Raw genomic sequence first — 72,089 nt, forward strand, 5'->3', positions numbered from 1 at the left:
ATTTTCCAACAAGGATCCTTTTGTATTCTTCACTTTCTTCTTCAAACCTATAATGATTGCCTCTGCCTGTCCATTGGTCTAATGCTTCTTAACAGATTTGCAGGCAAATGTAATATAAAGTTTGGAACAAAAGGACTCAAACTTATTTTGGAACTAGACCTCGTTGTTAGTGATAATGAGCTTTGGGATCCCAAACCTATAAACTATTTATTTCCCTAAGAAACCCTCTCATTCCTTTTCGATGATGATGGTGATGGCTTCAGCTTTGACCAATTAAGTGAAATACTCTATAGTTAGTAAACTACTTTGTAGTTGTGGGAATGGGAATAGCCATGTGATGTTGACTCCACAAGTTTCAAGAAGAAACGAGCAGGAGGTCACATGAAGAAATTCTTCTTGCATTTTAGAGACCCGTGTGAACCTTTGGAAAGAGTCACATTTTCTTACTAACTCACTTCTCTCCAAGATGAGTTGGCTAGTAGTATCCTTGTATTACAATTTTTTGAGATAGCACTTTTCAGCCCATATAAGTCCACAAATACCTTCATTTATTTCTTGGGGAACATGTTTCACCTCCTTAGATTCTAGGTATCATAGATAAAGCTCAAATAAACTCTTCCAAATAAATTATGTATTTTTTTACCTTATACTCAATTATTTAATTTATTTATCCAATTAAATAATAGTCCAAAGAAATTAAATTAATTCTAAGTCATTTTTTTCTTCTTGAGAAAATGCATTTACTACGAATAGTATTTCACGTAATCTAGTTCTCACACGTCTTTTTCATTCATATGTTCAATCAGTTCTTATTATGCAATTCATTCAACATTTGATGAGCTACCATATAGACCGATCAGATATATATAATTGGGGCTTAAATAATTTGTAATTAAGTTTTGACTCTTTGTCTATTAATTACAAAGTTATTTAGTCATGAAGTCAATCCACAAAAAAATATCATGATTTATCTCCCCATTATATACAATTATGAAAGCTACTTATATTAAACTTTTATCCAATGACCTTGCCATATGTGTGTTACCCTCATAAGATACCATCCCTTTAGGTTAAATCTATTCACCTAATTTGATCTATTTTATCTCATGGTGACCATTGTATCTTTGTGATGAAAATTATTATTAATTTTAAATAATTATTATTATTTATTCATCTTAAGGAAATGACCCATGACCATGTTCCATTTTCGTAATCCCTATAATGTTAGTAAGAAGATATTATTTTGTAAGGACACGATTTCCAATTGTGTCAAAAAATACAATTTTGGAACTTCATTTCGTAAACTAAGTCTGTAAATATAAAATAAGAATATTTACGGAGTTAATATAAAATATATTGAAGTTCAATTAAGTAATTTAGCCAAAAAAGTAGTTAATTAAAACTTAGAGACTAAACTGTAAAAGTCCAAATGCTATTGAATTTTAATGAGGAAAAGGCTTGGGGACCTAGATAACAATTATTCAATGGATTAAAATAATAAATAACTAATAATAAGTAATAGATAGTGGATGGTGATCTTAGAAACCACTAAGTTTGATTAATAGATGATTAAGGTATAATAAACCTTACTTAAGTTAATTGAGATTAATTAATGCCTAAACATGGTATAAGTACCAAAGTGAGTGGAGAAAGATGATAATTCATCATCTTTTTCACCATCGACCATTGTTTAGAAGCAAATTCCATTGAACATTCGACCATCAATTGTTTAAGGTAACTTAGCCCTTTTTCTTGTAATTTTAATAGACTTATGATCATAGGAGCTTGATTTAGCTAGCCCATGTATTAATTTGTTCAATTTTTGAATTTTTAGTAAGCTTTCATTGTTGAGAAATTGATGAATTAGGCTTGAAATTGATAGAAATTAAGCTTCGATCATGATAAGGACTAAATTGTAAAGCTAAATAAACTTGATAGTTAACTTTGTAACATTAAGGAATAAATTGAAAACCTTTCATAAAATTATGCAATGAATAGAAAGTATAAAGTCATTAATGAAATAATGTTAAATCAAACTTTGATCTGATGTTAAATGTCGAAAGATGCATATCTCGAGTACAAGAACTAAATTGAATAAATTGAAAAATATGTGTGACTTTGTATTTGAATGTCAATCGAATGTAATTTGATATCATGTATTTGTTGAATTATCGCACGTAGCTAAAGATGACGTCGGGTCGTTAAGATTGAAAGGAAAAGTGAGAGTCATCAACGATAGATGCGAGGATTTGATTTGTACTTTTATTATTCAAGATCAATAAATATAATTGTATGCATATTCATGTTAATTTGCATGATTGAGCATATAATTATTGTATGAATTGATTCATTGCAATTGATACTGGATATCAAGAAATTGAACAAAATAAAAAGTAGCATGATTTAATTGATACATGACAAGTGATAGGAAAATGGATTGAACTATGCTATGTTGTATTGGTTATATATATGTGAATTGGTAATGATGATATGTGAATTGGTTATATAATGTAATCAGAACATTGGTTACCCTATTAGTTGTGGTATTGGCATGCCATAGGGTCAAGTATAATGATTTGAAGTCATTGTTTCCCGACAATCGGGGGTGGTAAAATGTACAAATGTTAATAGTCATCGTTGTCGGACAACTCGGGATGACAGAATAATTAGATTGTAAACCATCGTTGTCGAGCAACCTGGGGTGGTAGTATGTACATGTTTTAATAGTCATTATTGTGGGCCAACCCGTGATGACAGAGTAATAGATTCATGTATCTGTTCTAAGTTTGTGTCTGGTTAATAGGGTTATAAAATATGAAACTGGTATCAGAGTCAGGTTGAAAAACTTGACTGTGGATTATGGGTTTTATAAAAATCAGGCTTTCAAAAAATTGATTGATTTCCAAATAATTTGAAATGTTTTTACTGAGTAAGTGGTACACTAAGTCTCCAGCGCCGATCCTGTAACTATTCTGAACTGTGATTTATTTTAAACTGAAACTGTTATGGATAGTATATCCTGAAACTACTATAGGTAGTAAACTGTACTGAAAACACTTTAGTTAGTGTATACTGAAAATTGTAGAGAAATTGGAAACTGTAGTGAGACTGCGATTTACAAACATGAACTCTGAATAACCGATACTGTTTTACATAAAACATTTGTTAATAAACACTGAAACTGTAACTGATTCATAAAACTTATAATACCAGATAAATCCGATTAGATATGAGCACACGAGGTATCTGCGGACGGGGTACTAGAGGCCAAGGTAAAGGCCGTAGAGGGGCTTGAGCTGAGTCATTGTCATCGGCCAGCTTGCCAAATTTGGATATGAGTGAGACGCTAGTGTCGCCCGCTACTGAGACTGGGTCTCAATATCGCATGGTTGGGGACGGTACATTGTCCTAGGCTATGCTAAGGATTTTGGAGAGGGTCGCTGGGCCCAATACTGGATTTGGGGGCCGAGGGTCGGTTATAGAACGATCTGATCCAATGGAGCTGGGCTCTTCAATCGTGTCACTAGGGTCGCCCCTAATGTGGCCAAGTACTGGATTAAGGCCATGAAGAGGATCATGGATGATCTAGATTGCACCCTTAAGCAGAAATTAAAGGTTGCAGTCTCGCTGCTGCGAGATGAGGCTTATCAGTAGTAGCTAACCGTTAAGGAGGACACTCAGCCCGAGTGTCTGACCAGAGAGTTCTTTAAGACCGCTTTCCAGGGGAAATATGTCAGAGCTAGTTATGTGGATGCACGTACGAAGGAGTTTCTGAATCTTACACAGGGGGATCGATCAGTGGCTGAGTATGATGCCGAGTTTCTAAGACTAAGCTGCTATGCGCGAGGTATGGTGGCATCTGAGTATGAGCGATGTGTTCGCTTTGAGGATGGCCTCAGAGATAATTTGAGAGTTTTGATAGGCCCGCAGAGGGAGTGAGATCTCTGCACTGGTGGCAGAGAAGTTGGTTCATAAGGGATGTGAGGCATTCTTGGCATATATAAGTGTTTCAAATTTTGGAGACTCTATAGTTAAGGATATTAGAACGGTAAAGGATTTTTCGAACGTCTTTTCTAAGGAGCTACCGGGTTTACCTTCGAATCGGGAAGTGGAGTTTGGAATTGAGCTTCTCTCTGGTACAGCTCAGGTGTCTAATTGCTCCCTATCAAATGAAACTGAAGGAGCTTATGGAGCTCAACGCTCAAATTCAGGAGTTATTGGATCGTGGGTTCATCCGCCCTAGTGTGTCCCTGTGAGGAACACCGGTACTGTTTGTTAAGAAAAATGATAGATCCATGAGGATGTGTATCGACTACCGACAACTAAATAAGTTGACTATTAAGAACAAGTATCCACTTCCGTGGATTGATGATTTGTTTGACCAGTTCTGAGGGGCATCTGTGTTCTCCAAAATTGACTTGCATTCTGGGTATCATCAGTTGAGGGTTAAGGAGGCTGATGTGCATAAGACGACATTTAGGACTCATTATGGTCACTACGAGTTTCTAGTGATGCCATTTGGACTAACTAATGCACTGATAGCTTTCATGGATCTGATGAACTGAGTGTTTCAGCCCTACTTGGATCGGTTTGTAGTGGTGTTCATTGATGACATATTGGTTTATTCAAGGACTGGGGATGATCATGATGAGCACCTTAGGATTGTTCTTCAAATTTTGAGGGAAAAGCAGCTCTATGCTAAGTTCAGCAAGTGCGAGTTCTGGTTATGTGAAGTAACATTTCTGGGTCATGTGGTCTCTGCTGAGGGGATTCGAGTCGATCCTTAAAAAATTGAGGCTATATTGGATTGGAAGTAGCCTAAGAATGTATATGAGATTCGCAGCTTTTTGGGGCTGGTAGGTTATTATTGACGATTTGTGGAAGGATTTTCACTGATCGCAACACCTTTGACTAAGTTGTTACGTAAAGGTGTACCATTTGGCTGGACTAATGCGTAGCAAGAGAGCTTTGAGAAGCTTAAGACTGTACTGACTGAGGCTTTTATTTTGGTACAGCCTGAACCTGGAAAGGAGTTCACGGTTTATAGTGATGCATCACATGTCAGTTTGGGATGTGTGTTGATGCAGGATGGTAAGGTGGTTGATATGCGTCTTGTCAGCTTAAGACACACGAGGCAAACTATCTGACGCATGATTTGGAGTTGGTCGCCGTAGTTTTTGCATTGAAAATCTGAAGGCATTATCTGTATGGTGAGAAGTGTATTATCTACACTGATAATAAGAGCCTCAAGTATCTCCTCACTCAGAAGGAGTTAAATGTTAGGCAGCGTAGATAGGTTGAGCTGTTTAAGGATTATGATTGTACCATTGAGTACTATCCTAGCAAGGCCAATGTAGTGGTCGATGCATTGAGCCGTAGGGTTATGACCGATCTGAGAGCGATGTTTGCTCGACTTAGCCTATTCGATGATGGAAGTCTATTGGCAGAACTTCAGGTCAAACTGACATGGATTTAATAGATTCAAGGTAAACAGTTGGGGGATAAGTCTCTCAGGTTGCGTTTTCGTCGGGTTGAGAATGGTGGCACTACTATAACGCCCTAAAATTTTGAGTCTTTAATTTCTTTGTTTGATATGACATAAATTGCTTGTTTGCTTTAATGGCTAAGTGATTTGGGTGTGTATGAGAGTGTTTGAGAAGCCTGGGTTCAAGTCTTGGCTTCTGCAGATATTTTGGTTTTGCTTTTAAATGAATTTGGACACTAGCATGTAGGCCTTATAAAATATAGTGCTTGTTTTATGACAAAAAAATAGCTTGTTGTCTAGGCAAGGTGGCGTGTTGTGTAACTGTGAGGTTTGAGGTTCAAGTCTTGGGTTGTGTAAGGGAGTATTTATTTTGCTGCTTAAACTGTGTAGGTAGTGGAGTTGGACTGAAACACAGCTAAGGGGAGTTTGAATGGAATTTGAATAGAGTTCTTGGGGGAGTTGAAGAGAAATCAGTGGAGTGATTCAAGGAGGGATAAGGGGAGAGATTTTAGGAGAAAAAATAGAAGTGGGGTGTTAAGGGGTGTGTATGCCGAATTTGGTTATTAGGCACTAGGATAATCGGTTTTGAGGTTTTTGGGGGTTGTTTTCTCTCTGTCTACTTCGGTTTCGGTCAGTAATCTTTTCACTTTTTGCTTTTGGTGTCGAATTTTGCTAAGACTTGGTGTACCTCTACCCCTTTTAATCAACTATTTGTCGATTATTGCCTTCTCAACCTTTTCATCTCTTCAATTTTGTTTTCGGCTTAACAACTCTTCTCTGACGGTTCAAAATTCTCGATGAGTGAAGGAGTATCAAGTAATATCAAGTCATCAAAACCTTTCTCTCATCTCTCGTTCAAAGGCAGGTATGTAGGCTAGCATTCTAAGTGTAGGTCGAGTGCTTTCTGTGTTTCTGTAAGTTTTTATGAGTGGATTTAAACCACATGTATAAACAATCTTGTTTAAATAATTTGTTTGCAATGCAGATCTCCGTTAGTGGTATAAGTGGGCTAAGCCACTTTTGACAGTCGAGGCAGATATTAATTTAGTTTTGGTTAAGGGTGTAAAAGAGGGAGATTAACTATATTGTTTAGCTACTAATGGAAAGCCTTGTATGAATGTAGGTTTTGGTGCTCGTGGATCTTGGTGCGTTTTCACAATCAGGTGTGTAAACACCCTATTACAATCGTGGAACGACAAAAAAAGTCGAAAAGCTGAAAATACGATGTTTGAGACCACACAGGTGAGCGATCGCTTGTGTGGTAAGCCCAACTTGCGAAACATGGACGATAGACTGCAGAGGCCTCTATGAGCATTTTCACAGGCTTAGGCCGTAATGGGCCACGTTAGGCCGAAATGGGCTGTGTGGGCTCAATGGGCTCATGGGGCTCACACGAATGAAATCCACAAATTGTGGCAAATACTGGACTGGGCGATATAAATCCCATAACCGTGGCAAATTCTAGGCTGATCGAGCCGTATGAATGTGTGGGCCCACTTGGGCCCATTTACACTATTTTAACCATTTAGGTTACCTGAGTCGCTCAAGACGACTGCAGACCTTTCGAGAGATCAATAAATGATCGAAATACCCCCATAGGGTAAAATGACTAAAATACCCCCATGGGGTAAAACGATCGAAATAACCCAATAGGATAAAATGATTGAAATACCCCCATAGGATAAAATGATTGAAATAACCCCATAGGGTAAAATGATCGAAATACCCTATAGGGGTAAAATGACCGAAATACCCTATAGGGTAAAATGACCGAAATACCCCCATAGGGTAAAATAACTGATATACCCCTAAGAGGTAAAATGACTGATATGATATGGCCTTATGTTATGTATAACTGATTTGCTCTATGATATGTATGACTATGATTGAGTATGACATTCTGCATACACATATGATTTGTGACATGACATACTGCATGGGGTTGAGATACTGTTATGGAGGAAGTATACTGTTACTGGCAGCTTTGCTGTGATACTATTACTGGCAGCTTTGCTGCGATATTAGTGTATTGACTGGGTGGGTCGATTTTATCCTCACATGGTGTGTTGGTGGTACAGAGAGGTGTGTTGGCTGGATTGGGATTGGTTGCATTATTGCACTGTACTGATTTTGTACTGGGCTAAGACCCACATTGTTACTGTATTGGTCTAAGGCCCACATTGTACTATTACTGCATGTTGTTTACTGGTTGACTGATAGGGGATTACACACTGAGTTTTCATAAACTCACTCTTTTCTTGTAACTATGCGGGTAATCCTAAGCCTTAAGTGATTTGGTGCTGTGAGGGACTCGGAGGTGGCCACACTATTGTAGTTGTTCTTCACTTTCTTTAATTTAAATTTAAAGTTGTGTTGGGTTATGTTTTTGTAATAAGGCCATTTATGTTTGTTAAAGTTTTAATTGGGCTTTTGCTTACTTATTTTAAACTGCTAGTTTAGGAGAAGACGTATTTTCAAAATAATTACTATTTTTCAAGACACAAAATCTAAGCATTGGAGTTTTAAAAGCTTCCGCGTTTTAATATCAACTTATTATGACAATAGCAGATAACAAGGCAAACGTTTTGAGTAGTTGATTTGTTAAATAATAACAAAGGGGTTTTAAAACTTAGAAACAAATTTTTACCAACGAGTCCAATTTTTGAAAGGCACTTCAATGTGACACGCCAGATCCGACCATAACGTCTAGGCCGGGTTTGGGATGTTACAACTAATGATTTTGGGATAAACAGTGATGGGGTACTTTGTTTCCACGGTCAGATTTGTATACCAAATGATGAAGATTTAAGGTAGTCGATTCTGATAGAGGCGCATGGTAGTCCCTATACTATGCATCTCGGTAGGAACAAGATGTACCGAGATCTTTGGGAATTGTACTAGTGGCCAGGGTTGAAGCTTGAGGTTACCGACTTGGTTGCTCGTTGTTTGACTTGTCAGAAGGTTAAGGCTGAGCATCAGTTACCTTCGGGTTTACTGCAGCCGGTTAAGATACCGTTATGAAAATGGGAGCGAGTAACGATGGACTTCATTAGTGGGTTGCCTCTAACACCCACTAAGAAGGATTCTATCTAGGTCATCGTGGATCGATTGACCAAGTCTGCTCACTTCATCCCGGTAAGGACAAACTTTTCTCTTCAGAAATTAGCTAAGCTCTACATATCGGAAATAGTGAGACTGCATGGGGTACCTGTCTCGATCATTTCTGATCATGATCCTTGTTTCATGTCTCGATTCTAGAAGAAGCTTCATGAGGCTCTAGGTTCAAGATTAGACTTTTAGTACTGCTTTCAATCCTCAGATAGATGGTCAGTCGGAGAGAGTGATTCAGATACTGGACGACATGTTGAGGAGCTGTGTTATTGATTTCTGAGGCAATTGGGAGGAGTACTTGCCGTTAGCGGGGTTTGCTTCCAATAATAGCTTCCAGTCTAGCATCCAGATGGCACATTACAAGGCACTATACGGTCGTAAGTGTCACACTCCTTTATGTTGGACTGAGTTGGGCGAGCGACATGTTCTGGGTCCTGAGTTGGTCTTTGAGAGAGAGGATCAGGTTAGATTGATTCGGGATCATTTGAAAGCGGCTTCTAATAGGCAAAAATCGTATGTGAATTTGAAGAGGCATGAGATCGAGTATTCTGTGGGGGACTTAGTTCTTTTCAAGGTCTCGTTATGAAAAAAGGTTCTGAGGTTCGGTCGTAGGGGCAAGCTAAGCCTTCAATTTATTGGACCTTACCGCATTCTGAAATGTGTGGGACCTATCGCTTATCAGTTGGAGTTACCTCCGGATTTGGACCACATTCATGATGTTTTTCACGTCTCGATGTTAAGGCGCTACCACTCTGATCCCACGCATGTTGTTTCTGTTGACGAGATTGAGGTTAGGCTATACTTGACCTTCAAGGAGTAAATTACATTAGAATGGGTCTGCTGGTTTGGTGGTTAAATGGTGTGTCATTTTGGTGGAGGTAGTGTGTTCGAATCCCTATCCAAGCAAGGGTATTATTTTTTTGCTCAGATTTTGGGGTAGAGTTGTGTAATAGAGGGATTTTGAGTAGTGGATGTGTAGTGGGAATTAGGGGAGAAGATTAAGGGATTTTCAGGGTTATCGAAAATTTTTTTCCCATAGCCGAATTTTGACTCTCTTTTTCAAAAAAAATTCTGCCCTCTATTCTTCTCCCTCTCCTCTTGCTAAAATTCTCTAAGTTTTTCTATCTTTCTCTTCTTTTTCTTTTTCTTGATTTTTCCCTAATCCATTTATTTTCCTTCGTTTTCGCACGCGGTTAGTGTTCGCTTAGTTTCAGTAAGTGTTTCTCTTCATTTCTATCATGAATCTCTGAATGGCTAAAGTGGTAATGTTTTTTCTCTGTGATTTGGGCGTAGGGGAGGCTCGAACTGGTGAATTTAGTGTTCTCGTCTTAAAATAGTTAAATGGAGGGTTATCGTTGGTGGTAAGTTGGGTTTTTGTTCGTTCCTGGTTGTCAATTAGCTTGTAAATCCATTAAATTGATGTTGAGAATCTTGATTATAGGCTTTGGAGTGCTCGGGGACTGTTTTAGCATCAAACAAAACCAGGTGTGTACACGAAATGCAAAAAAAAGGATTAAGCGAAAAGCCAAAATTGCTTGTTGTTTGGATAGCAGTAGTAGGCTAACTTTGAAAAATCACCATAAATTGTGAAAATTGAATTAGAGGATGAATAAAATATGGAATTAAAGCTTAGTGAGTCTAGTTTCTCATAGAAGAAATAGTGCAAGTAATTGAATTATAAATCGTGAGGTTTAATAAAATTTGTAAGACAAGGTCAAAATGAATTCGGGTTCCCCTGTCCTGACTTTGGAAAATCATCAAAAATTGGAGAAAATAATTAGGGGTTAAAATTTACATGTTTAAATTATTAATGAGTCTAATTTCAATAGAAACAAATGGAAACAACATCCAAATTTTGTACTAAGAGATAATTAGTTTTTAGCAAAGAAGGGACTAAGTTGTAAGACAGCAAAATAGAGGTAAGTTTAAAGATTTTACTGTGCTTATTGCTTGAACCAAAAATTCTAAAAATTTTATGGTAGAAAGGTATTTGAGCCTAGTTTAAAAGACATCAAGCGAATCTTAATTCAAAATTCTGTAGCTCAAGATATAAATAATTTAGTAATAGTGACTCAAGCAGACAACTTTGAAGGAACATATAAGTAAATAGTGAAATATATATGAATAATTAACTAGCACAGGTTACATTAAAAATGGATCACATGGCCAGGGCCAATTTGGGCCGAGTGGGCCACATGGGCGTGTGAGCCCATTTTTATGAAATGTTCTGTAAGGTTGCACAGGTTGCCCAAGTCGACTGTGGACCTACTGTAGGGTCAATAAGCTTTACTTAGACCCCTATATGTGTGATATGTCTGCCTAATTTCTATACTGAGCATGACTTATGATATCTGAATGTATGTACTATTAATTGCATAATGGCATGACATATTTTGTATGTTGCATTGTATCGGGGTGGGTTGATGATATTTGGAGGAAGTGACTGAAATGCTATTAAGCCTGTTATCTGGCAGCTCAGTTGCAACCTTTTGATTATGTGTCGCATTTCGGTACAACATGGTGTGTAGGGATGGGTGGGTTGATTTAATCCCCACATGGTGTGTAAGGTTGGACGGAGATGGTGTGTAGAGGCTGGTGGGTAGGATTCTGATTTACTTTATCTTCATTCTGTATCTAATACGGGCCAAGACCCTAATGTATTTCTGAGACTGTATCTGAATAGGCTAAGTCCCAAACTGATTCTGTGATGGGCACGGGCCCCAGACTGTATCTAACTGAATTCTATTGATTATCTGTATGCATGTTTTTTATGGGGATTACACACTGAGTTTGCAAAAACTCAACCTTTCTCTATTTAATTTGTACAGGTAATCTTCAGACTTGACGAGTCGGTGCAGCGGAGGACTCGACGGTGGCCATACGTAAATTTTAGACTGTTTTTCGTTAATGCCTAGAATTTATTACTTATTTTGGGTTTTTGATGTATCTTCTGGACTATGGACTGGTTGGCTTTAAATTTGGGACTTTTTACTATTTTTTATGGATTTTTTTTAAAAAAAGTGCAACTCTACAAAGCACGGTTTTTTTCTAAAAACTAAGCTTTTTCGTAAATAGAAACGATTTTCCCTAAATTAATTGGTTACAAAAGCTTCCTCTAAGAGACAAGTTTTAAAGCAAACCAACTAGTTTTTTTTAATTAAATAAAAGCTAACTTACTGTATCGGTTTTTAAACTCGACAATCTTGTCTTCAAATCCCTTTCCATATGACATCGCTAGATTCAGCCATAACGTCTAGGCCGGGCTTGGGGTGTTACACTTTCACACGCTATCATTTTTCCACATATCACATATATGGAAGTATACTAATTCAATCACATTCATCTCAATTGATATAAAATACATTAGGGCCTTGGCCCATATCAGATATAGAATGCAGATATAGTAAATCAGAATCCTACCCACCAGCCTCTACACACCATCTCCGTCCAACCCTACACACCATGTGGGGATTAAATCAACCCACCTATCCCTACACACCATACTGTACCGAAATACGACACATAATCAGAAGGTTGCAGCTGAGCTGCCAGATAACAGGCTTAATAGCCTTTCAGACACTTCCTCCAAATATCATCAACCCACCTCGATGCAATGCAACATACAAAATATGTCATGCCATTTTGCAATTAATAGTACATACATTCAGATATCATAAGTCCTGCTCAGTATAGAAATTAGACAGACAGGTCACACATATACTGGTCAAAGTAAAGGTTACTGACCCGACAGTAGGTCCACAGTCGACTTGGGCGACCCGTGCAACCTTACAAAAATTTTCAAAAAAATGGGCTCACACGTCCATCTGGCCCACTCCGCCCAAATTGGCCATGCATGATTAAGACAACAATAGGTATTTATAACTAAACCCTAGTCGAGATGCAAAATATAACACTTAACCCTTCATACTTGGTAAGTAAAGAAAATTAATATAAACCAACCTACTAGTCTAGATAACTTAATTCCTTAACTAGCATGTTTCCATCATTAGGAAATCTTATGGTATTTTCTACATATGAGTTGTATAATCATTGTTTGGTAACCATTTTTTCTGAAGTTGTACTTTTGCATTGCCATGTTCTTGCCATACAATATATCTTTATTTCAAGATTCTGTCAATTAATATAATTGAAATGGATTTTTGTTGGTGATTTTGCTAGGTTTATTATAAACCTATGGCTTAGGTCTTTATAAGAACTTTGTGAAGCATCTTGCTCTTCTTCCCTGATAAATGAGAGAATAAACTAATATGTATATGAATAAATAGAATAGTGAAAGTAGATAATGGCTTTTATAAGCTCCCATAATGCACATTTATTACATTAATACCGCATTTTTATTATTCTACAACATCCTAACTGTCTATCTTAGATTAAACTCTATATCAATAGATAAATGTGGCATGTTTTAAGTGATGCAAAAATTACTGGAACTGTAATAAAGCATCTTTAGAAAATATTAACAGGTAGAAAGTAGAATATTGATTGCCTTTGTCTTTCTTTTTCTTTTTCATTCTTTTCTTATTTATTTATTTTATTTTCCATATAAATTCATCTAACTTAGCAGTTGAACCATTGTCTTGGAGGAGTACTCCTTTTGATGGTTATTAGAGGAAATGATCTTTTAATTTTGGACTTATATTATTATTTATGATATGGACTTTCTATGATATATTTGGGCTTAATTTTCATGTGAAGCTCATTTAAATGGATATCTTTTCAGACATTTGGTTAGCTTTCAATGATTGAGATAATGAGTTTTATGAAATGAATTTTTCATTTTGACAATTTAAATTTCAAATAATGTTTGAAGTCTTTCTTTTAAGATTATGCGGGGAGTGGTGCCACTTGCTCCAAAACTTTTGTTACAACTTTTTATTCCACCTGATGTGCCAAATGATTGTTGGACAACATCAAAGGTGACAGAAACATATACCAAAGTGGATTAACTATTAATAATGCATGTCAAAAGTTGAAACAACAGATTTTTGCCACATCAAGTGGGGCAAATGGCTGGGATAAATTGTTGGGAGGCATAGTAAATCTTATTTCCTTCATTAGGGCTACATCAAATGGATAACCTGTAACATGGTATTTTTTTAAAATTTTTTATTAAGGACTTTCTGGTCTAGTATTGGTTGATTTCTAGAGTTTGTATCATATCATCATTTTTACCTCAGCATGAAGTGATTTGGTTTCTCTGTGTGTATTCTGTTTATGGAGTTAGTAACTTTTTAACTAAGGGTTAAATGCAAAAGATTCTGAACCATTAACTACATTGTATTATATCTGTAATATAAGTCTTATTCTCTTTGGTTTAAACTATTTTGATGCATGGTATTGTAATTTTCTTAATTGTCAGCTTATTTCAAATGTACATGATATTTGACAAGTGGGTCCATAGACGAAGAATTAGTTGGGTCTGGTACAAAAAGGTCTAGTGTGTCCTCTGGCGATAAATCTCGTAATTACAAGGAATTTTTATACAGACTTGTAGATTGTGAAACTTTTACTACAAATCCTGAAGACTGGTTTCAATCATTATTTGAGAAGTCAGCACAGATGAACCTGTCTTTGATGTACCTTTTGAGTTAATAGATCTTCAAAAATTTGACTATGCTTTGGAAGGAGTTTCGTTCCAACAACTTATTTGGATGCCAAATGTTGTTTATGCTTCAACATCTAATTCTGCAGAAGCAACTGTATATCTTGCTGTTGAAGATTTTTTACATGCAATTGTGAAGGGCTTGTGGGAGGCATTTTGGAGTCAAGATGAGCCAATGCCTTTCTCTGTTGCCTATCTTTACAAAGAAAATTTAAAATTTTACCAGGCAGAGAACGCGATAGCTAGTGGGAGACTTGGAAGTCTATGTGCTTCTGGTGTATTGCTTAAGAACTTAAGACATCCTCATGGAAAGTGGGAAATCTTTTTAAACTGTCTCTTTTGAGGCTTGGTATTCAAAACTTGTTGAGGAAAGTGAACAAAAGCCTTCTCTGCATGTCCTAGGCGAGGCTCTTTTCTATGCCTTGCGCATGCTCATATTAAGGAGCTTAAATAGACAGAATCTTCCTCTAAGTTCAAATTCTGCCTTTGTTCTTCTTGTTGATTCTCAATATGGTGGCTTTGTTAAAGTTGAAGAAGATGTAAATAAAATGGATTTTGATGTGAATAATGTCTATAAGTGTGCTGCTGAGAGGATACAAAGGCATGCCAGAATTGCTGTATCTCCAGTTGATAGGATCTGGAACAAGCTTAGGAATGCCAATTGGAGAGATATTGGTGCTTTGCAAGTAACTTTTGCAACATTTTACTGTATTATGTAGTTTGCTAGTCTGCCTAAGCACTCCATTGAAGATTTAGCTGCCGACCATGGTTGTCACTTCTAAAGACTGGAGAGGCAGTTGGGGGATACCAGAGTGAATAGAAGTGGTTTATTTAGGTTCCAGCAGCATGGTGCCTCTCCCGAAATTGTTGAAGTTTAGGATGAATCTATCAAGCTTGAGTCTGAGTCGCTGAAGCTGGAAGTAGGATCTATATTATGGTTGGAGGATTCAAATTGGGAAAGAGGTTATCATATTAACCAAATCAGGAGTAATGGTGAGCTTCCTTATTACATTGCTTCACCAATTAAAGACCCAGGACAGTCTATCTTTCTCTACATGGGTTCTCATCCTTCTCAGCTGGAACCAGCATAGGAAGATATGAATTTGTGGTATCTAGTTCAAAGACAAGCCAAGGTATTGACTATTATGAAACAGAAAGGCCCATTTGGCAAATATCTACATCAATTGAGTACATCTGGAAGGATTATTCAAGGATGAGTGTTGAGCTTTGGCCTGCACCACAACAAAAGACCAGCAGCAAGCCTAAAACAAGATCAGTAGTAGCAGCTCAAGCTAAAATGTAGCATTGGGGCTGAACCAGATGCAACAGTTCTTTCGTCCATTTTGTTCCTATGTAACTTTGCTTGGTTTACTTGTAACTTGTTCAAAAAATTTAGTAGGATATGGTTTGATGTAATGGCTGATATGTCAGCCTATTTTGTGTGTAACTTAAGTTAACATTAGTCTTATATTAGTGGGGGCAGTTAAGCTATTAGGTAACTATCAAATTAACATTTTAACTCTTATATATTTCAAATTTTGAATGAAAATTATGATGAATCACTTCAGTTACAATTCTTGCTGTTGTTTTTAGTTTTGCTTCGATTTCTTTACTTTGTTTTGCTGTTTTTCCTTTGTTATACTTCAAAAGTTCCAAAAAATGGTAATCAGAGCCTGTCATCTTTAAAGGCCTATGTTGTTGGTTGTTTCTTGCCAAAACAAAACTTGAGAAGAGAGAAATCGAAGCTGTTGGGCTTGTTTCAATAGGATGAGTTTCACACCACCTCCACCACCTGTGTTCACTGGAGAGAACTACACCATTTGGGTAGTTAAGATGGGAACATATCTTCAGGTGCACGATTTGTGGAATGTGATTGAAAATGATACTGAACCACCTCCATTGAGGGCTAATCTCACCATTGCTCAGATGAGGCAACATAGTGAAGAGTGCTCCAAAAAGCATAAAGCAATGACCTGCTCGCAGAATGGAGTATCAGATGTTATCTTCAATAGGATAATGGCCTGTGACATACCCAAGAAGGCATGGGAGAAGCTAATAGAGGAGTTCATGGGGTCAGACAAAACAAGGTAGCAACAAGTAATCAATCTTAGGAGAGATTTTGAGAATCTAAAGATGAAAGAGTCTGAGACTATCAAGCAGTACTCAAACAGAATAATGGCCACTGTCAACAGCATAAGGCTCCTAGGAGAAGACTTCAGTGAGAGCAGAGTTGTTGAAAAGGCCATTACCACCCTCCTTGAGAAGTTTGAGTCAAAGATCTCATCACTTGAGGACTCGAGAGATTTATCAGCCATCTCATTATCTAAGCTGATAAAATCTCTGTATGCACTTGAGTAAAGAAGGGCCAATAGGTAGGAAGAGCATCCTGAAGGAGCTTTCCAGGCAAAGGCCAAAGTAGGTTCAGGTTCAAATTTGAAAGGGAAAAAGCCTTGGCTCGATAAAAGGGAGAAACCAAGGAGAGATGCAGGCTAGAAAGTGTTCCCACCATGCACTCACTGCAAGAGGACCACACATTCAGAGAGGTATTGTTGGTATAGGCCAAACATTCAGTGTAGAAGCTGCAAACAGTTTGGCCATGTTGAGAAAGTATGTAGAAATAATCTAGCCTGCTTACCTACCTGTTGAGCTTTGGCCTGCAGCACAACAAAAAACCAGCAGCAAGCCTACAACAAGATCAGCAGTAGCAGCTCAAGATGAAATGCAGCATTGGGGCTGAACCAAATGCAACAGTTGTTTTGTCCATTTTGTTCCTATGTAACTTTGCTTGGTTTACTTGTAACTTGTTCAACAAAGTTAGTAGGATATGGTTTGATGTAATTGCTAATATGTCAGCCTATTTTGTGTGTAACTTAAGTTAACATTAGTCTTATATTAGTGGGGTCAGTTAAGCTATTAGGTAACTGTCAAATTAACATTGTAACTTTCATATATTTCAAATTTTCAATGAAAATTATGATGAATCACTTCAGTTAAAATTCTTGCTATTGTTTTTAGTTTTGCTTCGATTTCTTTGCTTTGTTTTGCTGTTTTGCCTTTGTTATACTTCAAAACTTCCAACATCCTGGTCAGTGCCGGAGACCCAGTTCAGGTGGAAACTGTGATCACCCTTGGTGTGGCACCCCGATTCTTGTGACCAGCCCAGTTAGCGAAACCGTTACTGATATGGTTAGTGAAGGTCATTTTGGTGTGGATGAGGCTATAAGGTGTTGTCATGACTTTTTATCTGCTCTTTCTATTGCCTCATTGGAAACACAAAGATTTATATAATTTTTCATACCTAATTTTACTTAAAATCATGCATTTTTGATAGAATTTTTGTCATAAAATAATTAATTTTTATAAAATAATTAAATTGTATTAAAAATTTAAACATGTTAATTTTTAGTCAATTTTACAATTATTTTTAGTGAATTTTGATTATTTTTGATAGATTCGTACAAAGGGCAAAAATTGACCCGGCAAACACCGTTGAAGAACAAAATCGATAAGTAATTTGAAGTAACAAGGAAAAATAATTTCCAACCTAAGACGGTCCAAATATGTGTATTAATTCATAATATAATTAATTTTAATTTATTCCCAATTTAATTTGGGCTAAATAAATTAATTTTAATTAATTATGGAAAAAGAGTCTAGTTGAACCGCACTAGTTGAACCAAATTGAGCGAACCGAACTAGCCACTAATTGGGAAGCCCAGAACCGTTCAAATGCTGACCCAAATCAGCATTTTAGCTGATTAAATAAGCTGCAAAAAGGCCATTGGAAGACTTCCAAATTGCATTCAAACCTCACCTTAAATTAAGGCTTTACGGAGTTGCCCCAGGCTAATTTTAATAAAGTTGAAAGTCTCAACTTTTCCATGTAGGATGGCCGGCCATGAGGGGGCTCCTTGGCTGCTGAAATTTATTATTTTTAGCAGCCATCTTCAGCTATATAAACCCCCATTTGCTGCCCATTCAAAGGATCCCTCATTCACATCTCTTTCTCTCACAACTCTTTTCTCCTCTCTCACTTTCTCTCTCATTTTCCCATTCAAAGTTCCTTGCTCTTGTGCTGGTTTCTCCTCTTGGGAAAGGGGTTTTCTTCAGCCATTTTAGAGCAGCAATTGAGTGTTCATAGCAGCCTTGATCGGCGAGGACAACAAAGAAGGAAGAACGGAGCAACCTAGTCAAGCCACGGAAAACCACCGGATTTGATTCTTGTTCCTTATCTCTTTAATTTTTGTTGTTTTTATGATGAACATATCTATGAATACTTATGTTGTTGGAATGGTTAATTTAATCAGCTTAGCTTGAATTTAATTTGTGTTGGGTTGATTGCATTCCGTCCTCTTGATTTGTTAAATTTATGTTTATGCTCTTATAGGCCTCGGTAAAATGTTTGATTAAGTAAAACCATGATTAAGTTATTCTTGCATTATAATTGTAAGATAACTAAAGAATTAATTATTTAAACACATTGAAATTGTAATTAATGGACACAGTACTTAATCAGTGCATGTCTAATTCTTCTAAGGTAGTTGAAGATTAGATTAACATTGTATTTGGCGATACATATGCCTTGCATAACTTGCAAGATTATTGTGATTAAACTGTTTCAAGGTAAGGATACTTTGTTACCTCACATAGTCTTTTATATGCTTATTAGGTTGAATTAATCGTTTGAATCGACATAGTAATATGCGAGAGATTGTTTAATCTAATAAGTATGTATGTGCAATAACATGTTTATCTTTATAAATCTGTTTTATCGGTCAAATTGACATAGAAATATGTACAAGAGATGAATGAATTTTTGATATGTAAATATGTTCATAAGTTAGCAAATTACCGAGTTGCCATGATTTACTAGTAACAAGTATAAGCTTAAGTTTAATGATTCTAAGGTAAGAAAATATAATTAATCCAACACAATTATATCATCTTGATTAAAATCAGCTTTTAAAATCGTGCATTAGAACTTTATTTTATTTTATTTTGTTTTCTAGTTTTTAATCATTTCCCAAATCCAAATATTTTTCTTTCACCAAAGCGTTTAAACTTACTTTTATAAATAATTCTTTTACAATCTCTATGGGTACAATAACTCAACATTTACTTGTCACTCTATTATTTGTTGTGATTGTGTACACTTGCACATTTTCATCGTTCCACTCATCAGAAGGCATTAGACATAGAGACACTCGACCAGAAAATGTGATCTGTGTAAGATCTGGTGAAAGTCGTCCCTATTTTGTCCTTATTGGTTGGGGACATGCTATTTTAGAAGATAGGGACCGCCATGCAATGAGCCTTCATTTTTCATCTACTTATACTTTACAGGAGGGAAAGTTGTGCTCAGCATCAGATGCTGAGAGCCTGGTTTACATGCTTTATTTTGCATGTGGAGGTGCTTTCCCTGATCTTGATTCTGTTGAAGGGGAACTACAGTGGAGAGAGACGTCATGGTCTAGGAGGTTGATTCAGCAGAAATTGGGTGATGTCTCTACTGTATTGAAAGCATTTACCGATTATGTTGACAGCTTGTGCGGAACGCCTTATCCTATGGATTATGATATATGGTTAAGAAGGTTTAAGAGGAGTATTAGTGAGGAGGATCACGGAAAGGAAATTGATGCATCTGTCTAGAATCATGTTTTAAAAGCCATTCTGGCCTGGATTAGCCAACTCTTGCAATCTTGCTGATTATTGCTTGCTAAGTATGACGATTTTATTGTTGAACTCATGCGATGCTTGGACATTTATCTTCTGGGATTGGACTATTCAAAATTTTGGCAATGGCTGCAGTTCTCCCTTGACCAGGAGTTATATATTCAGTTCCGTATGGAAGTTCTTGGTTTCTGAAAAATGAGGCCTTCTGATGAGCCGTTATCCAAAATATCTTGTGTGCTCATGTACCAGGGTTTGGAGGATTTATGTGGATTTTTTTTTGGAGGGGGTTACGACATGCTGTAGAGGAAATGGAGTATTATTTCTTGGCTTTTTGTTTTAACTTATTTTTATTTCCCTTTGTAAAGATACAAGCAATGTGGAGCCATCTCTTTTGGCCTTCTCATAGGTCTAATGTTGAAGATGATGATTGGAAAGTATTAAGGGGCATCTGTAAATGAACCGTGAGGTAGTTGCTGCTTTGGCGGTTTCTGACTTCGATTGTCGTAATTATTTCTGTGTAACTCAATTTTTTACACTCCTTGGCCTATTCATCCATATTTATTACAAAATTTATGACTACTGGGATCTTGAGCGATGCAAATCACCTCTTTTTCCTTCATATTTCGCTACTCAAGATCACCATTCTTTTTGAATTTACATATATAATATAATTTATGAAGAGGAGGGAAAAACAAACCTTACTTAAAAGAGAGCAGAAGATTTAGATTTTTAGTCTGAGCTACCGACCAAAGAGATTTCCAAAAATACTGCTGCTTTATTAGGGTTAGTCCTAGAGTTCTTTACTTCTATTTCATATTCAATAACTCTCAATTTTAAATTTGAGCTCAACCCTAACGTTCGCCTCAAATTGGAGAGCCTCTAGGTAAGCTTTAATCAATTTAATAGATTATAATAAAATATACATCATTTGTTATCACAGTTTATCCAATTTATATATTTTGGTACTTAAAGGTATGTTTAATTCAAGTTTTATCGTCGATTTGATAAAAGATAATTGCTAATATTATCAAGTTTGAAATTTTCATCATTTTGCTAATAAAATAAATTTAGTGTTGTGAATTTATTTAATTTTAAGTTTAATTTATCAAATGTCATTTGATGGATATGATTTAATTTGAGTTTTAGAATTGATTTGTTGAAAATTAATTGTTAATAATATTAATTAATTATAAATTTTCACCAAATCATTTCTAAAATTTGAATTAAGCACTAAAAAATTAACATCCTTACTTTTAAGTACTTTATCAAATATTAAATTATGTATTAAACCTATTTTTTAACATTTAACAAAATATACAATATATCTAAAGACTCATGTAAAATATTTGTTAAAGCTTTAATATATATATATGTTAAAGCTAATAATGAAGTATTTTTGGAAATAACGAACTTCCTTAAAATAAGCGTAATATATTTTATTATAATAAAAAATTTTAAACAAGATACCTTTACTTTTAACAAAATATCTTACAGTAAGATATTTTGTAAAGTTAATAACATTTTTTTTATGAAATAACAACTTATGCTACATTTAAACTAGACCGGTAGTAATCCGATTATTAATAAATTTTATTTTGTCATGATCATAAAATTGTTATCAATTGTTTGACTTTTTCTTTTTTAGTCATCAAATTATTCAAAATTTTCTTTTTGGTCATCCGCTATTAAATTATTAATGGAAAGATAATTTAGTAGTTTTTAAAACTTGCATAATAACTTTAATCATCAATATTTATACATTGTGTTAATTTAGTCTTAATTCAAAAAACTTAACACTCAACATTTACATATCGTGTATTTTGGTGTGTTTTTTTGCAATGTTATTTTTATATTTTACATTGAGGGTTAATCGTAAAAGAATGAGAAAAGATGAAAACTATTATCTTGAATCTCTGAGTGTTTCCATTTTTGGTATATTTTCGATCAATTTTAGTTGATATATATATATTTTTAACTTTTTTGGTAGAATAGTCACAAAGAAAAGCAAAATTGAAAAAAAAAGAGATCAAATTACACAATGTGTAAATGTTGAAAATTAAATTTTAAGAATCAAAACTAAATTGACATAATTTATAAATGTTAGGGTTAAAGTTACTATTATGTCAATTTTAAAAACTACCATGTCACATTTTCATTAGTCATTTAACGGCTAGTGACCAAAAAAAGAAAAAAAATTGAATAGTTGAGAAACTATTTTATAACTTTTCATAATTGGGTGACAAAAAAAAGACTTATGAACAATTAGGTGACTACAAATATAATTTATCCTATTTTATAAAGTTAATAATAAAATACCTTACAAAATAACAAAATATCTTACAACTCATCTAAGATATTTGGTAAAAGCTAATAACAAAATACCATGAACTTACAAAATTCTTAGAACATACCTAAGGCATTTTGTTACCGAATTCTGTTTTTTATAACAAATATCTTACATTTGTTCTAAGAACTTTTGTTAATTCTAAGGTATTTTGTTATTATCTTTACAAAATATCTTATTACAAAATATCTTACATAATAACAAAACATTTGGTAAAGCTAACAACAAAATATCTTTGTAAATACCAATTTTATTTATCAAAATTTTGTTTTTTAAAAAAAAACAAAATTCCTTACCTTTTAACAAAATATTTTACAACCTATGTGAGATATTTGTAACTAATAATAAAATACCTTATAAAATAACAAAATTTCTTAGAACAAACATAAGATATTTTGTTATAACCGAATTTTTTTTTTCATAACAAAATACTTTCCTCATTACCAAATATTTTATAAGAATATGTAAGATATTTTGCTAATCTAATTACAAAATATTTTACTCAATTACAAAATTTCTTACCACCAACTTAATATATTATATTATACCAAAATTTAGTGGTTTTTTAAACCAAATATCTTTCCTTTCAAATATTTTATAATCTTACTCAACTATAAAATTTATTACCACCAATGTATTATACAATGGCATACCTAGGGACTGGCAGGGGCTCGCCCTAAAATAGAAAATTGTTCATTTAGGTCATTTAGAAATTTTAAAATTTTAAATTAATAAAAGTAAAACTACAGTTTGGTCGTCCTTAAAAATGATAAAAAATTGATTTAATCATTTAAAAATTATAAAGATATAAACTATTAAAATTTAAAATTTAATTTTGGCCTTCTAAAAATATTTTCTGACTTCGCCCTAGTATTATATTATGTTATACTTAAATTTAGTGGTTTGTTAATAAAATATTTTACCTCATGGATGTAAGATATTTTTTTAAGTTAATAACAAAATATAGACACCGAATGTTGTCCGAGACACTAAAGAAAAAAAATTCTATTTCTTAATCAAAATCAATTGCTAGCAAAAATATATATAAAAATCAGTTTGGTGTTAATAATTTTTAACTTCTGAATTGTTGTTTTCAATCTAGTAACTTGATATGATATCACAAATTTAAATTTTAGGATTTCTTTAGAGTTTAACTTGTATTGAAGTAATACAAGGGAAATAATTTTTTCCCCTAGTGTGATTAACTTTTTTTTTCTTTAGATAAAGGAAAACTATGGATCCTTTTTTTTTTGGTGAAATGAAACATCAATTACATAAAGCAACCATTAATTTTATCCTCTTGAAGTAAATCTAAAATGTCCGTAGGAGCCTCATCCATAACTTGTAAGCTTGATTTCCAACTCAAACTGAGTTTAGCAAGACGATTCGCTACCAAGTTTTGATTTCTTGGTATATGCTTAATCCTCCACTCCCCTTCTAAATGCATGATGCGAAGAGTCCTTCGGAGTACAGTGATTCCTGAGTCTTCCAAATCCATATCATTTAAGATCTGGGCAACTTCTAGATTATCAGTTATGATAATAATTTGTTTGTATCCCTTATTAAGTAAAATAAGGATACCTTCTAGAATGGCCCAAACTTCAGCTTCAAATGGAGAACACACGCCTAGGAATCTGTTAAATCCCACTATCCAATTTCAATTCTGATCACGAGCCACGCCTCCTGTTGCAGCATAACCAGAATCTCTGGTCACAGCTCCATCAGTGGATAAAAACACCCAAGTATCATCAAGGTTGACCATCAATGGAGAGTTTTGCTTGTTGTTAATGTTGTCTCCAACATGAGAGATGTAGTTACGGCCCCAACAGCTAGAAACTTTCACCACTTCCGATGCCGTCCAAGAAATATGTTGGAAGATAAATAGATTCCTGTTCTTCCATATATGCCAAGCAACTAGTCCAAACAGGCAAGACCACACGAGGCCATAATCCTGCAATCTTTCATGAAAACAAAGGTTAAGAATAAGCCAATCCTGAAGAGAAACAGAGAAAAACCTTTGTTTTAGCTGATTTGGAATCACAAGTCGCCACACTTCTTTCGCAGGAGGACAATCCCGGAGAACATGAGCCAAATCCTCAAATTCATGACCACATATAGAACAGGAACCACAATGACTGAATCCCCTTCTAGCTCGTTCCGAATTTGTGAGAAGTTTTTGTTTGAAAGCAAGCCAAAGGAAAACTCTTACTCTTTGAGGACCTGGATATTTCCAAACTATCTTCCAATAATCCTCCTGGGAATTCCAAGAATTCTCTTTCAAATACCAATAGGCACTGCGAACTGAGAAGACTCCAGATGCTGACTTGGTCCATATAATCCTATCCGGCCTAGAGTCAGGGTGAGGAGGAGGAATGCTAATGATTCTATTAATAATATCTTCAGACACCCAGACACGAAACAGATCCAAGTTCCAGCAACCATCAGAATTGACCATCTCCCTAACACAACAATCCAAATCAAGGTTAGCATAAGAAGGAATTGAAGAGATTAAAGGGCCCATACCTGGAATCCAATGATCTTTCCAGCAACGAGCACTAGCACCATCTCCAATAGACCATGCAAGATTTTCTCGAAGCAACGGCCATGTCTTAGAGAGAGCCCTCCATAAATGAGAACATTGGCTTTTATTAATAGAATCTGGGAAATTATCTTTCCAACCGTATTTGGCACGAAGAACACGAACCCAAAGTGCATTGCTTTTAGACACTAGATTAAATTCAATCTTCATTAGGAAAGATGAATTTTGATCTTCTAGATGTCTGAATCCAAGACCTCCCTGAGTCTTCGGTTGACAGATAGAATTCCAACCCACTACAGATAATTTAGGATGCCCATCAGAACTACCCCAAATAAACTGTCTGACCAACCTTTCAATGTCAGCGCTGACACCTTTCGGAATCATCAAGGATTGCATGAAGTAATTAGGAATTGAGAGAAGTACCGATTGTGCCAACGTAATTCTCCCTGCAATAGACAACTTCCTAGCATCCCAACTCTGCAGTTTCTTCCTCACTTTGTCCACTATAAACCTCAGGGTGCTTTTGGTAATCCTGTCATGTAAAAGAGGGACACCTAGATATGTACCAAGATTTCGAACTTTTTGGAAACCAAACAGTTGGTTAATTTGATTGCGAACATCAGTTTCAGTATTTTTGGAAAAGAAAATGTTACTTTTCCTAACACTGATTTGGTGTCCTAAAATATCACAGAAATGGTTTAGAATGTTATCCAGTAATTGAGCTTGGTCAAAATGAGCTTTACAGAAGATCACTATATCATCCGCAAAGAACAAATGAGAAATTGAAGGACCTGCACGAGAAAGATGAATTGGAACCCATTTTCCAGATTCTATTTCTGCCCTAATAAAGTGACCTAACCATTCCATGCAAAGCACAAATAAGTAGGGCGACAAAGGACAACCCTGACGAATTCCTCTCTTAGGTTTAAATTTCTGAGTAGGCACCCCATTCCACAGAATTTGCATAGAAGATGAAGAAATAGCTGACATGATAACTTTCCTTAAGTAGACAGGGATTTTGGCAGCTAACAAGGAAGCACTAAAAAATTCCCAACTAATTCTGTCATGAGCTTTCTCCAAATCTAACTTAATAGCCATACATTTCCTTCCTTTCCTATTATAGCGCATAGAGTGTATGATCTCTTGAGCTAAAATGATGTTATCAGAAATGTTGCGCCCAGCTATGAACCCAACTTGTTCTTGGGATATAAGCTTGGGAAAGACCACCTTAAACTGATTGGCAATAACTTTCATAACCAGCTTGTAAAGAACAGAGCATAGACTAATGGGCCTAAAATGGGTAAAATCCTCAGGATTCTCTTTTTTAGGGATTAACACAATCAGCGTATTATTCAATTCTGGATCTATATGTCTTCCATCAAAAACATCTTTTACCCATTGACAAACATCATTCCCAAGAATATCCCACTGACTTTGAAAAAAATGAGCATGGAAACCATCACTTCCAGGAGCTTTCAACGGAGCCATGTCAAACATTGCATCTCTTCATTAGTGACAGAAGCCTCCAGAAAATTAACTTCTGAAGAATTGAATCTAGGGAACCCATCAATGGGAATATCTCTCAAGGTAGAAGAAGTCTCCCCATAAAGCCCTTCAAAGAATTCCACCGCCTTAGCCTGTAGGATGTCTTGATCTGAACACCATTCCCCATTATCAATGCGTAAGGTAAAGATACGATTGAATTTCCTTATTCTCAAAGTACGGCTATGAAAAAAATTTGTATTATGATCCCCCAATTGAAGCCAATCACAACGAGCCTTTTGTCTCCAAAGTAGGTCTTCATGATCTAGAACATTTTCCAACTTATCCCGAATTTCTAATTCTTTTCCAACTAAATACGTTGAGGGAGAATGCTCCAAGGATTTTTGAATATTGTTAAGCGATCTCATAAGATTTCTCTTACGAGTACTTAAAAAGCCATAGATATTCCTGTTCCATTCTTTAGTAAAAAAAGTAAAATTGTTTAAAGATTCAAACATATTACCTGCGAAATTCCACCTTTCTCTAACAAGACTAGAGAAATCGCTATGTTTCGTCCATCCTGCTAAAAACCTGAAAGGTCTACCCTGAAAGGAGCTACGGTCAGTTCTAGTAGATAACAAGAGGGGCCTATGATCAGACTTAATACGAGTGAGATGATGAACAGAGTAATGTGGAAAAGTAGACACCCAATTCTCATTAGCTAAGGCCCGATCAAGTCTGACAAAAGTATTGCCTCTTGCCAAGTAAAGGTAGGTCCAATGAATCCCAAATCCTGCAACTCACAAGAATCAACAAAATTACCAAAAAAATTACAACGCTTACCAACGGAAACAGGACTCTTTTTATCTGAAGGAGATAAAATTGCATTAAAATCCCCCATAATTAACTAAGGAGAAGTAAGGTTAGGATTAGCTGATTTTAAATCTTCCCAAAGAGTGTTCCGTTTAGACCTGTCAGGACTTTCATAAACAAATGAAATAAAGAAAGAATTATTAAGATTAAAACTATTAACACGTAAGAAAATAAACTGAGGATGATTTCGAATAATATGGATTTGAATAGACTCTTTCCATCCAACCCATATGCCACCTGAAAAACCAACAGCTTCAACCCGATGTGAATAGTTAAACCCCAAATTTTCAATAATAAGATTAGCATTTTTACCACTCACTCTCGGTTCTACCAAATAAACAATATCAGGTCTATGCTCAGCATTGTATTCCTGAAAGACTCGTAAAAATTTCCTGCTAGCGCTTCCTTGATAATTCCATGAAAAAAATTTTAGATTTAAAACCATAATAAAATATAAAAACTAAAATATATAAAAAATACACCAAATCTGTAATAGCAAATAATCAAAATAACAAAACAAATACGAATAAAGAGGATATCCTTACTGTCCGGGAGCATTAACTCCCTCTTTTTGCCCATCAGTTTTGAAGCTAGAATCAACCTCAACATTACATTTTGCAAAAGACGAGATGCTCTTGGGAAGGACTTCCATCGATTCCTTCAAAGGTATTCGCTGGACTCCTGAATTTCTGAATTTTTATTCTGTTTTTTAATAAATCCTCTACCTTTATTTTTAAGAGATTTACCCGAACCACCAGGAAGCACAAGAGAAGGATGAGCATTTTTTATTTCCTTGGCTTGGGTGTTTTCATGAAAGACAACCGCCGAATGTCTACCAGAGTCAAGATTACCAACATCCAGAAAAACTGCAGTCCGCCTTGATTCCTCCAAATCGGTCTGATTTTTTGATCCTTCTCCTTCAAAACCAAGACCCGTATCATCGCTTGGAACTGTTTGTAGCTCAACTGTTGGAAAAGTCCAACTGCCTTTTCCAGCAGCAACGGAGGGATGGTGGGCAGCCAAGTCTGGGTCAGAACGTTCCAAACCTCCACGGGCTTGTCCAATAGGTATGGTTCCTAAGCCCAAACTGCTATCAGACTTCTTTAAATTATACAATTTTTTTTTCGGCTTATGCTGGGCTTACTGGGCTCCGAAAGTATCCTGCTGTTCCCTTTAAAATTAGGGCCACTAATTCCCATCAGACCCACCTCCTTTGAGACATTTTTATTATTATGGTTTCTTTCTCCAAATATTCGATCATTATTAGGAGTAGTAGAAATTTTCTCCATTGAATTGCCATGCATAATTTCCTTCCCTTTATGACGCCTGGTATCCGGCAGAAAACCCTCAAAATCATCTTTGTGCATATCCTTATTATTAAGGGTTCTAAAACGGGAACCATGTTTCCCAATCTGTTGATTCTGCAAGGAATTTTGCACGTTATCTCTGATTTTCCGCCTTGATTTCTTCTCAACGATCATCCAAGGTCCGAAATTCCCGTAATCCTTCTCCGCATCAACCTTGGCCGTGTTTTGAGTATCCGATGACATTTTCGATGGTGAGTTCTCCTTTTCACTAGGGATTTCAGATTTCTTAAAAGGACAAGAGTTTTCCACATGCCCATATCTCCCACAATGAAAACAAATTGTGGATAAAGATTCATATTCAACATTCTACTTACGACCATTGATCAGAATATGAGATACCAATGGCTTTTCCAAGTCAACATAAACAGCCAATCTAGCAAATCTTCCCTTAGTCCTGCAATCTGTGTTCATATCCAACTTAACCACTTTACCAACCATTTCCCCTATCTCAGTGATGATTTTATGATTGTACAAATATCCAGGTAAACCAGGAAATCTAATCCATGCCATCACAACACTAGGGTAAGCTTGTGTAGGATCAAAGTCTAGCGTCCAAGGCTGAACCATCAAATATTGACCAAAAATAATCCAAGGTCCTTCAGCAAGTGCCCTTTCACAATCCAACTTGTTCTGGAATTTTACCAAGAAGTAACCATTTTCAATATCCATCATATGTAGAGGAGCTGAGGGTCTCCACAGGTTGAACAATTTATTCTGCAAAACCGAAAAGCCAATGTTACGACCAAGAAGTTTTAAAATCACTGTGTTTTCCATACCTTGAATAAGGATTTTGTGAATCCTATCCGAGAAGGAAATGGAAGGTACACCATCCACAAAAGTTTTTTGAATGTCCCCATCCAAAATATCTAGATCATCGTTTTCTTCCAGATCAATAAGAGTATCCTTAGAGGATTGGCCTACAAGCATATCCCTCCACGAGATGGATTTTTCCGGGGATGAGTCGATCAACATATTATTGTTAGTATCAACATCATCTTCTCTGAACCGAACTTTCTTAGGGATCAACTCCTCAGTGATGGATTTTTCAGAATCAGTATTTTCATAGAGAGAACTCATGGTCTGCAACCTACGTTCCACCCAATGAATAGTTTCTAATACTATAGATCCTTTATTTTCCTTCAAAATGTTAATATTTAAATTACTCCAAATCGAAAGGAAAGTAAACAAATTTTAGATATGTAAAATACCATTTTTACCCTCTTTACTTTTTACATAATTATATTATAAAAAAAGTTATACTTATAAATAATCAATAATTAATTATTTTTTAATTTTCACCTACTAACCAAACAAAAACAATTTATTTTATTTTATTTTTCTTTCCGTTATTAATTTTAACAATTCAAATAAAATAATACTTACTTACCTTTTTATTCTTTTACAATTATTAGTCCAAAGGTAATTATGAATTAATGTTGAGTTGTTTTAATAATGGATGATTTTGATTTGTTAAGTAAACAACTCATACTATTCATCCCACCCAACAAATTATTTAATGCATTAAACCAAAAATCCATTAGGGAGTTAGTTAAACAGAAAGGGCAATAGCGATCATAATAAAGATCATAAACAAACTAATAATGGGGTTCTAGGTACATGTCTTTTCAAACTCAAAACTAGTCTTTATGAAAAAAGAATTATGGTAAAGAACCTTTGCGCTACCTTGAACCTGCGTATGAAACGGACAAACCCAAATTGCTCTGTAGTTATTCAATACATTCTATAAATTATCAAGCGTATTTATATAAATAACATTGACAATTACAATCAAACCTTTTTAAACCATCAATAGTTAATGATAGAATTTTGATTTGATGATCTTGAGTTTGACCAACTAACTTATGAAAGAAAAATGTTTTATCACCTGAGTGTACAATCAAACTATCATAAGCAATCTATCAAAGCACTACACCAAAACAGGCTTTTAGCGGCACTTTTAGTGGCGTTTGGACAAAAAACGCTGGTAAAAATCGAGCATTAGTGGCGCTTTACGGAAATCGCCGCTAAAGATTGTGCATTAAAACACCGCTAAAAAAAGCATTAGTGGCATTTTTTGGGAAAACGCCGTAAAAAACCAAACCCAACGGCGTCGTTTGGTGACCTATCGGAGGCTTTAGTGGCGTTTTTAGAGTAGCGCCGCTAATGCTCGAGGTTTTAGCGGCGTTTATGATTAAGCGCCGCTAATGCTCAGGGTTTTAGCGGCGTTTATGATTAAGTGCCGCTAATGCTTGAGGTTTTAGCGGCATTTTTGAAAAGGCGCCACTAATGCTCGGGTTTTTAGCGGCGTTTTTTTGAAAGCGCCACAAAAAACATTTTATCTTAATTGGTTTATTATTGATATTAATTAAATAAAATTCAACTTATTTCTAATTGAATATTTAAAATATTTAGAAAAAAATAACACGTAGAAATAATTTGAAATAAAACACATGGAAAAATTAAATACTATTATTTAAAATAATTTTAAAGTTTTTTGGGTACATGATTACTGATTGTTTTTTAATTTATATATTAAAAACTTTTCTTATATAATCGTAAAAGTGATAGTATTAATTTAAATTTAAAATATTGAATTAATTAATTATCTCTATAGTTAATTTAGGGTTTTAGGTTTAGGGTATGTATATGATTATTAATTTAAGATTTTAGGTCGGTTTAGGGGTTACTATTTTAAGGTTATTATAATTGATCAGGAGTATATATATATGGATTCAGGGATTATGGTTTAAGGGCTGAGATTTAATGTTTATGGGTTAGGGCCAGGGTTAGACGTTAGGGGTTAGGAGTAGGGATTTAGGGTTTAGCTAGGGATTTAGGGGCCTGGTTATGGTATTGGGTTTAGATTAATTAGTTTTTTTAATTTATATTTTAAATATGTTCTTATATAATTGTAAAAGAGATAATAATAAATTTGTTTAGGGTTTTTGGTTTGGGTATATGATTTGGTTTGTGTATATAATTGTAAAAGAGATAATAAATTTGTAAAAGATGGTAAGCTTCTTCATAATGCACTTTCACTCCTACTTTCATTTCTTCAACCAAGTTATCTTGGTTCCCAACAATATATATCAACTATTTTTTCCTCTATTTTTCAACATAAATAAAATTTATTAACCAACAAAATTTGAAAAAATTAATAAAACACCACATTAAAACCATAAAACAATAATTCTTAAAGAAATAGAAAAAAAAATCAATAAATAGAATAAAAAACAAAGCTTGGTGGACACTTACATATGTTAATGGAATAAAAAATATTTTAGTTAAAGATGAAAAATCAGATTACGGATTCAGATGATCTAAGACATTTTTTTTAGGTTGGAATAATAGTTAGATTCAGATTTTAAAATTGCTATATGCTATGAATTCGAAGTGGATGTGGGTAGATACCTTGAATATCCATTATTTAAATCTGCATTGCTAATTCGGATAACAAATGTAATTTCAGATATATGAATCTAGTAGTTACTAAATTCTTACAATTCTGATTATATATATTAAAATAATTTTTACCAAATTAAAATTCGGGTTTTTGTGGATATGAATATCCACAAAAAAAATTAAAATTTTAAAATTAGGTTTTTTTTAGGATTCAAATATTCGATGGATAATATTATTTAATTTAAATTCGAATTTGAATAGTAATACTCAAATAATTCATGAATAACATTTAAATACTTAAATAAATTTGTGAATTTGAATTGAAATCATTCAAAAATATGCATATACCTAACTCGCTATCATTCCTATTTTTATCACTTGAATAAAAAAAATCCCATATACTTGTTAGTCCTCTTGTTTTCATTTATCTATTTGAGAAAGAATATAATAAATTAGTTAATTAGAGAAATTTATTAATTTATCAATAAAATAAAATATTATAAATTTCAAACTTTATATAAAAAAATAAATTTTATAAAGATAATATTGTTTATTGCTACTTTATACCAAATTTTTAACAATTAATTATTGTTTAATCGATTTTAACTATTTTATGATTGTTAATGATTTAGGGATTTTTTGGATGGTATTTTAAGGATTAGGGGGTATGGATTTGGGGGTTGGGATTTAAGGTTTAGGGGTTAAGTGTTAGGGGTTAAGAGTTAGAGATTTAGGGTTTAGGGATTTTAGGGCTAAATCAAGGTTTGGGGTTTAGATTAATTAGTTTTTTTAAAATATATTTTAAAAATTTAATCTAAACCATTTGATATATTTAAATATTAGTTTAAATAGAATTAATAAATAAGTTAAAAAAGTATTGATATATATATGGATGGATATATATTTAGGTACGTATAATTATTTATTTTGGATATATAGGACCAAATTATAAGAAATGAAATAAAAATACAAACAAAAAAGACAAAAAAACCTAAAATTTATAATTTTATATAATTCTTATAAATATTAGTTAAAAAGTTTAGAATTATTTATTTAAAACATCACCGTTTGGCTTAAGTAAATTAATTTTTAGTGGCGTTTTCTGTACTATGCATTAAAGCTTAATAAAACGACACTGTTTCTGATTAGAACTTTATTTTTAGTGGCGTTTTTTATAAAAAATGCTGCAAAAGATAAGCAATAGCTAAGTTTTTATAAAAAATGCCACAAAAAATCATTTTATTTTAAAAAAATCGCGCCTTTTTATCCCAATTTTCCTCCGCTGAAACCCCTAATTTTTCCCCTCTTCTTCGCGGTCTATGAGCATTTCGCTTCCTCACCCTTTTCAAACTCATTTCTTTATCCTCTTCTTTCTTTTTCTCGGATCTTCTTTCTCCCTCTCTCCAAAGTTCTTCGATTCTTTCCGTCTCCTTTTCGCTCCCTCTCTGGTAATTTCATCTTTCTGAACAGGGCCGGTCTAGCCAATCTCTACCAAGACGGTTTAATGTTGACCTTCTAGGGTCAAAAGATCCAAGGCTCTCAGAGCATCGTCGCTAAACTCACAGCCTTCCTTTCTAGCGGTGTCAGCACGGCATCACCACCATCGATTGTCAACCCTCCGGTGCTGGCGGCATGCTGGTTTTCGTCAGTGGTACCCTCCAACTCGTCAGTGGTTTCAATTCATAGGTAAGCGCTCTTTAACCATGACTTAATTAATCATACGAAGACCTTGAAACTTCGAGATTGCTCTCTCACAATCTAAGTTAGCTGCATACGATTAGCAACTTTGTGGAAATGAGGATTTTGTTTTTGTTTTTCTTCCTTTAATTGCTGATTATTTCTGGGTTTCCAGAATAGATTTAAAATTAGCTCAAGTTGTATATTGCAAGATTTAGCCCAAGTTTAGTGTTGGAAACTGCAATTATTGACTTAATTCGCTGATTCGATTAGAAAAAGCAGTTTAAGTATTTGAATTTTACTTCTCAAAAGAAAAAAAATAGTGATTTTAATGTTAATGGAGTGTTTTACATAGTAAATAGTTAATAAAAATAAGCATAAATTCTGTGTTTCATTTATTTACAGTTTGGTGAGGTTTAGCTGTGATTTGGGGAATGGGTTTTGTCATTGAAATTGAATCGTTTTTGTTTACTATTTGTTGGAGAAGAAATTAACTGAATCATTATGCCTTATGTTCGGTGTCACTGTGGATAATGGCATGTGCATATAATATAAGACTAACATGCTTGTATAGAATATGACTAACATGCTAAAACTTAATGATCATGCATTCTGTTATTCAAAGAAAAATTGTCCCACGAGCACCTTTAATCTTTATTTTCTTTGTTACAATTCTCTTAGTATTATCAACTCTCTGATGTAGGAGCTAATGATTAACACATATGCCAAATTTAGAGATGATGTTCTTCCCCGTATTAAAAGCCTTGGGTACAATGCTATTCAGATCATGGCTATTCAAGAGCACTCATATTATGCTAGCTTCGAGTATTACTTTCATCGTAATATTAGCTCAAATCTATTTGTTGCTGTGTATGTTTGTAAGTTTGTAAACTTGTACTAACTGCTATGTGGCAGATATAAGTAGACACACTTTTCTACTTATAACAAGTTGCATTTAATATTTTGTAGGTACCATGTGACAAACTTCTTTGCACCTAGTAGCCGCTTTGGAACCCCTGATGACCTCAAGTCACTGATAGATAAGGCTCATGAGTTGGGTATACTTGTTCTTATGGATATTGTGCACAGGTAATAGTTATGTCTGCAGGAGAATATAAGTTCTAGAAACTTGCCCTTTAGCTATATTTGATGTTATAGTTTTTGTGCAAACATTTTCCCTGATTGTTTTGTAAATAAAATGAAAACTTAAACTCTTCTGTGTTTGTTGTTAGATTTTTTGTGCAAACAAAATTTCGTGGATTGTTTGCACAGGAAATGAGAACTTGAACTCTTATTCTTTTCCTACTTTTGGCTTTATGCTCATTTTTCCAGTAGACTTGATGCAATTATGGCCATGAGAATTTAGGCTCTTATTGATTGTCACTTTTACTCCTTTGTTTCTCTAGTTGATTTTTGCTTCCTAAAAGTTTGCTAAAAAATAAATCTAAAAGAGAGAAGCAAAGTCATAATTGATTGAGGATATATAAATGACTAGAATACTCTAAAACTCTAGTTTATTGTTCACGACCAGCTTGTTGTGAAAGTATTTGTTTGCTATATCCCCGTTCATTTTTATTCTATAGTTAAGTTAAGTTGCTAATTTTATTTTCTTATCTACCTGCATATCTGAATGATGTTTTGTGAATACAACCATGCTTCCAATAAAGTGTTAGATGGGCTGAACATGTTTGATGGAACTGATGGTCATTACTTCCACACGGGGTCAAGGGGTCACCACTCGGTGTGGGATTCTCGCCTTTTTAATTATGGAAGCTGGAAAGTATGCACTTCTACCTAAACATTTCTTAATGAATAGCATGTTTAAATATTTTGGCTTCCTCCCTTCCAGTTGTAAATATTATTTCTTAATTGTTGCTTTAGGTACTGAGGTATCTTCTTTCAAATGCAAGATAGTGGCTGGAGGAGTATAAGTTTGATGAGTACAGATTTGATGGTGTGACTTCAATGATGTACATCCATCATGGGTTGCAGGTATTATATACAATTGAATTTGGAGATTCTCCAATTTCATGATGTTATATAATAAGTTATTCATATGCTCAGATGTTAATTGCCAGTTTTGACATTATTTTGAAACTGATGTTACATTTGGTTCATGCAAGTAGTGAAGCATCATTCTTTATGTCTGTTTCTTAACAATTTTTGCTTGAGGACTAAATGGTCTCCATGTAATTACGATTAAGAAGAAAAATCAAGGTAAAAGCTTGTGGTTTTTTTGTCTTCCCGTTCCTTCTCTATCCACTGTACGGGTTTCAGAAAAAGATCTTCGCTTGCTCTTGCTATTAAAATCAGGTTAGTTTCCTATTTGATCTTCTAATTTTCCTTCTTCGATTCGTGTTTTTTTGTGTTAAAGTGTCTACAATTTTGTTTGTTTTTGGAGAAATTTGGGATTATTGTTGTATTTTCTGAAACTGATCCGTTATTGATGGAAGCCAAGCCTTACAGTTGTTAATGATAAACACATAAATTTGAATGTTGATAAATTATTGAATTATTAGTTTCTGTTAATTTATTGCATATAATCATTGAATTGTTTATTTTTACTAATTAATTATACATAAATAATTAGATAGTTGATTTTCAAGCAATATTATTTGATTGGCTCATTTTTGGTATGGCAATGTAAAGAGATTAATAATTGTACTTTTTTTAAAAAGTTTTTCCCCTGACCAACTATAAAATTAAAGTTAATCAATTGAAATAGATGTAGATCATAAGGTATTTAAGCTACTGCAATGAGTAGTATGTTTAGTTTACTAGAGTTTCTTTGGACTTTGGTTTGATTCAATTATCAAATTTTTAGCTCAGCATTTGATTGGTTAGGACTCGGGTCTTTAAAGTTCCTCAATCATTTTCTTCCTTTATTTTTAGAATCAGATTTGCTTTTTTGCTTGAATCTTGACTTTATAGTCAATTTGGTGGGTCGGGTTGATTGAAGCTTTAAGGTTGTATGGTCGTGGCTGGTGCCAAATAGAAGGTAAGTGCACAATGAGTTGAATTGATTTACTTATCTTTGCCATGTTCACTATGGTTTGAACAGTTTAAGTTACTCTTATTTTCATGCAGAGCATGTAGGCACCAAATTTGCAGTTCAAATTCGAAGCCATGCTCAAAAGTTTTTCTCTAAGGCTCATTGCTTTGAGTTCATTAGAAGATTTCCTTGATTAAGTAAATGTATTATATCTTTTATTACCAAGATTTACTTGATTAAGAAAATGCATTATATGTTTTATTACCTTGCATATGTATTATTTATTTTAGTTTTGATTCTAAATTTTTATTTTTACTTAAGAGTTCTAACTTTTGGATTTTAATTGTGTTATTAATTTATTATTTTAAATTCTAAATTTAGATTCATTAATTTTTATATTTAGTTTTAAAGTTAACATTTTCGTAGAAAATTTAATTTAAATAATATTTTTTATTTATCCTTAAAACATAATATAATATTTATCATAGAAATAAATATTATTTTAAAAAATTATTTTTTTAAAGATATGTTTTTAGCGGTGTTTGAGTGAAAAGCGCTGCTAAAGGTCTGTTCTATAGCAGCGTTTGTACGAAAAAGCGTCGTTAAAGATCTGTTCTATAGCGACGTTTGTGGGAAAAGCGTCGCTAAAAGAGATGATCTATAGCGCCATTTGTGGGAATCGCTAAAAGTCATGATCTATAGTAGCGTTTGTGGGAAAAGCGCCGGTAAAAATTATGATTTATAGCGGCGTTTGTGGGATAAGCGCCGCTAAAGGTCATGACTTTTAGCGGCATTTATTTCTAAAAATGCTGCAAACATTAGCAGCGTTGTCAACAGCGGCATTTTTTTGGCGCTTGTAGAAGCACCGCAAATATTTTTAGTGGCGCCGCTAAAAGCCTGTTTTGGTGTAGTGACGATAGTGTAAGTGTTACATGCCAAAGTACAAAGCCCGTGACCATGACACAAGATACGTCCCATGGATGTCTATAGATTAGATGAGAAATATTTAGCCCACAAGATGCTATGGAAACAAATGCTAAAATTTGATATAGAACAAATAAGTTTTACTTATTCATGTATGAGATGCTATGGGAGTCTAAAACATGCCAAATTTGAAGTATGTTAAAATTTGATAACAAAAACAACTTTAATTGATGAGATCAATTAAAGGATTAAATGGACTAAAGTAGACCATAATTTGTGAGATGCGTCCTTAATAAAGTTCCTCAATCAAAATATTAAGTCGATGTTGTCTTGCAATCATTACCCTCGTTAAGGCCTTGATCGATACTATGTAGGTTTTTGCTAAAGCGAAGTATTAATATCTATCTTGGTTAAACGTGAAGAATAAACAAGTGATAGTTGTTGGTTAAAACATTGGTTAGTGACTTAACTAGGTTACTCTAATATGATTAGAAACCTAAAGGTAAGTAATTTGGATAAATCATAAGATGATTAGAATAAGAGTTGTTCACCAAATATTTAGGAGTTACACGTGATGTAATTAATGACTGTTGCTTACCTAAATAACTATAATCTTGAGAGTAAAGCCAAAGCTGACTTAAGAGGAGGTGAAATATGGATCCTTGTCCACTAGAAAAACTATCGAGAAAGTCTTTCTGAAATTAAAAAATGATGATTATTAATTTTGAATAAAATAGTGGGAGCATCATTTAGTAAAGTCCTTTTAATGATTAATATAAACTTGGTAAATTTACTCACTCGCATATTTCATTGTTGTAGATATATTATGGCTGCAAACACAAATTCACTTTCATTGATATAGGTCCTTGAGAAGGACAAGTTTAATGGTTTGAATTTCCTTGACTGGTTCTGTAACTTGAGGATTGTCTTCAAACAAGAACGAAAATTATATGTCATTGAACAACCTCTTCCTAATAAACCATCTAGTAATGCCTCAAGGGCTGATAGAGATGTTTACAAGAAGCATTTCGATGACATGGTAGATATTGGATGTCTTATGCTTGGCATTATGAATCCTGAGCTTCAGAAGTAACACGAGGAAATGGTTGCTTATGATATGTTTGAAAACCTGAAAGAACTTTTTAAGGGGCAAGCACAACAAAAGAGGCTTGATACCTCTAAGGCCATTTTTCAATGTAGGCTGGTAGAAAGAAGCCCAGTAGGACTTTATGTTCTTAAGATGATAGGCTATATAGAAAGCCTGTCTAAACTTGGATTTCCACTGAGCCAAGAGTTGGCCACTGATGTTATTCTGCAATCATTGCCTGATAGCTATAGCTAGTTTGTCCTCAATTTCAATATGAATGAAATTGATAAGACTCTACCACAGTTACTCAACATGTTGCAAACTGCTGAAGGTAACATGAAAAAGGTTGGACCCAAGCCCATTTTAATGGTTCGTAATAACAAGGTCAAGGGTAAAGCTAAAGCTAAAGCCAAGGCAAAGCCCAAGGGCAAAGGCAGACCCAAATCTGAAAATGGAAAGGTTGCACTGAAGACCAAAGGAGGGGGTGGCTAAGGGAGGAAACTTCTTCCATTATGGTGTGATTGGACATTAGAAAGGGAACTGCCTTATCTATCTTGAGGAAGTCAAGAAAGCCAAAGCAAGTGAAGCATCTGCTTTAGGTATTTATGTTATTGATATTAATTTATCAACTACTACTTATTGGGAATTAGATACTGTTTGTGGTTCTCATATTTGTACTTCTGTACAGGGACTGCAAAGAAGTAGGACTATTGCTAGAAGAGATGTGGACCTATGAGTTGGAAATGGAGCAAGAGCTGCTGCGTTAGCTGTAGGAACACATACTTTATCTTTTCCTAGTGGACTTGTTTTATGTTTAGAGAATTGTTATTTTATGCCTAGTTTGACTAAGAACATTATTTCAATTTCTGGTTTAGACAAAATTGGTTTTGAGATAATTATTAAGAATAATTGTTGTTCTTTTTATCTCAATAATGTTTTTTATGCTTCAACACAATTGGTGAATGACCTTTATATTTTAGATCAAGTTCATCCCATTTACAACATAAATACTAAAAGATTTAAAATAAATGGCTCAAATCAAACTTATATTTGGCATTGTTGTTTGGGCTACATAAGTGAGAAACGCATATCCAAATCCCATAAAGATGGTTTCTTGGATTCATTCATTTTCGAACAAATTGAAGTATGTGAATCTTGCTTATTGGGAAAAATGACTAAAGCTCCTTTTATTGGTAAAAGTGAGAGAGCTAGTGATTTATTGGGCCTAATACATACTGATGTATGTGGACCAATGAATACACAAGCTAGAGGTTGATTTCACTACTTCATTACTTTCACTGATGATTTTAGTAGATATGGGTATGTTTATCTCATGCGCCATAAGTTTGAAGCCCTTGAAAAGTTTAAAGAATTAAAAAATAAAGTACAAAATCAACTAGGAAAAACTATCAAGATACTTCGATCTCGTCGAGGTGGAGAATTTTTGAGCCTAGAGTTTGATGACCTTTTTGAAGGAATGTGGGATAGTCACACAACTTACTCCTCCTGGTACTCCTCAATGGAATGGAGTTTTTAAGAGAAAAAATTGAACTTTGTTAGACATGGTTCGATCAATGTTGAGTCATGCTGACCTACTGACTTCCTTTTGGGGACATGCACTTGAGACAACTACTTTCACATTAAATCGTGTTCCATCTAAATCGGTTCAAAATACGCAATATGAGATGTGGACTTAGAAACATCTAAGTATTTCTTTTATGAAGATTTGAGATTGTAAAGCTTATGTTAAACGTCAGACATCTACTAAGCTTGAACCCAATTCAGAAAAGTGTATATTTGTGGGATATTTGAAAGAAACCGAAGGATATTATTTTTTTAATCGCATTAAGAACAAAATGTTTGTTGCTCAGACTGGTGTCTTCCTAGAAAGAGAATTTGTCTCTAGAAAAGGAAGTGAGAGAAAGATTGAACTTGAAAAAATTCAAGAACCACAAAATACCACTGAACCAGAGATAGAACAACAATATATTCCACAAAAAATTGAGGAACAAGTAAGTGCTGTAGAAACACAACCACCACGTAGATCTTTAAGAGAATGTGATGCACCTAAGAGATATGAATTTCTCGTTACAACACATGGTAATGTTCTTCTTATGGATCAAGATAAGCCTAAGACTTATCAAGAAGCAGTGGCGACCCCAAACTTTGAGAAATGGCTTGAAGTCATGAGGTCTAAGATGGATTCCATGTCAGTAAACCAAGTATGGACCTTGGTTGAACCACCTGAAGAGTTTAAACTCGTATGGTGCAAGTGGGTTTTCAAAAAGAAAACCGACATGAATGGTAACGTACAAACATATAAAGGGCGATTAGTCGCTAAAGGTTTTCGCCAAGTTCATGGCATAGGCTATGATGAAACCTTTTCTCCTGTTGCTATGTTTAAATCCATTCAGATCTTACTTGCAATAATTGCATTTCATGATTATGAAATCTGGCAGAAGGACGTCAAAACCGCTTTCCTTAATGGAAAACTTGAAAAGGATGTGTACATGACACAACTTGAAGGTTTTGTAGATCCAAAATATGTTAAAAAAATGCAAGCGAAAAAGATCCATTTATGGATTAAAGAAAGCTTCTTGAAGTTGGAACCTCCGTTTTAATGATGCAATCAAAGAGTTTGGTTTTATCAAAAATGAAGATAAGCCTTGTGTTTACAAGAAAGTTAGTGAGAGCATTATCACATTCTTAGTATTGTATGTGGATGGCATACTTATCATAGGAAATGACACACCTACCTTACAATTTATTAAGACTTAGTTAGGAAGTTATTTGTCTATGAAAAGACTTGGGCGAAGCTACTTACATCTTAGGAGTCAAGAATTATAGAGATAGATCAAGATGACTCCTAGGTCAAAGCCAAAGTACATACATAGATAAAGTGTTGAAAAGGTTCAGTATGGAAAAATCTAAGAGAGGATTCCTACCTATGAGACATTGTATTTCACTTTTGAAGGAAATTTGTCCTTCAATTTCATAAGAGAGAAAACACATGAGTAAGTTTCCATATACTTCGTCTATAGGGTCTATCATGTATGCCATGCTATGTACTCGTTCAGACGTGTCGTATTCTTTAAGCATGACGAGTCGATACCAAGTAGATCTCGATGAAGGTCATTGGGTGGCATTTAAAAACATTCTTAAGTACTTAAGAAGGACTAAGGATACATTCCTTATATATAGAGGTGAGGAAGAGCTAAGTGTAAAAGGTAACACTGATGTTAGCTTCCAAATCGATAATGATGATTCTCAATCGTGATCAGGTTTTGTGTTTTGCCTTAATGGTGGTGTTGTGAGCTGGAAGAGTTCAAAGCAAGATACAATAGTTGGTTCTACAATAGTAGTTGAGTATATTAGAATCGTTCTAGTATTATTGCTAACGTTACAAGAACCTACAGGGTCGAATCATGAAGGACAAAAGGACAAAAGGATTTAATACATGAAGGGTTAATCACAGAGAGGTTATGTCGAATCATGAATTCTTGTAACTTAGGTAGCAATGATGCATTGCTAGATGCCACTCATTATTTGTAATATTAGAATCGTTCTAGTATTATTGCTAACGTTACCAGAACCTACAGGGTCACACCCTATGGTTGAAACAAACGGAATCCAAACATATTTGGTATTGTTTTTAGCTGTCACATGAATTAATTTGATTATAGAATTAATTTAATTAGGCAGTTAAATATCAAACAAATTATATGTACAAGTATGTTGTACACATAATGAGAACATAGTTAAATTAATATATATGAATTTGATTCGTAAAAAGTTTAACTAAACAGAATTTATTGAAATCCTTGTTATAATTATTGTAATTATAATTTACGATCGAATATCATTATAATTAGTGTAATTGTATTTTTTTAGTAAAACATTATTATAATTATGGTAATTATAATTATTACATTCAGTTAATTATTATAATGAATTGTGATTCATATTAAGATATCAACTATTCTTGAATTAGGAAATATAGGGTTTTCTAATAAAACCTTATATACCAGAACTATAGTGTATGATGTCTTGCAACCGTCAATGAGATTTTCTCTCTAAAAAAGTTTAAGAGAATTCTTGTCATTCGTTGTCATGTCGGGTGGATTACGTAGAGGCCGAAACTTTTTATACGGGCTTGGAATTGACATACAATTGCGTAATCAGTTTTACAACAATTATCTTTGGCTTTCCAGACAATTAAAGGTAATTGTTCATACCCTTCTCACCCCTATTCATTCCTTGCACATGGATCCTTGGATGTGATCACCAGAGTTATGTTTTTCCACTCACCATGGGGTGTATTGATGTTCCAACATTATGTTGTGATTTCCTATGTAGAGAAATAAGGAAGGTGAGAGAAGGAGAAATAAATAGGTGAGCGGGTAAGGGTCACTAAGGGGGGAGAATAGGGAACAATACGATGTGCCAATCTATTTTTATGCTTATTTTTCTTGAATTCAATACCTGTCCTAAGCCTCAGAACATTACAAGCCAAAAGGCCCTATGTGACCTTGGTAGACTTCTTCAAGAAATTGACATCATATTGAATAATCAGATTTGCGACTGCTTCTATTCTGCTAGGGTAATCCAATTACCTGTATAACTTATTGATGGATCAATACATTTGAAAAACCTTATTGTTTGTATGTTTCATAATATAATGAACTTAGGTGTTTGATATCGAAAGTGGTAAGTCAACTATATATCATGTTAAAACTATGTAAAAATGTGAAATGCCTAGTCATGTACTCCGAAAACAATATTTGTACTATATTTGCTCTAGAGTCATCTTTTAATTTGTTGTTTTTCTTTAGCTTACTTGAAGACAAACAACGACTTAAGTGTAGGGGAGTTTGATCTGTCGTAATTCGATGTAGTAGTTTAAACTAGTTTTCGCAGTTGAGGAGCTTAGATATAAGAACTTTTATTATGTTTTAATTAAGTTTTCATAGTTTTATTTACATTAAATAAAAAAAAGTGTAATTTGAGTTTTTATTGACCTTCGAATGAGGCCTACGGGTGAGCTAACATGCTTAGTGAGTGTGCAAGAGACCATTAGTGGGCATACAAACTCAATACTGGTTGCGATGTTGCAACATAGGGAGTAGAGTACAAGAATTTTGAGACTACCTTCGTGTCGCGACACAACCAAGGGATGTTGCAACACACCCCTAAAGTCACCCTGAAGCTGAGTATATTGCCTTCGATGTCACGACACATGCACTAGGGTGTTGCAACATCAATCCTACACAAGAAACACTTATAAGCTAGGGATGTTTTGGTCTGCACAATCAAATGTTTAATACAAGAGCGGCACCTGACCTAGGGTTGATAACGACAACCCTAAATCTATAAATAGGATAATTGAACACTTGTTATGGACAACTTTTCATACTTAAGAGTTTTCTATGTAATTTTAGTTTTAGTTTTTTCCCTTTTCTTAGGTTTTAGGTTATTTATAGTTTTTATCTTTGTGTTTGTTGGGAGTTTTGATTTATACACTCGATCAACTCTTTGTGGATTCTGCACTTCATTCAATACAATTCAGGATTCTCTTAAACCCTTTCCTCTTGATTCATTATTTATGTTTATTTTTAGTATCAAATTTATTGTGTTTATGAAATCCATGAGAAACTAATCCTCTTTGTAGATTTTGCACTTCATTCAATATAATTCAGGATTCTCTTAAACCCTTTTCTTTTGATTCATTACTTATGTTTATTTTTAGTATCAAATTTATTATGTTTATGAAATCCATGAGAAAATAATCCTCTCATGGGGGATTAGCGAATGGAGATATACTAATTAATTGTTGGGAGAGGAAGAAATTAAACCCTAAGCTTGACGACCCTAGATAGCCATTTAGGTGGGAATTAACCCAAAATTGGCATGACCTATTTGTGAATACCTTAGCCTCGAACCGGTCTAGATTTTGCGGTCAAGAGATAAGTAGTTTTTACCAACTCATCATTTTAGTGGAGGATCGAGAGATTCTGCTAGGGTGACAACTAGTTGATTGAATAGAAACCAGTAGCGACAGTTGGTTATGATTACCAAAGCAAGCTAATCGCCCATGCTTAGATCTGATTCAATTTACATAATTCGTTTCCCAAAGTCTCTTTATTGTTATAAAACCTCATAAAATCTCTCTTTATGTTTATTCGTAATATAATTTATTTAAAGTACTAATTAGATCTATTTGTGATTAGATTAGGATTAATTTAGTATTCACCTCCCTTGGGTACGATCCTTGGAGTACTCATTTACTTTGTTGTAATTATATTACAACATGACCCGTATACTTGTGGACACCACTTATTTCATATCTTCTGTGCAGGTTTCTTACTTTGGAAGTTGGGACATCCAGAGGCGGTCAAGCCTCTCGGCTTACCTGCTTTAGAACTCTAAAAGGGCCCCTATTATTTGCAAAGCCAATGTTAAGTGAATATGTAAAAAACTAGATAAGTGTTTTAGATGTACCTCGCTTATTGCATTTACTCACTTCGATTGCCCATTTTGCATCACTACTTTACCCTTGAAGCCTGATGCACAACTCACCTCTCTCATAGGTGGTAGCTCCATTGATGACTCAACAGGTTTCATATTTGTTTCCTGCACCTCTAGCATTTCCATGGTGGTCTTCATAGTGTTCCATTCTACCAATTCAATCTTCTTGCAATACGAAGTATCCTTTACTAGATGGATTGTCGACAATACATTGGTCCCAACCCTCATGTCTCAAGTTACTAGAACAACACATTGTGGTTGTGGATCATCAAAGATATGAATGCAATCGGCAAAAGAAAAAAATGCCTTAATTGTGTAAAAGAATTTTAACCTAAGAACAAAAGCATAATCATTGAAATGTAAAATATATGCACAGACCGAGTGAAATTTATTAAATTCCATTCACTGAAGCTGCCAATTTTCATGTTTGGGAAATCAGTAGACTTGTGATGACTTTTTAGATGGAATCCAGGAACGTCTGGATTGATATGTCTGTATGGAATTCAAATATCTATCTCTTAGATTCGAAACTCACTTTGAATCACTTGATTTCAAGTCCGAGAGCTCAAGTAATGACCGTTTTAGTGAAGACTGTGCGAGTAAAATTTTTGAACAGGATTATGACGGGAATTTTGAGTTTTGGGCTTTTAATTCGAGTTTCAATCATATTGTGTTTGGGTTTTAGGCTTAATTTTTATCATATATGAGCCCAATATTGTATTTATCAGCTCTTATTATTTTATTATTTTATTATTCTGAATTTTTTATAATTAGTAAGTATTTTAAGTTATTTAGGAGTTTTAAGTGAACAAGAAAGTTTAGCTTAAAACTACTTCTTGTTTAGGTTAATTAGAGTTCTAGTATATTTAAGAGTTTTATTTAGATTTATTTAGCTAGCCTATATATAGGTGTTTGTATTGTACACAAAGCATACAATTAATTATTATTCAACTTCTCTTTTGAGTTAATAAATTCTCTTTGAGTTTTATTTTCAAGAATTTCTTTTGAGTTTCATTTAGAAGAGTTTTAACAATCTTTTTAGATTGTGGGGGATCATCTTCAAACTTTTTCTTGCCAAGTTTTCTTTCATGGAGGGGAAATTAGAGCTGCTTAAAGGGGTTGAGGATTCTTCGTGTTTCCAAGGTTTCTTAGAACTTCTACATACCACGTTCTATATTTTCATCTATCTTTTTTATTTTCTTCCTTATTATTTTGAATGAGATTGACGTTGTTGAAATTGCTGTTCAATCTCAACTGCCTTGTGTACTGCCTCCTTAAGATTAATGTAAGTTTGAATATCAAGAGCATTGGCTATCAAAACGTTCAAGCTATCTACAAATCGCACCATTGATTTTTGGTCTTCATTACTCCAATCTCTTGTTTTCTATCATCTTCTAAACATTGAACCACCCTAGAATTACAAAAAGAGCATCAATAACATAATTGATTTCACGATTGATTAACTTCTGGGTTTTTAGATCTCTTACCAAACATTTGTTTTCTCTCTATCAAGGTAATGTTTTGTTTTCCTAATAGTTTTTAATGTAATCTAGTCGTTTAAATTGAGTTTTTATCTATTGAATCAAAGGTTTTGTGTAAATGCCAAAATTTGGGGCATTAATGGTGAAATTTGTAATTTTGAATGAAATAGATGTTTCATAGTGTTTTCCAACTTGCTTTGATGTTATTAGAAGGTTTCTAAACTCTCCTTAAAGTTTCGTTAAAAGGTTTTTAAGTTTTTGTTAAGTTTTCATGAAAAATGGTAATTTTATGTTAAAATTTTGGAATCATAAATCTGTGTAGTTTGAAGGTTGAGAACTATTCTTAGATGGATAATTAGATGATTGGGATTAGTTTTAAGCATTGGAAACGAGTAGGAATTGAGATATTTGAGTTTCAAATTTGGAAGTTGAAAATTCCAGTTTCAAGAGGACAGAACCTTGGACCTGTGTTTCTGATTGTTTGGGTGTGTCTATAGCTGTAAATTAATTATGTTTTTTTTGTGGTTAATTTTGGTGAAGATTTAGAGCCATTGAAGCCTTCGACGAACAAGACAAAAGGAAAGGAAAAGCTAGTTTAGGCTTTCAACAGCTAGGCAAAAACGCGAATGGTGAGTGTTTGGAATCGTTGCTTGTAGACATGACTCATAGTATTAATTGGGAGCTTGGGAATAGCTTTTCTTACAAGATATGCTTGCTAAGGGAACTCTCAAAGAGAGGATGGAAAAATGAAGGGGCATTAGAAAGCATAAGCGTGGAGAAGAAAGAAGAATGAAGTGAATGTGTTGTAGGATGAGGGATGATTTGAGAAGTGAATGAGGGTGGTATTTATACATGAGGGAAGGCTTAGGAGTTTCCTAAAAATAACATTAACATCCCTTAGAAATCTCCCATGCATGACCGACCATATTTCATGGAAAGAGGGGTTGATTTTTTCATGATTCAAGCTTGATTTTTGCTTGATTTGTGGCATGGGTTGGACGACAACTATACGGTTTGAATGGGGCTGATTGGTGATTTTTTTACATGTATAAGGACCCTTGAATAATTATTCCAAAATTGTTTGGGCTGCTCTACCAAGTCATTGTCGAATTTGGCTTGTTTGGACGGTTTAGGCTCCAATGTAAAAAGGTAGACTTGTTCTTTTCAACAACCCACTTCCAAGCTGGTTTAAAGTAATTTTGTTGAGTCCAAATGCCTTAGCTTGCTATCCTATACCGATTGGTGTTCAGCTCATGTGCATGTGCCACTCATATTGGCTTCGAACATGGAACGAATCAGTGTACTAAGCTACAACAATTATAACATAAATTATAAATTTTCAAAATACAGCAACATAGAGTACAATTATGTGAATTTAACACTGGATTACACAAAAATTATAATCTTGCTTTAATTGTGCCAACATTCTCAATATGTAGTAAAAAACATAATTGATTATCAAAAATACTTAGGATTTGCATAAATTCTAAGTAAAACGTGATCTAAAAATCTATATAATTTAGAGTTATTAGCTTTACTCTGTTAAACTCTGTGCAATTTCGGTATTTTCCAATAGGCGAGCTATCTGAAGTCTGTCTATGTGGTGTCATCGCCAATAGGTGAATTGTAAGTCCCACTAAGTTGGGAAGAGCCCCTTGTCTATGTGAAGTATAGATATTCTGATGTTTCTTTTGAACTCACTAAGTTTTATGAACTTACCCCGTTTATCTTCCCTTTTCAGGACCCTTGAAGAAATAAAGGAACATTCAAGGACTACACCAGAGGATACATTCTGTGTGAGGCTTATAGTGATTTTGTATTATGCATGATAAATGACAGTGGCGTAAAGGCTTGAAATATGAAAAACATTATTTTGTAACAAAAATTGTATTAACCAAACGATGTCTTTCCCTTAAATATTTACAATGAACTTTTGTGTTTTAAAAGTGTTTGGGCTCTTAAGCTTAAATGTTTTATTTACTACTACTATAACAAATACCTATTTGTTTTTCATTTCTTTTCTTTTTTTGTAAACTTAAGGTTTCACCAATTACTTACTATAAGGAAAAGGCTTTAAGGTTGTAATGCACCATTCCTAGATCCTCCTTAAGGGTCGGGAATGGGGTGCTATAGTTAAAGTCATGATGACTTTATCACACTATAATCTATGAGTAAATAAATTTTATTGACTCATTTTGTAAAACCATGATGACTAATTAATTTAATTTTCTCTTTGACCGTCAATTATTTAATTACAATAAATTAAATAGTAATTCAAAGAAATTAAATTAATTACTAAGTCATCTCTTGTCCTTATTAAGAAAATGAGTACTTTGTAGTTAATGGTACTTGCAATCTATTTCTTTTTTCAAAGTTTTCATTCATTGAATGTATCCGGTCAAATCAATCTGTAAAAGGGTTGTGTTGAGCTAGCAAAGGGACCAATTGGACATATACATTTAGGGCTCAAATAAATTGTAATAAGTTCTTAATCTTTGTCTATTAATTACAATTTTTTCATGGAATCAATCCACTAAAAGTAGCATGATTAAACTCTCCCTTATTATATACCATTACGAAAGGAACTTACAATTTGTTACCCTTATAGGACATCCTTAATCTCTTTTCGTTAAATCTGTTCGCCCAATACGGTTCTATTTTATCTCATGTTAACCATTGCATCTTCCTCCATGAAAAATTCTATTTCTAAAACATAGTAATAAAATCATTCTTCCTTAAAAAATTACCTATGACCACATTTCTTTTTATCAACCATGCAATGCTAATGAAAAGATACCTTTTACCCATTATTGGACTATGATGCCACTGTTTTAAATAAATTTAATGTCACACATAATCATATACCTAACATATTAGCTTTCGACTCTATTATCAATTGAACTTAGGCTTTTGATATATCGAAGTATACAAGTTACTTACACACAATTAATTTCTTACTAAGGATTGGGGTAAGTCACACCATGAATTTCACAAGTTAATAAATCCATAAAAACATCTAGGATAAATTCAAATTGGCTCCTATCTGATGTATTGGTAGTTTATAAAATCACACCTATATCTTTTTGTTTTTTAGAATCATTTGCTCCGATACCCAAGTTAAGGTATCTCTCCATTTGGATTTGATAGACAGCATAATAGTCCATTGAATCAATTTTCTCATCTTGATATAAGTCATTTTCTTGAATCATGATCCGACCACATGATGCAACTTAATATTAGTTAAACGTTAGGTAATCAATGAGCCAATATTTTCTTATACATTTTTCTTTTTCTACAAAAACCATTGAGGAAAAACAAAAAAGATAATAATTTAAATAATAAAATTTTACTAGCCAATCTATTAAAAATTACAAGAATTTATGATGATATAACTACACTAAGGGCATTAGATCCCAACATGACGATATGATATGGTGCCTTTTGGCATAAAACTTAGGTTCACTCTTGGGCCTTGTATATGTATATGTATGTGTACAGGTTTGGTGTTAAGGTGGGATGCATATATAGTGCAATATGTGAGGAGTTTGGGCGGGAGTCTTAAGCATTTGAGTCATGTGTTACTAGAGTTTACTAAATGCTATAAGTTAAATAAGTTTATAAGCAATTGAGTAAATGTGTAAGATAATAAAGAATATGTCATGACCCCATGATTTACTTTTCTATGTCGTAAATGAATGATATTTTTAAAATTAAGTTAAATTATTATGTCTTTATCAATAAAATAGATGAAAATGATATGTGTGACTTACCTATGGAACAAATGACAAGTGGCCATAAGTGGAATGAACATACGTATCATTATGCTAAGTGAAATCTAATAAAAGGTGGACATTTATTTGAATAAACACTACGTGAACACTCATTAATAGTTATGCATTTGAATTTAGAAATGTGATCACATAAATCAACAATATGTAAGTTAAGCCCAACCAATTCGATAATAAGGTTGAATTTGTTAGTAATACTAAATTGTGACATAGCTGAATTCTGAATAAATACTCCTAAAGGGCTCGACACTAATAAGGAATATTATGAGTATTTTTTTCCTTGTGTACTTAATGAACTCATTGAGCTTTGTGGTAGTTGTTTAAACGCATAGGTTATAGATTTGTTAAGAAGCTTGTGTTTTCGACTTGGGAGCATCATATCACCATTCTAGGTTTTAGGGTTGTAATGTATCTTTACTGGTTTTGATTTGTATAAGGGTCTTGACATAAAGACCCAATTTGAATTGTGTATTTGTAAGTATTTTGACTTGAGAAATTAAGTGTCATTGAAACTATTTGGACGGTTAAGTTAGTCTTTGATTTATAAATTGACATAAGACGTGCAAGAATGCTTAAATGAGATATGAAAATGGTGTGGAAACTTATTAATTTCATAAGGATGATTTGATGTGCTTAAATGAGCTTAAATGATGTTATTTTTAACTATAACTTTTAAAAATATGATCAAATTAATTAATTTCATATTAATATACTATTACATTAATTAATATTACTTTTGTTAGCATTTCATAATTATTGATATATTAATAAATTATTTTTAATTTCAATTTAGTACTATAAAGAATAATAAAAGATATTCTCATTAGTTCAAAAATTTCTAGGAACTTGTAATTATATATATTATAGATAGATTATGGATAAAATAAGTTATAATTTTTTAATAATAAAATAAATAACTAAAAAAATTTTTGAACTAACAAAAATAGTTTTAGATGTTCACTTTATATTTAGAATTCTATTTTAAATGTTTTATTCTTAATAAGATTTATTCATTTCAGCATCTACTATCAAGGGACCATGAATTCTTCTTTGAGTTGTTTGCCTTGAAACAATGCTCTTCCTCCTACAATCACATAGTTAAACTTTGGATTTGGTACCAAAATTTTCTTGGGTCCATTAGCATTAGTCTTTACAATTTGTGTCCAATTAGGAATCCACTTCTTCAAGGCATCCTCATTTTAAGATGCATTTAAACCTTTCAGAATACACAGACTCTTCATAAGTTTACTTCTAGATGTAAGCTTCCTTAATGGATAAACTTGCATTGTAACAGCCAGTTTTCAGTGAAATCGAAACAGTGGTTTCGGGACCACAAATCTGAAGTTAAAAAAATATTTTATTATTGTTTTATTGTCTATAGAATGATAGTATTACTGTATAAAAATTTCATTAAGAAATTTTACCGTTTACATGCTTAATTTGATAAAAAGGACTAAATCGCGTAAAGTACAAAATTTGAGTTCTAGTAGCTAAAGGTATTAAATAGCTATAGAAATTTAAAGTGGAAGTCCTTATATGGTAATTATACCATTTAACTTGATAGTGGATGTACATGGCTTGACAATTGTGTAAATATTAATTTTTTAAAGGTTAATTAAGTAATTAGCAAATAAAGTTAATAATAAATGAAACGAATGAAAAATTCATCATCTTTGCTAAATTGGTATGATTTTTGTCCCATTTTTGATTATTTTTACGTTTCCGGGATCGTTGTAGCTTAATCTAGCTAGACCGGGGACTAATTTGTGAAACTTTTAAACTATTAGGGTTTACCTATAACAGCCTGATTTAGACCCTAGTCGAACTGTAGTTTCGGGACCATGAATCCGAGTCAAAAAAATATTTTAAAATTATTTTCGGTGTTTATAGTATGTTAATTAATATGTGTGAAAATTTCGTGTGAAAAGTGCTTAATTTTATAAAAAGGACTTAACCGCGTAAAATGCAAAAGTGGCTAGCTATTTGTTAAAGTGCTATTTTGCTATGGCTTTTATAATGTGGGGTCCTTATGTTGATATTTGACCATTGTAATTATGCATGGACATAAATGGGCTTGTATTAAATGGTTTTCATGTTAATTCATTAAGGATAAAATAGTAATTGATGTTGTAATGTTTATTAAGTTAAAACAAACATGCATTAGTGGCCATTTTGTGTTCATCTTGCCGAAACTTGAAAGAAAAAAAAAATAAGCAAGCTAGGGTTTGGCCATTGCTAGCTTTGATTAAGGTATGTTAGTTTATCGGTTTTTGATAATTTTTACGTTTTTGAGATCGTTGCTTCGTGTTTGAGCTAGCCCATGCTTTAATTTTTGGTATTGATGATGAATTTGAGATTTTCCATGGATGATAGCTTGTGGTCTTTGTTTTTTGATGATAGGAAATAAATCTTTGATGTTTGATTATCATGTTTCATTAAGTGATTTTTGATAAAAATCAAAATTAGTGATTTATTTGTGGAATTAGAAAATTTAGGGGCTTAAATGTGAAATAAATGAAATAAATGGACTGCTAGGGACCCTAGGAAGATTCAGCTAAGGCATGGTTTTGATGAATTTTGTGTATTTTGTGATTTTATGAAATAGGGACTAAATTGTGAAATATGTGAATTTTAGGGGCTAAAGTGAAAATTGCCCAAATTATGTATTTATGGTTTAAATTGAATGAAATGTGTTATTAATTAGCTAGATTTGAATTTATCTAGATCAAGAACAAAAGAAAACGGAATTAGAACGGGGGAAGTCGAAAGTGGTCGAGTAGTCGATTCCATCTGTTTGTCTTCGTCCGAGGTAAGTTCGTAAGTAAATTATAGGTAAGTTCGTAAGTAAATTATTAAAGTTAAATTTAATGTATTTATTTTATGTATAGCCGAATATAAGTGTGTATGTGTACCCTAGTCTACCGAATTGTATTTGACAAATGATGATTAATTATGAGTTTTCAATTGGTTGATTTACAACATTTGAAAGATATGTGAACTGCAAGAATGCTGAAATGTGACATCGTGTAAGACCACGTCTGGGACGTTGGCATCGATTTGAGATTTACGTGTAAGACCATGTTTGAGACATTGGCGTTGTATATGATTACATGTAAGACCCTGTCTGGGACAGTGGCATCGTTAATTGATTACATGTGAGACCACGTTTGGGACATTGGCATTGTATGAGCTTTTGAGCCGTTCGAGTATCTTTTCTTTGAATCCGAAAGATATAATGGGAAATTCTATGGTAAAACTGAATGAGAGTTGAAATAAGCAATTCAGGTATGTTTGAGTTATACGACGTTGAAGGTAAAGGTAAGTATTACGTATAACATGGAATGATGAATTAATCATTTAAATATGAGTACATATGTATGTGTACAAGATTAGTAGAATTTGGTCTACTTGTATAATTTATATGTGTTATTTGAAAATTATTTGCTTACAACTTACTAAGCAATTTAAGCTTAATGTGTGTTTGTTCATTCATTGTTTTATAGATTTTGGAGGCTAGTTACGAGCTCGGGGATCATCAAGGAAGTCTGTCACACTATCGATCTCTATCTCGGTATTTTGAAAGCTCGAAATTTTGAACATATGGCATGTATAGGCTAGCGCTTGTCTTGTTTGTATATAAAGTGTGTATTTATATTTAGCCATGCGAAGATGGCTTACTCGCGATATTAATACTTATGTGTATTCGGTTATGGTAATATTTTACTAGGAAAGTATATGTCATGGTGCATTCATATGTGTGGTATGCGGTTATAACGTTAAAGTTTGTGTATATATATATGGCTAGAATTCGAATCTATTTCAAAAGTATGTTATTAGTATATATGTTTGGGATGTTTATTTGGCTTGTTAGTTAGCTCCTTTTTGAAGGCATGAGAAGTGATTTAATTTGGCTTGGTAATAAGGTAAATTGATGTATATATGTGCTAGTAAGTTTGGCTTCAGTATGTGGTTCATGTGTGTGGTTGAATATAACTTTTTGTTTGTGAATTAGATATGGTATGACTTGACATTGTGTTCAAAACTGGTTCAATTTGATTTGGTAAAATGTGCATAATGTTATTATTGTTTAAAATGCTGTGTTTCGGTAATTGTATTTAGAAATGGTTTTTGGTTTTTAAGGTGTTATGCACATGGTAGGATACTGTTAAAAGTATAGTTGGTTACGTTTTATAGTTACTTAATGTTTTATGTGCAAATGAATATTAAGCCGTGAGATATGGCCAAATTGGTTTAACTTGTGCAGGTATAAAGATTAGAAAATTTTATGGATGTTATTTAGCTAAAGGTTTGGGTTGAAATAGTTTAGTATGTAATTATGAAATAGATGTATATCGACTGACGTTTTGTTTTATGCTCAGTATATGAAATGAATTATGGTTGATTATGATTGATGTATTCGTATGTTAATGAAATGGTGGCCATATGGTTTGAATTTTTGTAATTACGAAACACGTACAAATTGGTTTTGATATTTGTAGTTTGGTGCAAAATTTTAAATTAGACAAACAGATTTGAAATGGTTAATTATTGAAACATAGTTAGTATAAGAGAATATTTGATAAAGAATGATTTTTGTAGTTGGCTATATGATTCAATTATACGAATTTGTATATGATATGATGGTGTATGACTTTTCATTGTGAAGTGATCGTGAAATGTTCCGATATGTTTGGTAATGCCTCGTAACCCTAATCCGACGACAGATACGGGTGAGGGGTGTTACATTAGCATTGATGAATATATATGAGTTTTGAAGTTTGATGGTAGAAAATGAATGGTTCTTGTTAGATAAACAACTTTTGTAAAGGGATTTTTGGTGAAATTGTCAATTAAAGGATAAATTGAAAAGATGATAAATTCATGGTAAATTTTGTGAATTTGTGAAATATATGGGTTGCTACTGTAACAACCTATTTTCAGTTAAATCAAAACAGTGATTTTGAGACCACAAATCCAAGTTTGAAAATTTTATTTTTTTATTATTTTCTGGTCTACAACATGATAGTATTACCTTATAAAAATTTCGTTAAGAAATGTTACCATTTAGATGCTTAATTTGATAAAAGGACTAAATCGCGTAAAGTGAAAAAGTTATAATCTATTAGCTAAAGGTATTAAACAACTATAGAACTTTAAAGTGGAGGTTCTCATATGGCAATTAGCCCATTAAGGTTGTTAGTGGATGAGCATGGTTTGTTATTATTGAATTTTTGTTTAGTTTTTAAGGTTAATTTAGTAAATAGGTAATAAATGATAAATTAAAACAAAACAAATATATCTTCATTTTCATCATCTTCTTCGACCAATTTCTCTTAAGGAAAGAAGCCATTTTTTTATCGAAATTCAACCAAGCTTATATTGCCCAATTAGGTATGATTTTTATCTCATTTTTAATGATTTCTACGTTTTCGGGATCGTTGTAGCTTAATCTAGCTAGCCCGGGGATTAATTTGTAAAATTGTTAAACTATTAGGGTTTTACCATTGATTATTATGCTTGAGTTTTGAAGTTTGATGGTAGAAAATTAATAGTTGTTGATAGGTAAACAACTTTCGTAAAAGAATTTTTAGTAAAATTGTCAAATAGGGACTAAATTGAAAAATAGGAAATATTACATAGTGAAATTGTGAAATAATTGAAGTATAGTGAATTCTAAAGATCTATTTGATATTTGACCATGATGGGTTATAGTGAAATTGTGTAAATTTCTATTTTTATGAACTAGGGGCTAAATTGTAAAGAAATAAAGGTATAGGGGTAAAATGGTAATTTTTCCAAAAATGTGTGTTGGACTAATTTGAATGTGAAATATATTGAATTGGATTAAATTTATTCGTATAGATCCAATCAGACTTCGTATGGAGTTAGATCGGGGCAAAGAGAAAGTCTCAGAATAATCGTGTCCGTATTTACGTATACTCGTCGAGGTAAGCTCGTGAAATTAAATTGTATAATTATATGCTTTATTTGTATTATATATATGTGATTCCTTAGACCACTATCTTAGGGATTGCCCAGAGAAATTTGAGAAAGAGAAAGCTCTGACCATAAGACCGAACAATACTACTGCGAGAGGTAGACAAACGCGTAATCTTGGAAATGTGAGTGGTAGCTATGGCGTGATGAAAGACTCTGTTGTGAGATTCGGGGCACGAGAACTAGCTAGGGTTTATCTTATTCACACTCGCGAGGATGCTTCTGCGCCAGATGTTATTACCGGTACTTTCTCTATTTATGATAATGATGTACCTACTTTGATTGATCTGGGATCAACCCTTTTGTATGTGTGCACGAATTTAATGTCTAATAAGAATTTACCTATTGAGTCCACTGAATTCGTGGTTAAAGTGTCAAGTCCCCTAGGCTAGTATGTGCTAGTTGATAAGGTCTACAACAATTGTACTTTAATGACTCGGGGTTACAGTTTTCCAACTGATTTGATGCTATTACCGTTTAATGAATTCGATGTTATTTTAAGCATGGATTGGCTAACACTACACGATGCTATTGTAAATTGTAGACAAAAGCTAATTGTATTAAAATGTCAGAACGGTGAAACGCTTCGTACTGAATCAGATAATCCGAGTTGGTTGCTTATGGTGATATCAGCTATGTCAGCGCAGAAATATGTGAGAAAAGGTTGTACTGCTTACCTTGCTTATGTATTGGATACTAAAGTGTCTGAATCGAAGCTTGAATATGTGCCAATGGTTTGTGAGTATTCTGATCTGTTTCCAGAGGATTACCTGGATTACCACCATCAGAGAAGTTGAGTTTGCTATAGAACTTGTACCAGGAACATCACCAATATCGATAGCACCTTACAGAATGGCTCCCACCTAGTTAAAAGAATTGAAACCATAGTTGCAAGAGTTGACAGATAGGGGTTTTGCTCGACCAAATTTTTTAGCTTGGGGTGTATCAGCTCTGTTTGTTAGGAAAAAGGACGAATCGATGAAATTATGTATTGACTACCGTAAGCTCAACAAGGTTACAATCAAGAACAAATGTCCACTACCTCGAATTGACGATTTGTTCGATTAGTTCAAAGGTGCCATAGTATTCTCGAAGTTTGATCTCTGTTTTGATTACTATCAACTATGAGTGAAAGATTCAGATTTGTCAAAAACTGCATTCAGAACCAGGTACAGTCATTATGAATTTCTTATGATGCCATTTGGTTTAACTAACGCACCTGCAGTATTTATGGATTTGATGAATAGAATTTTTAGACCATATTTAGATAGATTTGTTGTGGTATTTATTGATAATATTCTGATATATTCCTGAGACGAGACTGAACATGTCGAGCATCTGAGAATTGTTTCACAAACTCTGCGAGATAAACAACTATTTGCTAAATTTAGCAAATGCTAGTTTTAGCTCTGAGAAGTCAATTTTTCGGGACATATAGTGTAGGTTGAAGGCATCAGAGTTGATCCGAGGAAAATTTCTGCGGTTGTTGACTGGAAACCACCGAGGAACATTTTTAAAGTCAAAAGTTTTCTGGGATTAGCTGGTTATTACTGAAGATTTGTCAAAGGGTTCTCAATGATAGCTACACCGGTGACGCGGCTATTACAGAAAGATGTGAAGTTTGAATGGTATGATAAATGTCAGCAAAGTTTCAATCAGTTAAAAGCACTATTGACCAAAGCACCAGTTCTAGTTCAACCTGAATCGGGTAAAAACTTTGTGATTTTCAACGATGCATCATTGAATGGTTTAGGCTGTGTTTTAATGCAGGAAGGCAAAGTGATAGCTTATGCTTCCAAACAGTTAAAGCCGCATGAAAAGAACTATCCGACACATGACCTAGCATTCGCAGCTATTGTGTTTGCGTTGAAAATTTGGTGAAAAATGTCACATATTTATCGACCAAAAGAGTTTAAAGTATTTAATGTCGAAGAAAGATCTAAATTTGAGATAGCGCAGATGGCTAGAACCATTGAAAGATGATGAGTTGATCATTGATTATCACCCGAGTAAAGAAAACGTAGTGGCAGTTGTAATTTAGTACTGTATTTCACCCTCAGACCGATGGTCAGTCTGAATGTGTGATTCAGATTCTTTAAGATATGCTTCGGTGTTGTGTTTTAGAGTTTGAAGGCACCTAGGAGAAATACTTATCGTTGGCTAAATTTGCATATAACAACAGTTTTCAGTCGAGTATAAAAACGGCACCGTATGGTCATAAATGCCGAACTAGGGACTCAATTGCATGAAAAATATATGGGTGCTACTAATATGTATACAAATTGGCTAGGCTTGGGTAAGGGTTAAATTGCATGATTTCATTTTTCAAGACAGGGACTAAATTGTATAGAAATTAAAAGTATAAGGGCAAAATTATAATTTTGCCAAAAATATATGTTGGACTAAATTGAATGAGAAATATATTAAATTGAATTAAATTTATTTGTATAGATCCAGTTACTCGTATGGAGTTAGATCGAGGCAAAGAGAAAATCTCGAATTAATCGCCTCTTTATCTACGTACACTTTTCGAGGTAAGTTTGTGTAATTAAATCGAGTATTTATATGTTTTAATTGAATTATATGTATGTGATTTGTATAATTTCCATGTATAAATACTGATTGTATATCCGATGACATATGATGATTACCGAGTCCCGTTTGAACGTTAGGAATTCGTAGGGTACAAATGACATGTCATTAGAGATTATCGATTCTCAGCTCGTATGAGCTTACCGATTTACAGCTCGTGAGAGCATACCGATTCATAGCTCATATGAGCATACATGTACAGGTACAGGAATTGATGAATTCAAGTTTAGCATATTATGTGTGAGTTACCCTGAGTATCCAACGATATTCTAAATGGTTCAATGGGCAATGTTCTCCTACGAGATTATATGAATTCGATACGAACTATTATAGGTCTATACATGAAATACATGGAAATGATATTACATGATATATTGAAACATGAAATGGATGATACATGTATATGAAACTTGCTTAGAGGTTATGTTCATCCATGTTTATTAGCTAGTATATGTGTTTTACATGGCTAACATGTTGGTGAATATGTGCTTAGACATTTGGCCAAATTGAGTTGGGCTATTCTATGTTTACTTACCTAAATTATGACTAAATGGTAAGTTTAATTCTATGTTATACGATCTTACTAAGCTTAAATGCTTACTCAATGTTATTTTTTCATGATTTTAGTGAATTAGAAGCTCGTTCGGGTTGGAAGTTTGTCGAAGCTATATCATACTATCCATTGGCTCTTTTGGTACTTTTGGATGTTTAATTTCTGTTATAATGGCATGTATAGGTTATTTTTTTGCTAATGTTGGCCTATATGTTTTGTTGTAATTGTGGCCATATGATTTGGATTATGTTTTTGCATATTTTGGTATGTATATAAGTTGCTTTAATATTGTTGATGTGTGGCTTGATTAGTGGTTAAATGATGAATGGTAAAATGATAGTTAAGTGTGCATATGGTGTATGTGTATTGTGTTATGATGAATTTGTGCTAGATTGATACTTAAGTAGGTATGATTCATTTGGTAAATTGATGCTTGTTAAAGACTGGCATTTTGGTACCAAATGGTTGTGTTTTGGTAATTAAGATACATGGTATGTATTGATGCAAGTATCCATACAAGTTATTTGGCTATTTGGTTAAATTGAACATATGATTGGTCATGTTATAAATTGTCATATAAAGTGCCTAAGGGCATATTGGTCGTATGATATTATACCATATGTTTAAGGTTTGTTTATGCTTGATTTGGATGCCTTGCTATGGCTTGTAAGTTTGTGCAATTGTGGTTGTAGGTACATGCCAAATTGGGTGAGAAAATGGCTTGTAAAATAGCCTATTTTCATCCACACAGGCAGAGATACTGGTGTGTGTCTTAGTTGTGTGTGACACACAGCAGTGTGTCCCTTGTACCTTTCAAAGGTTTCCAAGTTAGGCTGTTACACGACCTAGCACACAACCTGGCACACGGGCATGTGAGGTTTGTTTATGCTTGATTTCGTTGCCTTGCTATGGCTTGTAAGTTTGTGCAATTGTGGTTGTAGGTACATGCCAAGTTGGGTGAGAAAAATGACTAGTAAAATAGCCTATTTTCATCCACACAGGCAGAGACACGAGTGTGTGTCTCAGTCGTGTGTGACACACAGCCATGTGTCCTCTGTAGCTTTCAAAGGTTTGCAAGTCAGGCTGTTACACGGCCTAGCACATGGCCTGGCACACGGGCGTGTGAGGTTACTTCAAAGGGTAAACGACCTAACACACGAGCTTGTGGCTTGGTCGTGTGGCCCAAGTTAGTGAGTTACACGGACACAGACAAGGGCTGGGAAACAGCTGTGTGTCCCTATTTAGAATGCTCAAATGGCCAAAGACATGAGCATGTCTCTTGGCCGTGTGACCCTTGCAGTAATGAAAAAATTTCAATGTTTTCTGAAAATTTCTATAAGTTTCTAATTTTTGTCCCGACTTGTTTCTAATGCATATTTTGAGCCTCGAGGGATCGTATAAGGGATAATTTGTATGATTTGAATTGGTTTTAATATGTTCAATGATATGTTATGAAATGTTTGAATTTTTTATCCATTTGAGTTGTAAACTTCGGGAATGCTCTATAACCCTATTTTGGCGACGGATATGGGTTAAGGTGTTTTATTTATTGGTATCAGAGCTACGATTTATTCGAGTCACGGGCTGAACGTAGCGTGTACGAGTCTAGATATACATGCCATTATATAACCTGTGATAGTCTGATATCTCTTGACTGTTTGAAACATGTTTTCATATAGCAATGACGTCCAACTCAGCTCACTCCGATAAAGTAGAGAGTAATGCTCAAGCCTCCATTCACAGAGTAACATTGAGAGGTACAAGGCTCGTATCTGAGGGCCAGGGAGGAGAGGCTAAAGAAGCCTTCTTCCAAATGATGAACGAATGGTTCTCCGAGTTTGTATGGGTGAACCTGGCTGCTCAACAACCTCCAACCTCTCCTGCTCCCCAACCAGTTCCCGTTATTCCTCAAGTTATGAAACCAATCCGAGTTAGTAAGCCACCTGTTGATAAGATACATAAGTATGGGGTTGAAGAATTCTGAGCTACAATCGAGGATGATCACGAGAGAGCTAAATTTTGGTTAGAGAATACGATCAGGGTTTTTGATGAGCTATCATGTAAACCGACTGAATGTGTTAAATGTGCAGTATCATTACTAAAAGATTTAGCTTACTAGTGGTGGAACACGTTGATTTTTGTTGTGCTGAGAGAGCAGATCACTTGAGAATTCTTCCAAACTGAGTTCCGAAAGAAATATATTAGTCAAAGGTTTTTGGATTAGAAACGTAAAGAATTTCTTCAGCTTAAATAGCATCGTATGACTGTATTAGAGTCTGAGCTGGAATTTGTTAGATTGAGCAAATATACCTAGGCGTGTATTCTGATCGAGAATGCTATGTGTAAAAGACTTAGAGAAGGGTTAAACGAGGACATTAAGCTTTTGGTTTGAATTCTTGAGCTGAAAGAGTTCGTTGTATTGGTTTACCAGGCACATAAGGCCGAGCAACTGAGTAAAGAGAAAAGACATGCTCATTTTGAAGCTAAAGACTCGAGAAAGAGCTCGACTAGGAAGTCCTATCAGTCAGTATCAAAGAAATCAAAAGAACGTCACAACTGTTCTACTGCTTCTGTGGGATATTCTAGTATAGACAGAAGTACCCGACGCTCTAGTCCTAAACCTCATGCTACATCTGTAGCGAGTGTGGGTAGTGTTAGAGATGTCAGACCCGAGTGTAAGCACTGTAACAGACCACATTATGGTGAGTGTCAAGTAAAGAACGAAGCGTGTTTCAGTTGTGGTTCTTCAGATCATTATCTTAGAGATTGCCCAGAGAAATTCGAGAAAGAAAAAGTTCAAACTACGAGATCAAGCAACACAGCTGCGAGAGGTAGACCACCTCATAATCTTGGAAATGTGAGTGGTAGCCGTGGCGTAACGAAAGATTCTACTGTGAGATTCGAGGCATGAGCACCAGATGTTATTACCGGTACTTTTTATATTTTTTAGACTGATATTACTGCTTTGATTGATTCGGGGTCCACTCATTCATATGTGTACACGAATTTAGTGTCTAGTAAGAATTTACCTATTGAGTGCACTGAATTCGTGGTTAAGGTATCGAAACCCCTAGGTCGGTATGTGCTAGTTGATAAAGTCTACAAGAATTGTCCTTTGATGACAAGAGGTTAAAATTTTTTTGACTGATTTGATGTTGCTACCGTTTAATGAATTTGATGTGATTCTAGGTATGGATTGACTAACTCTACATAATGCTGTTGTGAACTGTAGACGAAAGCTTATTGTATTGAAATGTCAGCACGGAGAGACACTTCGTATTAAATCAGATAGTCCGAGTGGGTTGCCAATGGTGATATCAGCTATATTGGCGCAAAAATATGTGAGAAAAGGTTGTAATGCTTATCTTGCTTATGTATTGGATACTAAAGTGTCTGAATCGAAGCTTGAGTTAGTACTAGTGGTTTGCGAGTATCTTGATATGTTTCCAGAGGAGTTACCTAGTTTATCGTTGATCAGAGTGGTTGAGTTTGCTATTGAACTAGTATCGGAGACATCACTGAAATCGATAGCACCTTATAGAATGGCTCTTACGGAGTTAAAAGAGTTGAAAGCACAGTTGTAAGAGTTGACAGATAGTGGTTTTGCTTGACCTAGTTTTTCACCTTGGGGTGCACTGGTTCTGTTTGTTAAGAAAAAGGATGGATCGATGAGATTATGTATTGACTACCATCAGCTCAATAAGGTTACAATCAATAATAAATATCCACTACCTCGAATTGACGACCTGTTCGATCAGTTAAAAGGTGTCACAGTATTTTCGAAGATTGATCTTCATTCTGGTTATTATCAGCTATGAGTGAAAGATTCAGATGTGCCGAAAGCTACATTTAGAACTAGGTACAAACACTATGAATTTCTTGTGATGTTGTTTGGTTTAACTAATGCACCTACAGTATTTATGGATTTGATGAACAGAATCTTCAGACCGTATTTAGAAAGATTTGTTGTGGTATTTATTAATGACATTTTGATATATTCCCCAGATTAATCCAAGCATGATGGACACTTGAGAATTGTTTTGCAAACTCTGCAAGATAAACAACTGTTTGCTAAATTTAGCAAATGCAAGTTCTGGCTCCGAGAAGTCAGTTTTCTAGGACATATAGTGTCAGTTGAAGCATCAAAGTTGACCCAAGTAAAATTTCAACAGTTATTGATTGGAAACCACCAAGAAACATATCTGAAGTCAAAAGTTTTTTAGGGTTAGCTAGTTATTATCGAAGGTTCGTGAAAGGGTTCTCAATGATAGCTACACCAGTGACACGACTTTTACAGAAGGATATGAAATTTGAATGGTCCGAGAAATGTCAGCAAAGTTTCAATCAGTTGAAAGCATTGTTAACCGAAACACCAGTATTGGTTCAACCTAAATCGGTAAAGAATTTGTGATTTTCAGTGATACGTCTTTAAATGGTTTAGGTTGTGTTCTTATGTAGAAAGGCAAAGTGATAGCTTATGCTTCGAGATAGTTAAAGCCGCTTGAAAAGAATTATCCAACACATGACCTAGAGTTGGTAGCTATTGTGCTCGCATTGAAAATTTGGAGACACCATTTATTAAGTGAAAAATGCCACATATTTACAGATCACAAAAGTTTGAAGGATCTAATTTCGCAAAAATATTTGAATTTTTATTTTCTATGCGAACAATGAATACACGACTGACATTGTCTGATGATGACTCGATATTAGTTGAGTTGAAAGCTAGACCGATGTTTTTACAACAAATCTATGAAACTCAGAAATGTGATGACGATTTGCTAGCTAAACGGGTACATTATGAATCGAATTTTAATTCAAAATTTCAGATAGGACCCGATGATTATTTGTTGTTTAGAGGTAGACTTTGTGTTTCGATGAATCCTGAGCTTTTTAAAAGAATTTTGCACGAAGCTCATAATAGTAGCTTGTTTGTTCATCTAGGAAGCAATAAAATGTACAGTGATTTGAGATAGATGTATTGGTGGTCGGGAATGAAACGTGAGATTTCTGATTTTGTATCGAGATGTTTGATATGTCAGTAGGTTAAAGTTGAACATCAGGTACCTTCAAGATTGTTACAGCCAGTGATGATACCGGAGTGGAAATGGGATAGTGTTACTATTGATTTCGTATCGGGTTTACCCTTATCACCGAGAAATAAAAATGTCATCTGAGTTATCGTTGACCATTTGATGAAGTCTGCACATTTTATTTCGGTACGTGCAAACTACTCCCTTGACAGCTTAACTAAGTTATACATTTCAAAGATTGCTAGATTACAAGGAGTGCTAGTCTCCTTTATTTCGGATAGAGATCCACAATTTACATCACGATTCTAGAGAAGGTTACAGGAAGCTTTAGGTACGTGGTTGCATTTTAGCATTGCATTTAACCCTCAAACCGATGGTCAATCCAAGCGTATGATTCAGATTCTTGAGGATATGCTTCGTTGCTGTGTATTAGAGTTTGAAGGCAACTAGAAAAAATATTTGCCGTTAGTCGACTTCACGTATAATAACAGTTTTCAGTTGAGTATAAAAATGACACAGTATGATGCTCTGTATGGTCGTAAATACTAAACTCCGTTACACTGGACCGAGCTTAGTGAGATTAAAGAAAAAGTAAAAGTGATCCGAGATAGTTTGAAAGCAGCTTCCGATCGTCAAAAATCGTATGCAGATCTTAAATGTAAAGATATAGAATTTCAAGTCGGCGACAGAGTATTGTCGAAATTTTTACCCTGGAAGAAAGTTCTTCGGTTCGGTGACAAAGGAAAGCTAAGTCCACGATTTATCGGGCCATATGGCATTACTGAAAGAATCAGACCTGTTGCATACCGATTAGCTGTACTGTCAGAACTAGAAAAGATTCATAATGACTTTCATGTGTTTATGTTACGACAGTACCGATCTGACCCTTCACATATTATTTCCCCGATGAATGTTAAGATTTAGCCTGATAGGACATATAGTGAGGAACATATCAGGATTCTAGCATGAGAGGTGAAAGAATTGAGAAATAAGAACATAGCTTTAGTAAAAATTCTCTGGTAATGACAGGGAATAGAATAACCCACCTGGGAACCCGAGGAAGCTATGAGAAAGTAATATTCAAACCTCTTTTCTGGTAAGATTTCCGAGGACAAAAATTCTTTTAGGGGGAGAGTTGTAACAGCCCATTTTTAGTGAAATTGGAACAGTGGTTTTGAGATCACAAATTTGAAGTCGAAAAATTTATTTTATTATTATTTTATGCTCCATAGCATGATAGTATTACCGTATAAAAATTTCGTTAAGAAATTTTACCGTTTACATGCTTAATTTGATAAAAAAGACTAAATCGCGTAAAGTGTAAAACTTGAGTTGTAGTAGCTAAAGGTATTAAACAGTTATAGAATATAACACCCCTAACCCGTATCCATCGCCGGAACAGGGTTACAGAGCATTACCGGAGTTTTCAAATCAAACAGACATACATTTCGAACTTTTAATATCATATCAATAAATACATTAAAACTAATTCAATACATACATATTGTCACTTAAACAAACCCTCGAGGCCCTAAATACGTGTTAGAAACAAGTCAGGACTAAATCGTAAACTTATAGTATTTTTCAAAAAAAGATAAAAATTTCAAACTGCAAGGGTTACATAGCCCTATGGCTAGGCCGTGTGGGCATTTGAAGTAGGGACACACGGCCATGTCCCAGCCCATGTCCGTGACCATGTAACTCACTGACTTGGGTCACACGGCCAAGCCACACGCTCGTGTGCCAGGCCTTGTACCCTTCAAAATAACCTCACACGTTCGTGTCCATGCCCATGTGCTAGGCCATGTAACAGCCTGACTTGAAACTCTTTGAAAGCTACAAGGGACACACGGCTGTGTCACCTGACTGTGTGTCACACACGGCTGAACCACACGCTCGTGTCTCTGCCCGTGTGGATGAAAATAGGCAATTTTACAAGCCATTTTTCTCACCTAACTATGCATGTACCTATAACCAAAATTGCACATATGCACAAGCCATAACAAGGCACCAAAATCATGCATAATTAAGATATATACATATGGTATAATTTCATCCAACCAATATGCCCAATGGCACCTAAAATAACAACATTTAAAACATGTAACAATATAAACACATATTGGTCAATTGTTCAACTAATGCTTAACCAAGTTTATACCATATTGTACCATTTGTTTTATGAACCAAAAACATACCAAAAATGTACTAAATATACCATTCATGATTTAGCTCCAAGTAGTCATATAACTCACTTATAACTAATGCACCAAATCACCACCACATTCACATACCTCATAAAACACCTACCATATGCATATTTACCCTATCCTATCTTCAACTATCTTTCAAACATAACAACCCAAATATCAACCATTCTAAAACTAATATTTACATGCCAAAACTATATCTATTACACCACAAAAATGCCATGATTCAAGCCAAACCAAATGGCCATTTCAACAACAAAAATACATGGTCAACATTAGCCAAAATACCTATACAAGCCATTATAACCAAAAGAAAACATCCATGAGTATCGAAAGAACCGATAGATAGTGTGATAGATCTTTGACAACTTTCCAACCTAAGCGAGCTTCCGACAACTACAAACAAGAAAAATAAACACAAAGTAAGCATGTCATGCTTAGTAAGTTCGTAACAAATATAGTCTAAATTTATTAATAAATTAAACAACCTCAATGCATGTATATCCCAAATTAACATGAGCACATCTAATTCAAAAACTCTTATATATACATTCTTACTTTTAATTTCCACAAAGGTACACATTACCTACCTTTCATCATATTAATGTAAATTTACATCGAAAACTCTTATCAAAGCTCACACAAGGTAATAATACGATGGTTGACACATCCCTTTTCGTAATTCAATAACTAAAGTTATCCCTTTTCATAATTTGATGGTCGCCACCATCCCTTTTCATAGTTCAATGGTCGTCACCATCCCATTTCATAATTTGATAGCTGAAGCTATCCCTTTTCATAGATTGATAGCCGAAGCCATCCTTTTCCATAGTTCGATAGCTAAAGCCATCCCTTTCATAGTTTGATGATCATCACCATCCCTTTACATAATCGATAGCCGAAGCTATTCCTTTTCATTTGTTGATGATCGTCGTCACGCCGTTGGATTTTTTCCATCAACACCCAATTTAATATTATACAATAATAGTATTCAACTTATAAAATAAAAACAAAACTTAAAGGTACGAACTTACTTCGACGATAAAAGTAGAAAATAAAGTCGACTAATCTCAAGCTTTTTATTTGCCTCGATCTAGAGTCGTACGTGGTTTATCTTGATCTAAATGAATAAATTATGTTACGAGATGATATGAGTTCAATACGAACTATTACAGGTATATACATGAAATACATGGAAATGATATTACATTATATATTGAAACATGAAATGGATGATAAATGTATATGAAACTTGCTTAGTGGTTATGTTCATCCCTGTTTATTGGCTATTATATGTGTTTTACATGGCTAACATGTTGGTGAATATGTGATTAGGCATTTGGCCAAATTGAGTTGCGATATGCTATGTTTACTTACCTAAATTGTGACTAAATGGTAATTTAAATTCGATATTATACGATCTTACTAAGCTTAAATGCTTGCTCTGTGTTATTTTTCCGTGATTATAGTGAATTGGAAGCTTGTTCGAGTTGGAAGCTTGTCGGAGCTATATCACACTATCCATCGGCTCTTTTGGTACTTTCGGATGTTTAATTTCGGTTATAATGCCATGTATAGGTTATTTTGGCTAATGTTGGCCTATATGTTTTGTTGTAATTGTGGTCATATGATTTGGCTTGTGTTTTGGCTTATTTTAGTATATATATAAGTTGTTTTAATATGGTTGATGTGTGGCTTGATTAGTGGTTAAATGATGAACTGTAAAATGATAGTTAAGTGTGCATATGGAATATATGTCTTGTGTTATGATGAATTTGTGGTAGATTGATACTTAAGTAGGTATGATTTATTTGGTAAATTGATGCTTGTTAAAGAATGGCATTTTGGTACCAAATGGTTGTGTCTTGGTAATTAAGATACATGGTATGTTATAAATTGAACATATGGTTGGTCATGTTATAAATTGTCATCTGAGGTGTCTAAGGGCATATAGGTTATATGATATTATACCATATGTTTAAGTTATTTTTATGCTTGATTTCGATGCCTTGTTATGGCTTGTAAGTTTGTGCAATTGTGGTTGTAGGTACATGCCAAATTAGGTGAGAAAAATAGCTTGTAAAATAGCCTATTTCGTCCAAATTATGGCTGTAGGTACGTGCCAAATTGTTGTTGTAGGTACATGCCAAATTGGGTGAGAAAAATAGCTTGTAAAATTGTCTATTTTTGTCCAAATTGTGGTTGTAGGTACGTGCCAAATTGTGGTTGTAGGTACATGCCAAATTGGGTTACAGAGCATTATCGGGGTTTACGGATCAAACAGATAGAAATTTTAAACGTTTCATAACATATCAATATTCATAATAAAACCAATCAAAATCATATATATTGTCCCCCTCGAGGCCCTAAATACACATTATAAACAAGTTGAGACTAAATCGGAAACTCAGAGAATTTTTCAGAAAACAGTGAAAAATTTCAAAGCTATAGGGGTCACACGGCCGTGTGGCTTACACGGTCAGGAGACACGCCCGTGTCTCAGGCCGTGTGGGCATTCAAAATAGGGACACACGGCCGTGTCCCACCTTGTGTCCATGCCCGTGCAACTCTCTGACTTGGTCACATGGCCAAGCCACACGCCCGTGTGCTAGGCCCTGTACCCTTCGAAGTAACCTCACACACCCGTGTTCCAAGCCATGTAATAGCTTGACTTTGCAACCCTTTAAAAACTACAGGGGACACACCGCTGTGTCACCTAGTCTTGTGTCACACACGGTTGAGACACACGCTTGTGTCTCTGCCCATGTGGATGAAGATAGGCCATTTTACAAGCAATACTTCTCACCAAATTTGGCATCCACCTACACTTAACATTGTGCATATAAACAAGCCATATTATGGCATCCAAAACAAGCAAAATGAATCCTTAAACATATAGTATTTTCACATACAACCAATATGCCCTTAAGCACCTCAAATGAGAATTATAAAACATGTTTAACCATGTATTCAATATAACCAAATGTTCAACTAATTTATATGCATAATTGCATCATTACATATCATGTAGATCACTTACCAAAACATACCAATTGATGTTAAACATGCCATTCAATTTCTAACATAATTAGACATATTTGTCTTACACAATAAGGTACCAATTCACAACCAATTCATCAACTCACAAAAAACTTATACAAAATACACATATAACTATCATTTTACCTTTCATCATTCAACCACCAATCAAGCCACACCTCAACCAAATTAAGGCCACATATATCCATACCAAAATATACCAAAACACAAGCCAACTCAAATGGCTATAATCACAACAAAACATATAGGCCAACATTAGCCAAAATAACATATACATGCAAAGTAAGAGAAAGATAACTATGTAAGCAATGAATGCTTAGTAAGCTTGTATAAACTTTAGTCATATCAATCCATTTCAAATATGAAATTTATACTTATAAAAAATAATGCTATACCAATACCGCAAGATTCATGAAACCATATTCAACAACTCACAAAGTAAGTAAATTCACAGCATCACATATACATATCATCCCTAGCATAGTAGGATTTATAAAACTTTAAACCTTTTCAAATTTTCTTATTTTCATTTGTATTTCATTACTTTCTATTGCATTTACTTTCTTTAGCTTAAATAACAACATCAATTCAACTTATCATTCCCTTTTTCATCATTTTACACTTCAAGTATGAACTTACTATTTCCTTACCTTTCCACACCCGTTTCATATGCATATCACACAAGACATAAGCATATCATTCAATCATAGCCATAAGCTAGTGCATTTAAACATAATTCTTTTTGGAACTAACCACATGGTAAACCATTTCATTAGGAATTACATAATTTAAACCTTACCATGCTTTCATGATCACAAGCATATTTCCATTTAGGCATTTAGCATTTCAATGCATAACTTATAAGTTTAACGTGGTATAATCCAATCACAACTTGACCAAAGCCTAAGCACATATACACCAACCATGTTAGTCATGTAAATTCATATATGAATCAATAATCATGGATGAACTCAACTATTAATCAAATTTCCATATACATGTAACATCCATATCATGTATCAATACATCATGTAAAATCATTTCCATGGATTTCATGTAAATACCTGTAATAGTTCTTATTGAACTCATATCATCTCGTAACAGAACATTGCCTGTTGAACCATTTAGAATATCGTTTGATACTCAAGATAGCACACACATAGTGTGCTAAACTATAATCTGTCAATTCCTGTACATGTATGCTCATTCGAGCTATGAATCGGTATGCTCTCACGAGCTGTAAATCGGTAAGCTCATATGAGCTGAGAATCGGTAACCCTAATGACATGTCATTTGTATCCTACGAATTCTTAAGGTTCAAATGGGACTCGGTAATCGTCATATGTCGTTGGATTTACGTCGTTTCATAAGATAATAAATTTCATACTAACATATATTTATTGATTTAATCACAATATAATCACACATTAACATTTAATTTAATCAAAATTATACAGAATACAGTTCATACGAACTTACTTGGCTAAATTACAGAAATACCAAAGTTTAAGGGCATTTTGGTAATTTTCCATTTTTCTCGGTTTTCTACCCATTCTTGATCTAAGTTAATAATTTCATTCAATATATTAATTTAGACAAAAAATAAAATCCTTTCATGCAATTTGGTCATTCTTTACATTTTTACAAAATTACCCCTAAAGTTTTACTTTTATTCAATTTAGTCCCTGAGCCCAAAACATGAAAATTAACCATTTTCACCCAAAATTGAGATTAGCCTAATGTTTTATCCAAAAAAGCCCATTCATGCAAAAATTTCACATTTAATCCTTGTATTTTTACTATTTTAACAATTTAGTCCCTAATTTGAAAATTCTTTAAAAATCACTTAATAAAATACTTTTAAATAACAACTAATATTTCAAATTCATCATTTAACATCTAAAATGACAAGGTTCATCAATGGAAACATTCAAAATCTTTAACAGTTTCAAAATCGAAGGTACGGGCCAGCTGGACCTAGTTGCAATGATCTTAAAAACATAAAAATTACTAGAAACGTGGCTAAAATGGACTTACATGCATCAAATGAAACATGGCCAAAAGTTTCATCTCAACATCCATGGTGTTTTCAGTTGTTGAGAAAGAAACCAAAAAGATGATATCAAATTAAGCTTTTGTTTTTATTTTATTTTAATATAATTTATCAAATTACCATTTTAGCCTTGGTTAATAAACAAATAAAACACCAATTTAATGACCACAATTATCAATACATAAATATATGGCATAATTACCATAAAAGGAAGGTTT

The 72,089-nt window shown here is 34.0% G+C and overlaps 1 long non-coding RNA gene and 1 pseudogene across 4 annotated transcripts; both read left to right on the forward strand.

Annotated features, from left to right (window-relative positions):
• The first annotated feature begins 3,564 nt into the window (after positions 1-3,564).
• Positions 3,565-20,296, forward strand: LOC107902315 (uncharacterized; annotated as a pseudogene).
• A 7,357-nt stretch (positions 20,297-27,653) lies between these two features.
• LOC107903750 (uncharacterized) lies at positions 27,654-45,592 on the forward strand. 4 transcript variants are annotated; one of them, XR_001685935.2, is made up of 7 exons: positions 27,654-27,796; positions 27,869-28,197; positions 33,370-33,585; positions 34,546-34,665; positions 35,244-35,356; positions 35,458-36,574; positions 36,664-36,832. It is a non-coding gene; the product is annotated as an uncharacterized lncRNA (long non-coding RNA). The 4 variants fall into 4 exon arrangements; XR_005913257.1 differs by having other exon boundaries at positions 27,661-27,796; positions 27,889-28,197; XR_001685936.2 differs by lacking the exons at positions 27,654-27,796; positions 27,869-28,197 and adding an exon at positions 39,268-45,592 and having other exon boundaries at positions 33,163-33,585; positions 35,458-35,889; positions 36,469-36,574; positions 36,664-39,178.
• The last annotated feature ends 26,497 nt before the right edge of the window (positions 45,593-72,089 follow it).

Source organism: Gossypium hirsutum, chromosome D05, assembly GCF_007990345.1.
Source record: "Gossypium hirsutum isolate 1008001.06 chromosome D05, Gossypium_hirsutum_v2.1, whole genome shotgun sequence".
NCBI lineage: Eukaryota > Viridiplantae > Streptophyta > Magnoliopsida > Malvales > Malvaceae > Gossypium > Gossypium hirsutum.